Source organism: Hibiscus syriacus, unplaced genomic scaffold (assembly GCF_006381635.1).
Source record: "Hibiscus syriacus cultivar Baekdansim isolate YM2019G1 unplaced genomic scaffold, ASM638163v2 tig00018827_pilon, whole genome shotgun sequence".
NCBI lineage: Eukaryota > Viridiplantae > Streptophyta > Magnoliopsida > Malvales > Malvaceae > Hibiscus > Hibiscus syriacus.
Window position 1 is genome coordinate 596,875 of NW_024062448.1, and position 72,089 is coordinate 668,963.

General features: G+C 33.9%; 3 protein-coding genes and 2 pseudogenes across 4 annotated transcripts; 2 read left to right on the forward strand and 3 right to left on the reverse strand.

Moving 5' to 3' along the window:
* Positions 1-8,021: 8,021 nt before the first annotated feature.
* Positions 8,022-13,183, reverse strand: LOC120209382 (annotated as a pseudogene).
* A 1,001-nt stretch (positions 13,184-14,184) lies between these two features.
* On the reverse strand, positions 14,185-24,250 carry LOC120209381 (golgin candidate 2-like). 2 transcript variants are annotated; one of them, XM_039208411.1, is made up of 11 exons: positions 24,013-24,248; positions 23,685-23,840; positions 22,761-23,591; positions 20,136-20,246; positions 19,952-20,011; positions 19,130-19,187; positions 18,362-18,414; positions 18,119-18,211; positions 15,430-15,555; positions 14,722-14,769; positions 14,185-14,636 (listed from the first exon to the last, which is right to left on the reverse strand). In XM_039208411.1, the coding sequence occupies exons 1-11, from the start codon at positions 24,064-24,066 to the stop codon at positions 14,289-14,291; spliced, it is 1,938 nt and encodes a 645-aa protein (XP_039064342.1). In that variant the 5' UTR covers positions 24,067-24,248; the 3' UTR covers positions 14,185-14,288. The 2 variants fall into 2 exon arrangements, with proteins under 2 accessions (XP_039064342.1, XP_039064341.1); XM_039208410.1 differs by having other exon boundaries at positions 22,761-23,840; positions 24,013-24,250.
* Positions 24,251-37,070: 12,820 nt separating this feature from the next.
* LOC120209384 (dihydropyrimidine dehydrogenase (NADP(+)), chloroplastic-like) lies at positions 37,071-41,199 on the forward strand. Its single transcript, XM_039208412.1, has 7 exons — positions 37,071-37,407; positions 38,092-38,355; positions 38,439-38,609; positions 39,635-39,747; positions 39,836-40,022; positions 40,683-40,792; positions 40,877-41,199. Exons 1-7 carry the CDS (start codon positions 37,132-37,134, stop codon positions 41,031-41,033), a joined length of 1,278 nt encoding a protein of 425 aa, XP_039064343.1. The 5' UTR covers positions 37,071-37,131; the 3' UTR covers positions 41,034-41,199.
* Positions 41,200-46,872: 5,673 nt separating this feature from the next.
* Positions 46,873-48,093, forward strand: LOC120209370 (aspartic proteinase CDR1-like). Its single transcript, XM_039208403.1, has one exon. It carries the CDS (start codon positions 46,873-46,875, stop codon positions 48,091-48,093), a length of 1,221 nt encoding a protein of 406 aa, XP_039064334.1.
* A 434-nt stretch (positions 48,094-48,527) lies between these two features.
* Positions 48,528-51,112, reverse strand: LOC120209385 (annotated as a pseudogene).
* Between the last annotated feature and the right edge of the window lie 20,977 nt (positions 51,113-72,089).

The window sequence follows — 72,089 nt, forward strand, 5'->3', positions numbered from 1 at the left end:
CTTTTCTCATTTTACTACTCCTAAACATCCAAAATCTCACTAGAACACTTGAATCTCAAAATCATACCATATTTTCAAACAAGTATTAATCATTTATAATCTTTCTAACTCCTTAATTAGACCATTGACAAGTCAAATTTATCAATAGAAATCGAAAAACTAATCCATATCAACAATTCATTTAAAACCCCACTTTACAATTTCATTATTATTTCACCCCTCCCTTAGTTTTAATCAACAATAATCTTTCTTTAAGCTTATATAACCCCTAAATATTCAAAATCAAACCGATATTTGAAAAAACAAACAACTTGAAATCACTTACCTTTAAAATTGGAGCTCTCAGCCACGAGGAAAAAGATAACAAGGTTCTAGACTTTTCTTTTTCCTTTCTCCCTTTTCCACGTGTTTTATATCCTTTAAAAGGGAAGACAAAAATCTTTCTTATGAAAAGACCATAATGCCCTTCCAATAATCTAATTTTGATATCAAGTCCTAAACAAAATTCGATAATAAATCCTTGAACTTTTCGAGTTATTCCAATTAAACCGCAAAGTTTTGAATTCTTACAATTTGGTCAGTGACCCGATATTTGGGATGTTACACTTTAGACCAAGCATCCAAGCAAAGGTATGTTTGCAAAATGGACTACCTTGTAAAGTGAAGACTTTGATCTCTAATGAAACATTTTCTATGATATTCATCATTGGGATTAACACCATTTGCATTTGCATTCACATCCTTTCATATCAATGTTTTCATCTACTTGCACTTACATTTATTGAAGCATTATAACATTCATTCATTCAAAAAAACACCGAATATTAAGATGAAGTTTCTGATCGCAGTGATTCTAGCCCCTAATAATAGCAAGAATTCTCTGGACCCATACAATACAAGAAAGATGAGTAAGGAAACATATGACAAACTAGCTAAAGTTGAGAAAGAGTGAAAGGAACTGCAAGAAGAGGTGAGAGGTCGGTTGGTTAAAATTGAGGCTGATACTACTAGCTCTCAACTGGATTTGCTGAATAAAATGAAAAGATATTTAGGAAACATGTGAACGCTGGGAAGAGTATCATTGAAGACCTTACGCATCCCTTGAGCTCTACACATATTCATATGTCTGTCCCAGTGCATCAAGAATCTGGACCTCAAGCTTTCTCTGCTACTGAGAACGCTCCACAATATCAGGCTGAGACTTTTATTCGTATTAACTACCCTATTGCATCTGGAGTTAAATCCAATGATTTTTATGATAATAAAATCATGCATCCAAAGGAAATATATGAGAAGGAAAGAGCCAAGAATGAGCTCACCCAGAGATTAAAGAATTTGGAGGAGAAGATAAAACGACTAAATCATTTTATGGATTCGACGCCAAAGAGCTAATTTTGGTCCCTGACCTTGTCCTTTCACTGAAGCTCCAAGTTCATGAATTCGAGAAGTACGATGGGACCACTTTCCCTTCGTCCCACATTACCATGTTCTATAGGAGAATGGTTAGCCACTTGGAGAATGATAAGTTGTTGATCTACTATTTTCAAGGTAGTTTGATTGGACCCTCTTCTAAGTGGTATAAACAACTAAATCGTACTCAAATCCATTCTTGGAAAGATTTATCTAAGGCCTTTTTAGGTTAATACAAGCACATGACTGATATGGCACATGACTGAACAACTCTATAAAATATGGAGATTAAGTATAATGAGAGCTTTTGATAGTGCACACAACGACCGAGGGGCGTTACATCCCAAGTTCATCCTCCAGTGACTGAAAGGAAGTTTACCATTTTTTTCATCAATACCTTAAAGTCCCCATATATCGATCACATGATAGGAGCAACCACTAATAGTTTCTCAAACATCATCATGTGTTGATAAATGATCGAAATAACTATAAAAAATGGTAAAATAGGGGGAATTGGTAGTATTGATATCAAGACAAATGTTGAATTCAATATAGTGGGATCTTATTTAGCTAATCATGGGGCCAATTACCATAAGATTCGAGAAAAGACTCATATTGATCCAATTCTGACGACATATGAAGAATTGCTCCCAACACTGGTTGGGAAGAACCTGGTGACTCCAATATAATCTAATCCAAAGGAACCTTCATTTTCTAAAGGCTATGATGTTAACACAATATGTATGTTGAAAAAATTTTGATATTTCGATATAACAAATTAAGTTAAATGAATTTTAAGATTTTCCAAATGATTTTCTAAGTATATTCGATAGAATTATTCGAATATCAAAACATTACTCCAAATCTTTCAAAGATCATTTTTAATCCTTACTCAAAGTGTAAAATTAAGTTTTAAACTTAAAACAATTTCAAAATAATTTTACAAAGTATTTCGAACCATTTCAAAGCCAAAAATTCCAGATTGCTCAGAGGGAACCGATTCCCCCCTGAATGGTTTGGCTTCGAGAATTTCAGTATGCTCGGAGGGATTCGATTCCCCCCCAGGGGGTACCGATTCCCCCCTTGTCTAACGATCGAAATATTTGAATTTTACACTTAGGGAACCGATTCCCCATAGGGGGTACCGATTCCCCCCACGCTCCAAACTGTTTTATTAATTGTTTTCACACTAAAACGACTATATTATTTTCTCTAATCATCCCCAACGTTCAGAAGTGATTCAAGGTGTATTTAAGCAAGCTTAAAAGCCATTGATCAAAAACAAGAAACATCAAGCAATTAGAATCAAGAGAGAATCAAAGAGAAAGTATCAAACCTCAAGTTTGAGCATTTCAAGCCTATTTTTCATTCAATATTCATTTTGCTTTCAAGAACACTTATTGTGCTCAATTGTATTTATTCTTGAGTGTTCTTTCTTTGTTCTAGAATTGTGCAAACATATTTGCCTTGTGAGGTTTTTCTTGTAAGTTTGCAAATTTGTATTTCTCTTTGAGAAAAGAGTGTTCTCAAGAATTTGGGTATATTCTTGAGGGAGTTGTAAGGTTATCTCTTTGGCCTCAAAAGAAAGAACAAATTAGTGAATTTGTTGGAAAATCCTTAGTGTGGATAGCTAAGGTAGTGGACGTAGACTTTGGTTAATAAAGTCGAACCACTCTAAATCGCTGTGCAATTTCTTTCAATTTTCTGCAAAAGCTTCCACAAAATTTTTATTGCCAATTCACCCCCCTCTTGGCCGATTCAGTCAATCGATTAACTCAACAATGTAGCTACCACATAAGAAGCTCATGGCACACTAGTGAGAATTGTGGGGCATTGAAGTGTAAGGTTTAGAATTATTGGGCACACCTCATAAGGTTTCATTGTATTTAATGAGGCATTCTAATGCGAATAGAGGAGTCATTGCATCCACCATGAAGCTTTGTTGTACTTGCATGAAAAAACATTTCAACTTCTTTGAACATGTTTTTTTAAAGTTTGTGAGTCACTTGATGTTTGAACATATTAAATACAATAAAACCTTATGAGGTTATGAGCAATGAGTAAATTTCAATCCTGAAATTCTCCAGATATCAATAGAATTAAAAGTTATATAAATAGTCAAAGTTATAAATCTTTGACAAAGTGACTAGGCTGAACCTTTGTAAAACAAGGACCATTGATTCTACTCCAAAAGATACAACAAAACACCATTCTCGTAGGGATCAAGATAGCATTCTCTCACGAATAGGTAATCAAATGGCTTGGCATTCAAGTAAGTATAAGACTAGACAAGATGAGGCATCTCTTGTGTATGATATTGTGAAACTGATTGGATTTCACTTCTATTAAGGATGTTTAGTGATGATTATAATCTTCACATATGGAATAGTGGAGTAGATGAATTTAGTTTAGGTCAATTGCTTAGGGATTGAAATCCAAAGATGAAATTTTCTGATTATCAATGACACCCGGACTATAACAAGTTCTTCTCGATGAACTTAAGAAATTGAATCAATACACCCATAAAGTTAATGAAGTGTCTTCATAAGGTAAGTATAATAAAGCTGAGCTATTCCACTAAAGCAATTGGTTATAAAGACAACTCAAAAGCTCTGGCTTTATGAATAGATTACATTCAAACCATGACACTGATCAAATACTTGGCAATTCGGTGTTTGTTCCACTATGATCGTCAAGTCAAAGACTTTGTGGTTAGATGAATCCTTCAACAATGCCTAAATAAAGGCAAGTGAATTTAAAGTTGATAAATTTCAAGAAATAAAGGTAATAATGCACATTGTTTGAGTCAATAAGGAGTATCAGTGAAAATATACTAAGGGAGTTAAGAAACACTTGTTATAGTCAACTTTATACAAACACTCAATAATTTTATTTTTAGACTGATATTTCTGCACCACCTTTGCTGAAGGAGTCTAATAAAATCTTGAACAAATGGAAGATTTGAGAGAATTGAAATAGAAGTTTTATAAAAGGTTTAGCAATTAATTATGCTAGTTGTGTTACTTTGTCTGCATCCGAATAGAATGCCAAGCCGAGAAAGAGGGACACATCACAATGTCCACATGGACAGAGAAAACTTGTCGGCTAAAATCTTAGAAAAATAGAAAGTCGACCTGAAGCCAGCCAATCAATCCTGACACTTGTCAAAGGATTATAACTTCGAAAATTTAAAAAGCAGTTGATTCTTTTAATATTTAGTGAACTCATGTTTTGCTATTTGCTTCAATTGTAAGCCTAATAAGGTGCATTATTTTGTTTCTTCAATAAATTTTTCAAAGGAAGGAAAATATATTTCAAACAAGATAGCTTCCTTGGAATGGTATCGTAGAAACCTATCAAAGGTTCCTCAAACTTAGAAGCTTAGAACTATAAATGAGGGCAAAGAAATTGAATGTTCAAGGCCAATATTGTTGAGGAAATGAGGAAAAACTTGTCACAAGATGAAGACTCGACAAAGACAAAGATTCAACAAAAAGAATGAAGCAAAGATTCATATAATAATGGAGCTCACAAAACTAAAATGACATCATGCATGCATATTTAGGCATTTGAAAAAAACATGAGCATAAAAATTCATTTTTCATCAGTTTTGAATGTTTGACAAGAATTTTAAAGGACAACCAAGATTTCATTTCACAATGTTGTGAGAAAGAAGATAATTTCAGCAAAGATTCAATCCACCTTTTCACCATCGAAAGAAATGGATCTCAGGAATGAATTAAAGACCTTTGGGTACTTTAAATACATATCAATGATACATGATGATAGACCAACAATTTCCAATTTAAGAGTTCATAATTAGAAGAACTCATTCGATGAGGGAGAAGAAGTTCCTAATGAGAAGAACTTGTTCAACCTTGGTTCGTCCATCACAAAAAGAGGTGGATCAACATTTCCAATGAAAGGGTTCATAATGAGAAGAACTCGTTCAATGAGGCAGAAGAAGTTCATAAGAAGAAGAACTTGTTCACCTTGGCTTGTTCATCACATAAGGAGTTGGATCAGCATCACCACTTCGCTCGATTCCATCACATAAGGAGTTGTATCGGTGTCATCACCTTGGCTCGTCCATCATATAAGGAGTTGGATCGACATCACCATTTCGCTCGATTCCGTCACATAAGGAGTTGGATCAACATCATCTTGGTCGAGATAGTTTTCCTAGAAACTTAAACTTCAAAAATCATTTCAGTCAAGATTTTATCTCACTTTAGATTTTTCCCTAAAAATAACTTAGTCTCACTAGAGATTATTTTTCTCAAAACGAATTTTATTTTACTTAAGATGGTTTTTCTTAAAACACATTTCGTCTTCCATGAGACAATTTCCTTCGAAACATGAATATTAAGATTATTTCACTCAAAATAAATTTTTTATCTCACATGAGGTTGTTACTCTTGAAACATTTTTTCCCCATTCAAAATAGTTTTTAGCTTTTCCAGAAATCTCTTCCTTTGAAAATTGAATTCTATATCCCTTGAGATAAAAAGATCATTTTTAGTCTCACATGAGACCATTATTTCTAACAAAAAATAATAGAAATAAATATTTAGACGTGCTTATCAAGGTCATTGTGTCTTTTGCAGTTTCAAACCCGTCACAAAATGAGGTGGATCAACATTTCTAATGAGGAGTTCATAATGAAAAGAACTCGTCCTAAGTGAAAGAATAAATTCATAATGAGAAGAACTTGTTCAACTTGCTTGATTCCGTCACAGAAAGAGGTGGATCATCATTTCCAATGGAAGAGTTCAAAATGAGAATAACTTCTCCACTGAGGGAGAATAAGTTCTTAATGACAAGTGTTTTGGTTTAATCACTGTTTAGTCCTTCACAGTTCAACACCTACTTACAAAAACAATTACTTCTTTTAGGTTTTATCATGTGACGGTACCCTTATTTTAAGCTTGTTTTTACATTTCAATCACCATCTTTTATATATATATTTATTTCAAGTTTGATGCACCATTTTTTTCTTTATTTTATTTTGGGTAATGTATGTTCAACTTATTTACATTTATATTCGATTGTGCTATTCTGATTATTTGTTTATGTTCGATTCTGCAAACTATTTTTTATTTTAATGTTTATTTCATTCCTTTTTTAATTTTCTATTTTATTTACTAACCACTAACTTTATTTTATCACTTCTAACTAATATGTGATCTTGTGGTGACCTGATCCGGGATAAGACTCGGGATAAGACTCACATTATTATGATCCGGACCCTTTCAATATTATCTTAATTACTTACTTTTCCAACTTCTAACTAGGGGTGTTCAAACGGGTAATTCGATTAACCGACTGAACCGAATTATCCAAATTCTAATAATTAATTTTTTTCCTCCATTAACCGTTAACGAAACCAATTTTTTTCTAAAAAAAATTTAACCGAACCGAACTAAGTTCGGTTAACCAAATTAACCAAAATTTATAAATAATATATATTATATATTAAATATTGACTATTTTTTGGTTTATTCGTTAATTCGGTAAAAATCGAGTTCAAACACCTCTAAAGCTAAATAATATATATATATATATATATATATATATATATATAATATTAAATATTTAATAATTCTGGTTAATTAACCGATTTCAAACCTAATTAACTGAAATTGAAATTTTAAAAAAATAATTAACCGTTAACCTACGGAACCCAAAATTAACCAATCGAAATTTTGTCTCTGTCGGTTAATTCGATTTTAACCGAACAGTGAACACCCTTACTTCTAACTACTAACAACTAAATTTTAACTTCTTGTATTCGAATCATCATACGACCTCGCGATGAGCCGCCCCGGGTACAATCCGCGTTATTACGGTACAAGTTAAAATGCTAACACTACTAACCGTTAACTCTTAACTTTTATTTTATTTTTATTTATAACACTACTAACATCTTACTACTAACTTTTATTTTATTTTATTTTTTATTTTTTATGCCAATAACCACAACCTTTAATTTATTGCATTCGGACCATTGTACGACCTTGCGGTGACCCACCCCGGGGTACGACCTGCCTTATTACGGTCCAGGTTAAAAAAAATTAAAATTATTTTATTAACTTTATTTTCTTGTTATTTACATTCCAATATTTTAAATTTTAAGTTTATATTATTCTGTCATTTTCTTCAGTATTTATATTTCAATCCTTTTAAATTCCAACATTTACTTTTCTGTTTATTTCTAATTTGAGTTTTATATTCTGTTTTATTTTATTTTAACCCTTCATGTAATTTATGAGCATTATTTTATTTCTAGCACATGTAATTTACTTAATTTCATTGTGATCCTTGTCTATTCTAGATGTTTTACTTTGTTACATTGGATGTTTTACCTTGTTTAATTCATTTCGACTTTTATATATTTATATGTATATTTTGTTCTTTTAGAATTAATATCTCGTACTCGTATGAATTTTCAAGAATGCCTTTTGTAGAATGAGTGTGAAAAAGTGCAACTTGTTAGAACTGACACGATTCAATATGACATTCGATTGAAAAGCGAACTTGAAAATAATCAAGTATGCTTTGATAAAAAAATGAAATTGATCAATGTTCAATAAAATGACCACATTTTAAATTTTGACTCAAATCTACAAATCCCACCATTACGGCAACGTACAAGTGACAAGTATTAATTTTGGGCGTTGTGAGGTGTTAATCATTCCCCACGCGTAACCGACTCCCGAACTCTTAAAAATGAATTTCTGGTAACCGGAGTGGACAAAGGAAACGGAGGATAAACAACTTTTAAAGGCTACCAAGGAGGCAATCTGAGACATCAGTTTGCTTCGTTCAATTACCTGCATCTCGACTGTAGAACTGGTCGAGAGTTTTGATGGTATACGGGGGAGAAGTTCGTGAGGAAATATGAAAAGTAGCGTCCATGCCAAATCAAGTGACCGAAAGATATTGCGGGTGTCGTATGCTCCTTGGGTGATACCTGGTTAGACACATCTGCGTGATCCCTGCATGTCATCCCCTCACCAATGGCACTCTAGGAAAATATATATAACAAAAATGGTTACAATTCATAGTTACTGTCTGTATATTTTCATCTTGACAGATAAAAACTATCTTCCTGGAAAATCAAGAGCCTCAACTAATGGGTGCTATCCTTACCTTCATCAGACGGGACAGCGACCGAAGCACATTGATTGGTGGGTATATCTGTCAAATTCATAAAGGAGGAGAATTTATCAATTGAAACAAACCAACTAAACTGATGTTCGTACAAAGAAACCATATTCACCAAAATCCAATTTTGAAAACAGATCAATACTGTAGACCTTGAATCAACCAGTTAAACAAACAAGGTACATGCCATCAACGTCACACACCATGATGAGCCACATTCAACCCAAGTCACCTTGAGAAATTTACTTATGCAATGCAATAATGGAGAAGATAGTTCCCATACGAAACACCGTATTGAAAATGAAATTTACGCATAAATTGATGAGAATCATGGTGATAATTTGTGAACCTTAGTATCTCCCAGATACACAAGTTGATAGCTTGTACAGGCTACGTTAAACATTAACTGCCTATTATAAAGCTGCCTGTCAATGTATATTTGCCTTCCTGTGATATATCCAGTAAGATCAGGGGTGGGATGTGTAATATCAGCCAAAAATAAAAAATAAAGAGAATGAAGCTATGAATCATAATTATCATTAAAGAAAGTATTGCGGTGTAAAAAGTTGATATAGTTAAAAGATGCATTACCATCATTTGGCGTGGTAAGAATTGGAATCTGTTGATAGAACCCTTTCTCCCTTCAATTCGTCCAGCACGCTCATATATTGTGGCCAAATCGGTGTACATGTACCCAGGATATCCACGTCTTCCAGGTACTTCTTCTCGTGCGGCAGACACCTGCATTAGCAATAGTTTCTCTAACGCAAATGGCATAACACTATAAACAACATGGATTTAAGATGAATAAAGATTAAACTTCTAACATTCACATAAAAGCTTTCCATAGCTACATAGATTTCTGAAATGCATGAATTAAATGTCAAGAATGTAAGATCAATCCGGATCATTAGAAATAGTAAAACATAAAAAATCATACATGGTTCCATATAACTATGCTATGGCTAGTAGTCATAGACACCAGAGAGTTTGCACTAATGAGACATGGTTGTTTTCCGTTATCTCACGAGGAGAATCAGCATAAGAACTCATGTCTGTAAGTATCACAAGAACATGCTTCCCGCATTTATATGCCATGTATTCTGCAGTAGTGAGTGCAATTCGAGGAGTAAGAATACGCTCAATTGTGGGATCATTAGCCTGTAGAGAAGAAAGTAGAAGCTAATTTCCAGCTATAAATAATTTTTTAAAGTAGATCCAACCTCCCAACCAAACCACCGTTACCTTAAAAAATAAACAAATGAATAAAGCCTTTGTATCTCAAATTGAATTATACCAGGTTTAGGAAAAGAGTCACTCTCTCCATTGAGCCATTTTCCTCAAAGTCACGTTTGAAGAACTGTGCAGTCTCCATGTTTACCCCCATAGCTGCGAACACAACTGCAAAATTATCTTCTTCACCATCCTGAAATCAGTGAGTGAAACAATCAGAATATGGAAAGGTAAAATAGCCACATCAAAGACAAATATGCATCATGTTTTCAGTAGTGAGAAATATTAGTGGAAACTGATAACTAAAACAAATTACCAAATGTTTTTTTTTTCATGTATCTACAATTTTGAGTTCACTGCAATGGGACAAGCAACTGGGTAATGACATACAACAAAATTAAAATGCCAATTGAAAGAAACTTCATTAAAATTTCATAATTGATTTACACTTAGCACATTAACTCGTTCAAATCATCAAGGATGTCCAGGGACGGACGCAACCTGGATGTCACATTATTACCAGACAAGCAACATTGGTACATGAACTTTACCTCAAGAAGATCTCTTGCCTTCTCCAAACGTTTCACCAAACCAGCCTGACGACAAATCTGAGCAGCAATTTCATTGTGGGGAAGACCAGCAGATGAGAAGAGAGGGATTTTTACCCTCTAGCAATTGAATTCATGACATCAATTGTTGAAATCCCTGTCTGTATCATTTCTTCGGTATAGGTTCTCTCACTAGGATTAATAGAACTCCCTACAAAGTAAAAGAATAAAGGATAAGTAATGTAGCTAACAAACTACAGATGGCAGACAACTTATAGCGTTCAATTATCAGTCATTCCACAACACTGCCTACCAGAGATATCCAAATATGCCTCAGGCAAGATAGGTGGACCATTATCTATTGGCTAGCCAGAGCCATTGAAAATGTGCCCAAGCATATCCGAAGAGACAGGAGTTTTCAACACCTACAAAATAGAGTTAGGAGAAGAATTACAGGCAACTGAGTTCAAAACAGCAAAAAAATTCAGAGAGTTACACAGCATTATATCAAGTGCTTGTTTCCCTATGGGCGTAAGAACAAATACGCACACAAATGGTTGGTATAAGATGCCTATTTTTTTTATGCTTATCATGTCAAAAAAACCAATAAACATTAGAAGTAGTCTAAATTCTTGATTGTATAAACCAATAAATATTTTTATATAATTTTGAAATAATAAGATTATAAATTAAATATATTTTGAATTTTTTAAATTTTAATAATAGAGACAATTTATAATTTAAAAAGTACCAATTTTGGGCGTTGTAGGGGTGCTAATCCTTCCCTAAACGTAACCGACCACGAATCCCTTTTTATTATTAAAAAGAATGAATTTTTGGTTATAAACGCAGATCAATTTATTTATTTTTATTTGATGTTTTCTTAAAACTCTTTTAAAAAATAATTTTTAGGTATTCGACCTACCTGACCCAAAAGGCCGATGGCGACTCCCAAATCATTTATTCACATTATTTTCCCGCCGAGTATTTAAAATTCGTGCCCGGACGAAAACCGGTTACGACACAGGACTTTACATACTTCTCCTGTAAATTGCACAGTGGTATATTTGTTGTCAATTCCAGATGTTCCTTCAAAAACCTAGCCAATGTAACATATAAGAAGAGAATATGAAGAATAAATGCATTTGCTATAACCGAAATTGCAGCACCAGACAAGAGGGTCTCGTTCCTTTTTCCATGGTGTAAAAGTGCATATAACAGGAATTCATAGTTACAAAGGAAAGCTGGAAGATTTAAGACAGAAATTACCTGAACAACAGCCTTTTCTCCATCAACTTAAAGGACTTGACCACATCTGGTTATTCCATCCCCTAAATGAATATTAACAATTTCTTGAAATTTTGGTCCCTAGAAAAAGCATAAACCCTCAGATAATGAGTTGAAATAAAAACTAAACAAGCTTGAGAATGATACCACATAATTAGTGAGAAAAAGAAAACTTGCCTTCACTTTATCAAGGATTACTAAAGGCCCAGCAACTCCAGAAACTGTTCTATATTCTGCAATCAACTCAAGAAAGTAAATAATTATTCTTTTAACTTTACCAGTTTTTTCATGCAGCACTTCCTGCTTGTCACAATGCATGTGACAATTTAACCAGAATCTTATGGTCAATTCAGCCCCCAAGATTAGACAGAGTACTCAATTCATGTTAAAACACAATTACTTATGATGATCATGGAACTAGTTTAAATCAAGCAGTTTACCCATGCCAATCTCCAGTGTTTCCTCCTCCATGTTGTTAATGTTTTTTGCCTTACCCATTTTGTAGTTCTGTCAAGAAAGAAAGCCACAATGAGCTTGATCCTTGAAATAGTTAAATTGCGGAGATCTATTAGATTACTGATTTTGATACTTCTCCTTTTACTATTTATTTCAGTTTAACATGAAAGCAGACAGTTGACAGCAAAACTTGCAATTGATTAAAAATTATTAACTGCCCATATACAAAAGCATTTATAGTTTAAAGTTCTTTATAAAATATAAAGTAATGATCCCTTTTGTTCTCCAGAAAGAAACATTTTCATTTTGAAATGCTAAAAAATACAGGATTAGCATGAATGAAAACAACAGTAGAACATGGCCAGAATTCTCAACCTGAAAACTAAGTAGAAGTAGCAATCAAGCTTTACCTTACTAAACAAAATTAACAACCGTTCCCTATTTATGCAGAAGAAACGAATTCCATTCATTTCCAGATTCATCTCAATTTCATAGTTTGCTACACTTGAAATCTATTCAATAAAAATGGCTTCCTCTAATCTTTAGCTATTCCCTATACACTGTTAATCACCGATATGTACTAATCACGTCATTCTAAATTCACAAAAAAAAAAAAAACAATACCGTACAGACCATGAAACTTCAATTATCAGAAATGGCTCAAACATCATTAGAATTGAAAACTATAATTCTTTTTATATTTATTTCCCTAGTCCAAACAGAAACTAAGTCCCGAAAGTAACATCCCTTGCAAATAAGATTAAGGAAAACAAACCTTCTTGTATTAAAAAATGGATCAAAATTAAGAAATTAAACAGAAAAAAAAAATCAACAACGTGAGAAAGTGGATCAAATTAGAATGGAACTGATTTCGGTATGATTAGTTTTTAAACAAATTAAATTTTAGGAAATTGAAATGAATTGAATGAAAAATGAGATTTTTTTTTGTATAAAAAAGGAAAAATAAAAAGAAAGAGGAACTTACTTTCTTTTGTGCTATTCTGTTCTTTCTTGTGTTCTTCTACATGGTTTCAAATAACTGCCGAATAAAAATATCACGGTCGTGATGATGTCTAAAACCTCTAACGCAAAAAATAATGGTGTGAATCGCGATCACACGAATAGCAGTAGCGATCAATCGCGATAATAAAGGACCGTTATTCGCTATTATTTCGTTATTTTAATTTTTTTTTTATAAAAACATGTTTTCTATTAAAAAAATTATTTCATTAAAAAAAATATTCACGATCCGTAATAACTACAATAACATTTGTTATATCTACGACCATTGCGGCCGAAAATGTGACCTGAACGTTATTTAAAACCTTTCTCTTCTGAACTGTTTCACGGGAAGCATCTATGGAGCGAGACAGATGGGGAATAAACTAAAAGTCCAAAAAGAATTTCCCAACTGCAAATAATAATAAATATTTTTTGAAAATAAATAAAATAAATATGAAATAATAAATAGTATAATAATTATAAGGGTTAAATATCTCATCAGTCACTGAATGTTAGTAGTATGTAGTTTGTTCACTAACCTTTAAAATACTTCAATTTTTCCCTTTAAAATTCACGAAATTATACATAAAAAATGGGAACTTGCTCGGATACGAGGAGTTCAAGATGTTTGTTCGAAATCAGAATGGTGAGAAATATTCCTTTGACAAGATAAACAACATATCCCGAAACTAACATCATTGAAAGATCATAAAAAAAATTAAAACTTTAAGACGTCAAACTTTTAGATGAATTTTCCGTTGATTTTAAACGAATTTAAAAAAATCATAAAAAATGAGTGAAATAAGAACACATTATTATCAATCTTGTCTCGGATGACGATCAATGACATGGGACAATTAATCAACGGTAGTTATTAGACGAGTTAACAATTTCTTTTATATAAAAACAAAGAAGGAATCAATATGTTGTTAATGATTTAACGGTTTAATATATTGAAATTTAAATGATTTAAAGTTTGGTGATCAAATCGATTCTTGACTGATGGGAATAAAAATTCAATCCTTGAATGTATTTCAGACTTTGTGGATAGGTTAATTGATTGCCTTTGATGAACTGTAGATTTATGAAAGTCACCAGAAACTGCACAAATTAATATTTATTACACCCTACATATAATAAATCTCTCGATAGCTGATGAGGGTTAAGAACTACATCAATTGCGAATTACACACCAGTTTTGTTGATGTTTTCCAAGGACATAACAGCACCCGATCTTTTCTCGTCTGATGGTTGAGAATGTGACATTAGAATATATATGACCCATAAGTGAAGGCATATGAGGTATACCAGAGACCAAGCTTTTGCTGTTGCATTTCTTCTCAAGAATATTGCACCAGCCAAAAATATAGCATCCAACTGCTTGATCATTGATCCGAGTTGCCGTTTTCCGGAACGGATTTTGTCTTCGAGCAACTCTGAATCAGAAAGACCCCATACCCCTGATTCCAAATCACTTGATAAGGCATTACTCATATTCAAGGACTTGTTCTCTTCCAGCATCCTCAAAACTGTCTGAAGAAGTTCACAGATGCAAATTACGACGTCTGCTGATAAGTTCCAGAAACTTGTATTGCTCATCGATTCATAAATTAAGTACCTCGATTCTAAAAGACAATGTTGCTTTCTCTGATGTGAGTGTCTCAACCTTCAAAAACAAGAGTGGACAAATGAATCTAAAAGAAGTAATGGTCATTTGATCTGGTGAGGAGCACAACAAATGAACTCTTCAGTATCAATTTGTTTATTCATGTTAATCAATACATGCATGCATTTCAACAAATGATTCTAAAGAAGTAATGGTCATTTGATCTGGTGAGAAGCACAACAAATAAAGCAACTCTTCAGTATCAATTTGTTTATTCATGTTAAGAACTGAATTATTGCAGAGAGATGCTTGGGGTAAATTATTCCGCAGATTTTGGAAAATGACCAACTAATAATTGGAGCCAAACTTGATTGTTTCTCTTCTGATGTTTCTCTCATCGTCTTCTTAAAGCTGAAAACATTTTATGTACAATGAAATACGCACACACACATCACTTAAAAGGTTGCTAAGGTTCAACTATCCTTGCACTTTGAGCACTTAACGACTTATTAGACAATAAAAACATTGATGTTATATCAATTAACCAGAATCGTCCACATGACCAGCATTTGAAAGCTGAATATATATATATACTTAAAAGGTTGCTAAGGTTTACTCATCCTTTCACTTTGAGCAGCTAACGGCTTACTAGACAGGAGAAACATCAATGCTACCTTGATTAACCAGATAATCCACATGCACAAATTTTGAAAGACAGACCTGAGCTTGCTTCTGAATTAAATGATCAGTAAGCTGTCCAAGCCTTCTCTTTATCTCAACCTCTACTTCTGTTGGCTCCTCCACCTCTTTCCTTGTTGATTCAATGCTTGCTTCCAGTTGTCTTGCCTGTTTGTTACACGCAAATCAAATTAATATATAAAAAACCAAAAACTTTTCCGTACTGATAAACTAATAGCAAAGTTATGTTCTTCTCTTTAAAAAATTGTCTTTGTACTTTCTCAAATTTCTTAGAGAATCCTCCATGTTTCTAATTTTGTTGTAGCCAAATCAACACCTGAAGGACTATTTTTGTTTAATAGAGCCCTTATTCGAATGGAAGCCATTAAAAAGATGTATCAGCATCTATGAGACCATTTACTTGCCTTATCAGCATTTACGAAGGCAACATATGTGGCTAAATATGGGATCTAATAATACTGTCGCAGCATCTATATGCCATATGAGCTAGGGGCTACAAGCCAGTATAAATGCCAACTCAGCATAAATTCTCATATGCTGTCATGTAGATGCAGATGCCTGATCTAGCAAATGTAATGGCCGTGTAGATAGCCATGCTGCAAAAATAAAATACCACTTTATGCAAAACAGAATGTTGTGGCTAGATCCAGTGCAGAGGCTGAATTTAGGGCAATGGCACTTGGGATTTGTGAATTATTATGGCTAAAAATTATTTTGGAAGATCAAAAAATCAAGTGGGAAGGTCCAATGAAGCTGCATTGTGATAATAAGTCTGCTATCAATATTACACACAATCCAGTGCAACATGACCATACAAAGCATATTGAAGTTGACACATTTCATAAAAGAGAAACGTGACAGTGGCCTAACTGCACTCCTTATGTCTCCACTGATGGCCAACTGGCAGATGTACTTACCAAAGGATTGTCTGGGAAGTATTTTCAGAAGTTAGTAACAAGCTGAGAATGGATGATATCCACTTCCCAGCTTGAGGGGGAGTGTCAGATTCCAGTTTCCTAAATAAGGAAATCTGGTTGTATTAGCTAAGATTCTGTAAATATGTTAGTAATTGTAATTCCTAACTTTAAGCGATTACTTTAGGTCAAACATATTCCTAGAATCAGTCTCTTCCCTACTTTAAGAGTTTGCTAACTTAGGCTTACTATGTCTATATATCAAGTGTAAAATTCCTATTGTATAATTGATCGAATATGATCTGTTTTGACAGTACTCAACAACACGGAACTGTTAGGAAATCATGCATATGTCCCAACAAAAAAAAGGAATTTAATGTGTTTTGTAGCTAAACTGAATCAATCTTCAGAGTTCATTATCATAATTATATATCTCATGCTTATTATATGATATATACAAGCATAAAAACATACACACTTGGAATGCATTGAGACTCTTAATAATTTAGCCAATACATAAAAGGATTGTGTGAGTTTGGCTCCAAGAGTCAAGTGGCACCAAATTGAATTGTGAATTAAAAAACACAACAAATAATAATAAAAATATAATACACAAGATATATATATAGAGACACACATTTTCAAAGTTGATGTTTCCTCTACCTCTTGCATTTGCATTTTGACCCAATCTATGTTCTTTTTTCTTTCTTAAAGAAATTACTTTTATAACATAACCAACTAATAACAAGAAAAAAGTCGATATGAATATATATAAACTAAATAATACTCCACAATTCCCATACACCCCAAGTTCTAACAACTATTACCACTTCCTTTCTCCTACAGGTACAAAAAGAATATTCTCTGTCAAATTCTTGCTACATTCGTTCATGAATGCTGCTTAGTAAAATAACCAGCAAAAGTATGTTCCACATGTTTCTTCCTCATCAAGCTTCTTTTGATTACATCAACATCTATATTTTCCCCTTTAGTATTTACTTCAAATTTCAAAATCTTAAAGTGAAAAAGAGAGAAAGTTTAGAACCTTTTATAGTCTCTTAATACTTTTCCTCTCCATGAATACAACATTAGTTTTTAGCGTCTCTACAGGTCAATTACTTCTCTAACATCAATCCTTACTTTTGTCTTTGCATTCCCTTAACTTTTTCCTTCAGTTGTCCTATATATGACTCTATGTTTTACTGCTTTGAGTCTAATTTATACATCAACATCTAATATCATCTTATAGATTTTAAGAGTTGCTCGCGACAATGTTATCCAATGCTTAATTTTTCCCAAAAGATATCTTTTGCAGCCTCATCGTTGTTTTCCAATGAATTAATAATCATAGTATTAAAATAATATGAGGAACAATTGCATGTTTTGAGTTTTGGTTCACAGGTTCGGTGACATCAATGTAGTTACTAAAACTAGAATTAAAATCCATTATATGGGTCTAAAACTAGAATTAACATCTATATTTTCCAATGCTTGCTTTGTTGGTAATTTAATAAAATATCTTATGACGAAAGCAATTCAAAACTGGGCCTTAATCCTACTTAGAAACAGAAAGGACAAATATGATCTTATACCAATATGGTAGAATAATGTTTTATTAGATTTTTATATAATTTTAGTGATTGAATGGATACAAATACATGAATAAGAACTATTAAACTGACTGAACTGATCTTTATATCCACTTTACCCCTAGCCCATTCTAGCAGTTAACAATAGCTAAATGGTGAACTTGATTTAGAGAGGGCAAAATAAAGAGAATAAGAGAGAAAGCTGGCCTTGTCTTGCAGTCGTCCAATTTTATCAGTGACAACAGAGTACTCTGACTCGAGGATTTCACATCCAAATTCTATTCCCTTTGAAGCTGCTAACTACAACATATTAAAATGAAAAGTTAACGGAAAAGTTTATCCAGAGAACCCTTTGGCACAAAGTGTTTTAGCTGAAAATGCCAGATTATAGCAATCTCTCTAGTCTCTATTTTACAGATCCAACATTATATGAGGAACAACTTAACTCACTTGATTCAGATAAGTTCCACTCTGATGATTACTGGTTATCCTCCTCTTTAGTTCTACAAGGTGAAAAAGAAATATAAGTAACTTGTAAAGCATGATAGAAATAGGCTGTTAGTTCAGCACAGTATTAGTCAAGAAATTGCTTATGACATTCCCTATGCCAAAAAGCATAAGTCTCATGGCCCCTTAACTTTTTAGCCCAAACTATTTAGGTAGTTCCATCAAAACTTTTACTTTATTTTATTTTCTTTATTTCCAGAATATGCATGACTTGTTAATTGTAAACTAAAATTACTTAGGAAAAATCAAAATGATCATGTGGGAAAGAAATCGATTTCCAATCTACTATCAGTGAGAATGGAAAAACAGCTTTCTTGGGGACTCCCCCGTGATAAGCAAAAGAACACCCTCAAAAGTCACAAGTTTTAATTTAATGCTCTGCACTTTGACAATAAAGAACTCTTAAAAAATTTACACCAAAACATTAATTTAATTTTTTAATGTTGAACAACCAATTACCTTCAAGGAGTACCTCGTAAATGGGTCAATTCCCATCAACCATAAGAGGATAAGTAGCCAAAATCCTAACACAACTCTAGATGCGATAATAAAAAGTTATTCTTTTTCATTCCTTTTTCCTGTACATATTCATTTAATGCAAGTGGTTTTATATTTTTCTTCTTTTCCTCATTGTTGGGGTTGATGTTGGAAAAAAAAAGATGAGGTTCTTCTAAATACTTTAAAGAAACTTTGTATCAAAATAAAATATACCTTCATGAGCCACTTCTTCCAGCTCAATTTGTTGTCTGAGATCTGCTACCCGATTAATCTGGTAATGAGACCATATATAGATTATGCCAGGATTAGGCTATAAAAGCTTTCATTGTGGTGTTAGTTTCATTTTTTTTTGAAAAGTAAGAATTTTATTGATAGGAGAAGGGAAACACATTGTTAGGGCCTCATTAAAAAACCTCCCTAGGCCTAGATGGAGGAAAAAGAGTGCACTCAAAACAATGAACAGAAAACCGAGCCAACCTGGAGAGTTAAACAAAGATATCACACATGAACAGAATACAAAATCTAACAGCTAGCAGGGAAAATAAAATGCATTTCTAACACCTCCCTTATCACTTTCCATAAGACCACGATGTAGTTCCCATACCAGATTGCCCATACAACTGATTTAAGTAGTAACATAGCCACCCTAAGTGGAGGAAGACGAAAACCCACACGACCCAAGCCACTCAAACCTCAACCACAGCAGACGCTAAGTCACAAGCTAGCTTAGCTTGTTGATCCGCTGATGAATTACACTTTCTGGATTAACCACAGTATATATATATATATATATATATATATATATCAATTCCCAAAGTCGCTACTAAATTCATTCTTCTAGAAGTAAGCCAGATATACAAAGCAACAGTTCTGGTTTTGTTTATATCATGTTATCTTAACAAGCATGAATTAAAAAATTTAACAAATGGATAAAAGCCAGGGTTCAGAATCCAGACGCTAAGGACATATTGTACAGAAAAGAAGAAATTGTCTAGAAAGGGGATAAGTCCAACCAGACTATATTTAGAAGTTTACCTGCACTTCAAGTTTCTTCTGTGCAGTAGCAAGTGATCTTGCAAGATCAGCATTTTTGGTCTGCAATTACAAGTGAGTAGTGATATCAGAAACAAGAACATCCATCCAAATGCAATAGACAAACAAAAATATGGAGAAAACTAAGAAAATATGAAGTAAAAATCTAAAGCCATTGTAGCAGCACCTCTAGCTTAGCCAGTCGCTGGAGAGCTTCCATTCTAGTATTATTATGTTTCTGTTTTTCTAGCTCAACAGCATCCATCATTTCCATTGTAGTAGTCTGCAGTTCTGAAGCCTGATGGAAGAAGAAGATTACAAGCCGTTAATGCTAGTGTTGAATTCCAACCACAGGACAAAGGAGGGGAAAAGAAAGAAGCAGAGGTAGAAACATATTAGCTTTAGGTAGAAAAAACAAAAAATAGGGATGAAAATCACGTAAAAAGATGAAAGTAAAAAAAATATAGAGTCAATACTCAAATCTCAATATTCATAAACCAAAATATACTAGAAACAAAGTGACATGTACTTACTAGTTACCAGACTACTCTCCAAAACCACAACATAAATACCAAATAAAAAATACAATCATGATCCGACTCTCGAAACAAAGTGACATACACTTAGTAAAAATAATTATGAAGAAAAATTTGAAGATGATAAAATCCGTGGCAAATGCATGAATTTTTTCCACTTCAACTTAGTTGGCATTTTGAATATTTACAACTTGCAAGCATAAATTTATGCGAGGAAAACTAATGCATAAACCGAATTATGAAAGAAAAACACAAGGAAGACAATTTTTCACAAGGAAGACATAATTTTTTTGTAGTTCTGATAGAGCTGCTAACCTTAATGAAAGAAAGAGGAGAAGAAGAATGTACAAATGCCTATATTCCAGGCTTTCCCATTCTTGTTACATTGTAGGCAGGGTTTCAAATAGCGGTCGAATAGTGGTGTCGAGGTCGCGGCGGTGTCCGAAACCGCTATCGCGGAAAATAACGGTGTGAAGCGGGATCACACCAATAGCGGCAGATCGCGGCCGCAATTTAACGGATCGCGGCCAATCGTGGACCGCTATTCCGTTATTTTAATTTTTTTAAAAAAAGTTTTTTTATTAAAAAAATCAGCTCATTCGAAAAAAATTCACGATTGCGATATCCGCAACTGTGTTTTAAAAGGCGTGAGGCGCTCCAAGGCGATTAGCTACTCGAGAGCCTCAATTTTTTGAGGCGCTTTGAGGCGAGAGATTCACGTACGCGAGGCGCTTAATTTTACAAAACATTTGTAAATATTTTATAACCATACCTCAAACACAAAACAACTTAATAAGCAAAAATACCAAGTAGCATAGGTCATATTGTATCTCAAAAAGACAAATAAAAACATCATCAATAATCAAAATGCCTAAAACTCGTCTTCATCATCATCATCATCAACATCAATGAAGCGGATTATATATCTAAATTCTAAACAGATTACCTAACAATTAAACATATTATAGATAAACAATTAAACAGATTACCTTAACAAAATAACAAGCAGATCACCTTAACAATGAAGCGGATTATATATCTACAGCTATGATAACCGATAAAGAAAGCTTGTGTCTTCCAATATATAAACAATTAAACAAATTACATTGAAGATGAAGCAATTAAACAAATTACAGTGAAGTAAATTAACCATGTAGGAGTGGAGGGGAAAAGAAAAGCAGATTGTACATACACTACAGTGATACAAATTTTAAAATTAAGACTTACCTTAATGGAGAAAATCGAGAAAGGAGATAGGAGAAACTGAGAAAGGAGTCTGCTTTCAACTTCAACGTAGAACAATCGCTGAATTAAGCATGAATGGAGGAGGGAGAGAAAATTTTAGGAGGGAAAAGAAGCTCCAGGGTATGCATCGGAGAAACTAGAGAGCTTGGATCATGATTTATAGACATACAGTAATTAAAAAATTAGACGTTAGAAGGTCAAGAGACAGTTCAAAGTTCCAGGAAAATATTAATGTAAGTAATTGGAATTTAAAAGGTCTGACTGTTGGAAGAAAATCGAGCCCAGACTCAAAATTTAAAAATGGGTCATTGTACGTGAATCGCTAAAAGCATCGCCTCGTCGCCTCGTCGCCTCTCGCCGCCTCCGACGACTGAATCGCCGCCTCATGTACTCGCCGCCGCCTTGGTGGTCGGAGGCTTTTTTCTAAACGCCTCGCCTCGCCTAGCGCCTCAAAGCGCCTCAGGCGCGCTTTTTAAAACGCAGATCCGCAATGACCGTAATAGCATCCGTTATATCCGCAACCGTGATAAACACGACGCAACCGAAAACGTGATCGCGAACACTATTTAAAACCCTGATTGTAGGTTCAAATCTAAAAGACATACCACATAAAATTTTAGTGCCCTAATTTATGACCTGGTTCTATAAAGAAGAAAACAGGAGGGTTAAAGCGACTGGGGTGAGTAGCCTCTAACAGAAGTCAAACATTCTATTCTTAACAATATTCAGAATTTGTTTGGTGGCACCAGAAGCCTTGATTTTGTTTGTTTCCAATTGTATGCCACCACCTTCAATCCCAATCACCCAACTCCCCATTACAAAGCAAAGTGTAATGCATCATGTTCATCCTGTGAACAACAAATTTCTGGTTCTATTTAATTTTCAAATAATATAACCTTGACAGTTTTGGGAGAAAAACGAATCCCCATAGTCAGAACTCAGAACAAAGTACTTTTCTTACCAAACTCAACAAAGGAAGAAATAAAATGAACACATGCTTGTAATAATGGGAAAAAAACATGAAATATTACCTCTTGTGCTTGTTGTTTGGCTCGTTCTTCAAGAATTTTCTCTAAGCTCTGTTTCTCTCCTTCTAATTTGGCAACCATATTCTCTCGTTCTTTGATGACCTCCACAGCTTTTGCTGCTGCTCGTTCAGCCAAAATCCTCTCCCTCCTCTTCCTCCTTTCCTCCCTCTCACGTTCACTTTCAGAGTCAGATGTTGAAACTGAACCTGAATCCGAATCAGAGCTTGCATCACTTGTTGTCTGAGAGGCTCTTTTTACATCATCAAAGGCTGAATTGCTAGATGGGCCAATGGACTTGGAGTTTCCAGTTCTTACAGTGGTTCTAAACTGGTCATGAGCATCAACCTTTCCTATTTTCACATCATGTGCCCCATCACCTTCTCCCAATTCCAACATCTTTTGGGTCGAATGGATCTTGTTTCCAGAATGTGTAAATCCTTCCACATAGGACAGAAGGTCTTTAGAATCCAATTCCCAACCATTTTCTTCATCTGTGGCATCTTTCCCTTTCTCTGAATTATTACCATCATTTTGTTTATCCACGCTAGACAATTCTTCACCATCACTCGGCTTTTCACTCAACTTATTTCCCAAAACTACATCTGGTCTCTTTACAGACTTAATGCCATCAACATTACTTTTTTGCTTCCTCTTCTCTTCCAGGGGTGACAAATGAGACCCTAAATATCCTTTCATCCTGGCATCTTTCTTCAAGCCACGAATCCCAGATGCCCCATTAGTACTAGAACTCGTGCCCTGATTTGGTGTACTAAGAAGTTCAGTCCAATCACTATCTGTGAGCTTGGTACTAGGTTTTGACTTGCTTGAAACTTCTTTTTCCACATTTAAAATATTAACTGAAGCATTCCTCTTACTATTATTCTTATCAATATTACTACTAGGTGTAGTAGCAATGGGATCACTGACCAATTTGCCTTGATAATCATTATTTTCTTGTGGTTTATATTTTAACTGATCTTTTAAAGATACAACGCCACTGGGTTTCGCTGGAGTGGCCAATTGAACCTCATCGGACGACTGTTTCTCATTCTTCCCAAGCGACTCCGCCGCTTGCTGGTCGATCTGAACCGCCCATCACATAATGCGGTTACAAGTCACAACTTCTCTAAATCAAATTAATATTTTCTTTCCTCAAAACGAAAGTTCAAGAAAAAGAAATGGTATGAAACCAGATCCATAAAAAATCGACAGTTAAAACCGAAATTAAGAAAAGAAAGGAAGAAAAAGTACTTGCCTGTTGAAGGAGAGTTTCAGCGACTTTGAGCTTGGATGAAATCCAATTAGCCATTAAAACCTTGCTCCTCTTTCTTTAATTTCCCTTTTTCTTTTTCCAGATCTCTTTAGCTTAAGGCTCGGTTTTACTATTTTGGCCGAAAAGAATTCGGAACTGCGATGAAAGGGAACGACGACGAAAGTGAATTGGAGGGGCGCGGGTAACGTCGTTACGTAGGTTTCGGAGTTGGAACGATCAAAGGCTAATAAATGCCCCAATGGGGTGTCTGTCGGTTATGTGACTGTGACGGTGAAGGCCTGAGTTTATCGAAAAATTAATTAAACGTGAAAGGTATAGGCCAACGGCTGATCACACGTGCGCGACTGTGACTGACCACCGGCACCGGTATTTGGCAAAGGTAGTCGATAAGTCATCCCACGATCCAAAATCTCCTTACTTAGCTCGTTCCGGTAAGGGCCCGAGTTGGCCCGTTGATTTATTGTAAAAAAATTATTTTTAGAGTAAATTACGTGTTTAGTATTTAAATTATTATTTTTGAGTCGTTTTAGTATTTAAACTTTTATTTTTTTAAAATTATACTTAAAGTTTAGTTTTTGTTTCATATTAGATATTGCCGTTAAAAACTTTAGTTTTTGTTTATTTTAGTGCCTCATTCAAAGTTTAATATTAAGTTTTGAAAAAAAAGTTTAGGTACTAAATGGACCAAAACTATTAGTTTAGGTAGTAAACACGTTAAGTTTTTAACAGCATGATACTAAAATGAAATGAAAACTAAGGTATTGTTTTGAAAAAATTGAATGTTAGGTACTAAAACGAAACAAAATTGATAGTTTAAGTACTAAATACATAGTTTAGCCATTATATTATTAGTGGTCGATGATTTTTTAGGGATTTTCACTTTATATACTAAACTTTTAAAATTTGTATTACGATCATTAATTTTTTTAATTTGTATTTATTCACTCACTTACAAAAATAATATTTGTTATCCCATTAATAAAATGAACCTTCATGTTTCTCTTCAACCTTCCTCCACCGAACTTACCACCATTGTTCAAGCTCTCAAAAATTCAATTTGGCGTGATGCTATGTAATTTGAATACAATATTTTAAATAAAAATCATACCTGAAATCTTGTTCTTTCTCCCCTCTCAAAATCTCATTGGTTGTAAATAGATATTTCGAACCAAATATAACCCGAATGATATCATAGATCATCACAAAACTCATCTAGTAGTTAAAGAGTTTCATTAACGTCCCAGACTTGATTATACTAAAACATTTAGTCATGTAGTTGAACCTACCACTGTCCGATCTATTCTTTCACTTACCATAATCTTTGGGTGGTCTCTTCGTCAAATTGATATCAATAATCCTACAAGGTTCTCTCATGGAGGATGTCTTTATGATCCAACCTCTTGATTTTATTAATCTCAATTCACTTATGTCTGCAAACTCGTCAAGCTGTTTATGGTTTAAAACAAGCACCGAGAGCTTGGATAATGAACTAGAATCCTACCTTCTTACTCTTGTTTTTAAAAACTATATCTCTGACACGTCTTTATTCACTTTTCGTCACAATAACAATCTCATCTATCTTCTTGCGTACGTTGGTGATATTATCGTCACTAGCTCAAATTCCACTTTGTTAAATACATTCATTTCTCAACTATCCACTTGTTTTTCCCTTAATGATCTTGGTACCCTATCTTACTTTCTTGGAATTGAAATGTTACCTCATCGAAATGGAATTTTTCTTAGCCAACACAAATATATCCAAGATATTTTAACTCAGGCTCATATGTCTAATGGCAAACTTGTACCTACTCTTTGGTCACACATCTTCCTTTATCCACAAACAATAAAACCCCTTTAGACAACCCAACCGAGTATAGAGCACTTGTGACCTGCCTACAATACTTAACTTTAACAAGAATTGATATATCTCTTGTTGTGAACATCCTATCTCAATACATACAAAAACCTACTGAAGATCATTGGGAAGGTTTAAAATGGCTCTTACGTTATATTATTGGGACTACTATACCTCATTCTCCATTACTCGTTCACTACACTTCATGCATTCACTAATGTTGACTGGTGAAAAACGTCGTAATTGTAAAATTAATAAGTCTTTTTCTCAGATAAATAAGTTATAAATGCATGATAGAGAAGAAAGGGTCGATTTGTAGTGACTTAGAAATTTCCAATGTCGGTTTGAATTGATCTTGATCTAGGAAATTGTAATAAAAAAAATAAAAAAGGGGTTTAGCAAAATAAACTGAATAAATTGAATAAAGTGAAAATAATAAAAGAAAGAAAAGTAGATGATTGAAAATAATTATGATGAAAGATAGTCTTCACCTCAATTCGTCTCGAGCACTGAAAAAGATATTACTTCGGGATTTCTAACGGTTACAGTCTACAAGGCCCAACCCTTGTAACTTACTCTTCTATTCAGTGAACTAATTTCCCAAAGTCAATCCTTGTAATTTAGACATTGTTTGGATTAACAACGGTTATTGATGTTAATGTCAATGCAACCTTTAGTGTTGGAAAAGCATGTTCTTGGATTATGATGTCTCAATTAGAGTCGAACCCGATCTCAATTTCCCTTAACGGATTAAGTTGTTTCCTAACTATCAACTAATTGGAAAATTAGCTAAGCATGATGGAATCATACTTATCATGTAAAAGAAAGTAAAGAAAATAAAGAATATGAAGAAGAATATAATCTTTATAGAACGAAAAATCTCAAGGAAAATAAAAGCCAAAAGTTGTGCCTCTATCAAGCTTCACCTTAATGGGTATTTATAGCTTGAGATAACCTAAAGAAAATAGAATACCTAAAGGCAATAAAACACCTAAAAATAATCCTAAGAACATTCAAATACTTATATACTAATTAATAGCAATAAAGAATCCTAAATAATAGAGAGATAATTCCTAATTAAAATAATAATTCCCAAACATTTAAATTTAATTACAATTCTTAAATCTTAGAGAGTTTTCATTTGTCCGTTTGATAACTCCATAAAAAGGCTATATTTTGTGCTTTTGTACTTAAGTTATTTAGTGTCTAAAAGCCATTGTCATAGCATTTAGTAGCATTTAGTTGCATTTAGGTCATATTATTGCATGTGGTGAAAAAGTTTTGTTGTAGCAAATTTTATTGCTAAAACTGATGCTACTGAAGGGAAAAATCTTATGCTTGTGGTGTTGTACATGTGAAGAAAGCAAAGGAAAAGAAAATATTTTTGTGGCAATTTTGATAAGAAGATATGAAGGACAAGTAAGTTGATCGAGAGAAAAATATTGTTGTCTAAAACAACAAAAATATCAAGTTGTCAAGATGTCTAAGGCTCACATGATTGCATTGCAATGATGACATTTTGGGGACCACCTGTCACCCTACCTCATATTCATGTGAAGTGCATGAATCTTAGGGTACAAAGGGAATTTTTGGGCCTAAAACCCTAGAAAATTCCTTAGTATAAATACCTAAGGATACCCTATATTTTAGAGGACTTTTGGGCAGTGACTTAAGCAACGGAGGCGACAGCTCACAAACCTCTATTTTTTCTTCTTCTTTTCCTCATTTTTTGTGGTGTCCTCCACACCCGAGCTTCGAAGGGTAGCAACTAGGGCCTTGAGAAAGGCTATCTCGCTAAGAAGGTTGAAGGCGGTGGTTCTAAGAGTCACGACAACTACTCATTTGAGAGTTTTTCTTCTCATTGTGTTTTCATTTCTTTATTTTATATGGGTTTGTACTTAACATTGATGATGGATGAACTTATCCCTGCCATGGTCTAATTTATTTGGCATTGGGTTTGCTTTGAATTATTTTTATTTTGTGTTAATGAATGGTTAAAGTATTTTTATGTTTAAAAGTTGTTTTGCTCATTGTTTATATTTTAAATGCTTAGTCTTGTAAGAGCTTTTGAGAGATAGACAATTTTTTAAGTATAGATGTTTAATATCAAGAGAGTTAGGCTAGATCGATGTGAGCAATGGAGCTAAGCCAAGATGATGAGGTTCTGATCTGCCTTAAAGATAAGGAGAGGATTTTATCAACTAAAAGGGATAAGATGTATTTGATAGACTACTGTTGCAATTCAAGCAGAAAGGTATTGTCGTAACATTTGTTTTATCAGGTTCCTTACTAAAAATAGCCTAAGAACACTATCAGTAAATCTTATCGGGCAAAATACTCATATAATACTCAGACTATTCTAGACATAGAATAAATTTTCGTCATAGCAAACCTAGCCAATTACCCTTATAGAAGCTTGAATGTGTAAGGTTCTCAAGTCGTATTTCACTCTCTGAAGTTTAATTTTAATTCTTGCTACAACATTATTTTTCTATTACAGTTAGTTCAAAATTTTACTTAAACTTTCGTCATAACATTTTCTTCCTTACACTACTTGCACATACAATTTTTGACATAGCCAAACTTTATTCATTTGTTTATATTGTCGTATATATATATATATATATTTACTTAGTGACACCCTTTTGTTAAAACTTACTTTTAATTCCCTCTAATCCTTGTGGAGACGATACTCACTCACTACTATATTACTTGATCGACTGTGTATATTTGCACATATTTTACGTTCAATTTATAGCACTCACAACAAGTATCAAGCTTTTGGCGTCGTTGTCAGGGATTAGCAATTGGGGTTTTTAAAAGTTTTATTTTAGCATTTTTTTATTTTTAATCTTTTATATAGTTTTACTTATTATTTTCTTTTGTTTGTCTTTTCAGTTTTGCTAGAGCATGACCCAAAGAAGACCCAGAGGACAAATATTACCTATTGAACATGAGATCAAACAGTTTTTCAGAAAAATGAGACGTGCTCAATGTGCTCAAAGAAACATGTATGCACTACGAAACCAAAGAGGTGAACAAGTGGAGGATCCTGAAGATCCAAATGTTGCAACATATCCCAATAGAAGAAATGCATCACGCTCAAGTGCTGTTAGATACCACTTGGCTTCTATCTTGGATGATCTCAACCCTGGTATAGTGGCACCAGAGATTCAGGCAACCCACTTCAAACTCAAACTGGTGATGTTCAACATGTTGAACTTGATCGTGCAATTTGGTGGTGCGCCTTACGAAGATATAAGGCAACATATATGTTCTTTCTTGGAAGTTTGCGATTCCTTTAGACAATAAGGGGTTCATGAAGATATATTGAAGCTAAAGTTATTCCCTTATTCATTGTGTGACCGAGCAAGGGCTTGGCTAAGTCAAGTTCCATCCGGCTCGATGAAATCTTGATCTAACTTGTGTAAAAGCTTTTTGTTGCGGTATAATCCATCCAACATGAACACTCAATTCAGAAATGATATAGCATATTTTCTTCAAGCTGATGATGAATAAATGTGTGAGTGTCGAGACTACTATAAAGGATTATTGTGCAAGTGCACCAATCATAGATTCCACGATTGAACACAAGTTGTGATGTTTTACAATAGTGTTAATGCTCCCACTCGTATGATGTTAGATGCCTCAACAAATAGAACTTTGCTGGATAAGTCACCTGAAGAAGCCTTTGATATCCTCGACCAGATAGTGAACAATGACTACCAATTTCCATTTTTAAGGCTATGAACATGGCAGAAGGCTCAAGGGGCCTTTGAGTAAATGCTAAGGACTTTGTGTCAGCTTAATTGTTCTCCATCACTAATATGTTGAAAAATCTTCAGTGCCTTAGCGAAGTAAAGGAGGTAAAGGTGGCCAGTTCTGCATGCATTTTATGCCACGATAATAATCATGTTAGTGAATGCCTTGATAGCCAGGAATCTGCCAACTATATGGAGAATTTTAATATGAAGAAAAATAACCCCTACTTGAACATATATAACCCACATTGGTAACAACATACAAATTTCTCATGGGGAAATCGGGGGAATAAAAATGCAAGTAATTCCATATGACAACAGAACGTGACTGAACCTCTAGGTTTTCAACAAAATTTTCCATGGCAAAATGTTAATAAGAGTTTAACATATTCATCAAACACAAATTCTTTGGAAACTCCACTCCAAGATTTCATGGCAACCACAAAGGCTCTGTTGTAATATCATTCTAGAACTCTCAAGAACCAATGAGCCTTGTTGCTAAGTCATAGGTTATCTCTGAAAGTCTTGGAGAACCAAATGGGTCAGATTGTTTACATGCTCGTCTACAAGGTAGTCTACCCAGTGACACTAAAGTCACTAAACCATATGGTAAAGAGAAATGCACTCACGTTGAGGAGTGGAACTCAAATTAATCAAGACACTAAGTTTGGGGGAGGGAAAACAGATGATTCAACCCCTAATATCATGCAATATGATCCTGAAGTGTAAGATGTGAGACATTAGGAGAAAGATGGCCATGAAGGATGCACGATTGAAGTTGTAGATGGTGGAAAAATTAACGCTACAACAAAAGTTAGGCTCCCATCAACAATAGAGGAGATAAGACCCCTACCACCCTTCCCATAACAGTTAAAAAAACAAAACGAATACCTTTAATTCAAGAAGTTTGTTGGTGTCCTTGACAAACTATATATCAGTATCCCAATCTTGGAGGTCATTGATCAGATGCCTACGTATGTAAAATTCCTCAAGGATATCGTTACTAAGAAGAGGAAGGTCGAGAGGGTTGAAACAATTACTATAGAAAAAGAATGTTTTTCTATTCTGAGTAAGCTACCGCCAAAGCAAAAATATTTGAGCAGCTTTATCATCCTTTTTTTGGTGATAACTATGTGGGTAGAGCCTTGTGCGACCTTGGATCGAGTGTAAACTTAATGCCCAAGCCAGTTTTCCCGAAGCTTGGGATGGGAAATGCATGACCAACCATCATTATCCTTTAAATAGTCGATCGATCCCATGTTAAACCCAAAGGGAGAGTTGAGGATGTCGTGGTAAAAGTTGACAAGTTTGTGTTCCTAGATGATTTTCTCATCCTCGATTATGAGTGATGACAATGCACCCATTATTTTGGGGTGCCCATTTTTAACCACATGAAGAATTTTGATCAATTACAAAAAAGGTAAATTCACCATGAGGGGTGCCAATCATAGTATAAACATCAATGTGTTCAACACCCTTAAGTATATGAATGATTTCGATGAGTGTCAATGCATTATAGACATGGACTCAATAGTAGATGAGGAAGTTGTAAACTTTTGCTGTAGTAATTTTATGGACTATGTGTAGCTAAGTGATGATGATATTGAGGAGGTTAGGGAATTTTCACTAGAGATGCAACAATCTAACTTACTCATAGCTAGACCAGGTACGCTATTTGAACCTTAAAATTTTGATGAATTGATTCCTCCAAAACCTTCGCCACAACATGCACCTACCTTAAAGTTGAAACCTTTGCCATCACAACTTAAATATACTTACTTAGGTAGTAATGAAACATTTTCGATAATTATCTCTTCTACTTTTATGCATGACCAAGAGCGTAGTTTGGTAAATGTTTTGTCACAACATAAGAAAGATCTATGTTGGACTATGGTCGACCTGAAGGGTATAAGTCTGACGATATATGTGCACAAGATCCTACCAGATGAATGCCATACCAATTCTATCGAACCACAAAGATAACTAAACTTGTTTTGTCCAATTCTTTTGTGTTTTGGTTTTGAGATTTGTTGTTTGTTGTTGGGAGACGACACTACTCATACCCGATGAAGAGTTATGATCGTCTAAGGGTTGACACGGCTCCTACGTAATGAGGAGATATGGTCAGGGGATGACACTGCTCATACTTGATGAAGAGTTCTTGGCCATCTTTAGGAAGGGTAATAACATAACTCATACGTGATGAAGAGTTCTGGTTATCAAGGGTTGACACGGCTCCTACGTGATGAGGAGATCTGGTCAGGTGATGACATGACTCATATGTGATGAAGAGTTCTCGCCATCTAAGAATGATAACACGGTTCCTACGCGATGAGGACGGCTGGTTATCTAAGGGTGACACGGCTCCTACGTGATGAGGAGATCTGGTTACGTGATGAGACTGCTCATCTGTTCATGAGTCTTGGCCATCTAAGGGTGATAACACGGTTCCTACGTGATGAGGATGGTTGGTTATCTGGGTGACATGGCTCCTACATGATGAGGAGATATGGTAAGGTGATGACACTGCTCATTTGTTCATGAGTCTTTTCCATCTAAGGGTGATAACATGGTTCCTACATGATGAGGACAACTGGTTATCTGGGTTGACACAACTCTTACATAATGAGGAGATATGATCAAGTGATGACACTACTCATTTGTTCATGAGTCTTGGCCATCTAAAGGATTTTGGTTTCAAAAGAAACCGACTCAGAGATGATGCTTCAAAAGAAGTTGTCTCGAAAGAGATAAAATTTTGTTTCTAAAGAAACGAACTCGAAGATTTTTTTATGTCTCAAATGAGACAAAATTTATTTTGAAAGAAAATTGTCTCAAGCGAGAAAACATTTTGTTTCGAGAGAAACAACATTAAAGGATACTGATAGTTTGCTTGTTCCTGCTGGTGAAGGAAATGCCTTCAGAAGATTTGATAGTTCGCATCAGGATGTTGAATCCTCGGAGATGCCCCAATATTTGATGTTGAATCTCCAAAGATGCCTCAACATTTGAAGGGGAACCGATCCCCCCATGAGGGAACCGATTCCCCCTTTGAAGGGGAGCCGATTCCCCCCACAGGGGAATCGATACCCCCCTGGGGTTCTGTTAAAATCGGGCAAGAACACCCCAAAATCTATTCCACCGTTTCTCACCCTCAAACACTCAAATCTCCATTCTTGCCTCAAATCATTGATTTTAATCGGAAAACACTTCAAATGTCATCTCCTAAACTTGCAATCATCATTAAAATCGTGCAAACAACATCTAAATCCCCTCAACCTTCATCTTTCAAGGTAATTTTTTATAAACTCTCTATTTCATTAATTTTGAACATAGGATTAGTTTTAATTAGTTCTAGGTTGAAATAGTGATCGGGCATTGATTGTTTAGTGATTAGAAACTAGATGTTACAACTAATTTCATCAAAAACACAAAAATTTTCCAAAAATTTTAAATTTTCGAAATTAAAAAAAAAAAATTGTTGTTTTTCAAATCATTGTGTTTTGATTAAATTATGTTGTTGTTATGAAAACTATACATATATTGTTTCTCAAAACCATATTTTTCAAAAGTTTTTCAAAAACTTTGCCCATTAGGATTGATTTAGAGAACCTTGAAATATTGAGGACTCAATTGAGTTTTGGGATTAATTGAATTGCATACATTTGTTTTTAAAATTGCAGGTTATCCAATCTATTTCGATTTCCTTCACCATGTCTAATCCTAAACGTGCTAGGTCTTCATCTAGTCGTTCACACCGACAACCAAATCCACCTCCAAATCCTCCACCTATTCCAATTTCTAATCCTAATTTTATTGATCCTAATTTGACTATCCAAAATTCGTGTTTTAATCATCCTGGTCCTAGAAATCATCGTTTTTGGTATTATCAATATTTCGACTCTTACAAAATCCGGGAAGAACATATTCCTTCTCGTCAAGCTATGTTAGCTATCAATTTTAAATATCTTCCTCTTTTACAAGAGTGGAAATTTGATAAACTCTTTGACCTTGAACCCATCGTTTACCATCAACTTATTCGTATTTTCTATTCTAATGCCGTTTGTGTTAAAGACCAAACTGAAACCGAAACCATAGGAATTCGTTCCTACCTTCTAGGACAATTCTTATATATTGACTCGGCTTACATAGCCAATACATTCGGATTAGATAATGAAGGAATTTCAAATGAAAAACAGGTTTTAGGATCTCGTTATAAAAGAAGGGATAGTGCAAGTGTCCTAGACCTTCATGAACGTTTTCTTCATCTAATGATTTCTTGGTGGTTTCGACTATCTGGAGGTCATTATTCTACTCTTAGAGCCTTAGATCTTTGGTGGTTACATTGTTTCGAAAACAATATTAAAATCAACCTACCTCATATTATTTTTGCTGAAATTGTTGAAACCGTAAATCTTGTTCCTAATAAAAAAACTTTGTTCATCTCTTGTTTACGGTTGTATTTTGAGTAATCTGTTTTCCAAAGCTGGGCTTAGAGTCGGTCTAGATGCCGTTTTTCCTCTTAAGAAACAAATTAACCTTCTTTCCTTAACGAGAGCGGGGTGGATTAAGGATAAGGAAATCGGGGAATGGGTTCGATCTTCTGCAACTACTCCGGGAGCTAGTTCTTCACAAGCTCCACCCGAAGCTGACGAAGATCTCGAGCTTGAGCAATTAATTCGAGACATCGATGAAGCTGAAGATGAACCTAAGCAGCCCGAGGAGAAGCCCGAAGAGCAAGCACAACAATCGACTCAAATGCCTCCATATTTTTAATCTTTTATGGAAACATTTGATTACCGATATGCGACCATGGATTCGCGCTTTAATTCTATAGAGTCCCATTTATCCACAATGGGAGCTCAACAATTAGAAATTCTTCGGGAAATGCGTGCAAATAATGAAGCAACCAACGCACGTATTAATGACCTCACTAACGAAATGGCCGCTATGCGAGCTCGTTTTCCTCCTCCTGATCCGGATATGTGATTAAATGTTTTACTTTGTTTTCCAAACTTATTGTTTTAACATTTTGAATATTTTGGAATGTCTGAATTTATGGATGGTGTGAACTTATATGTTTGGTGTGATTTATTCATTATTGCATCATTTACATCATTATTAGCAATATGACCAATTTTACCATATCACATTGTTTATGAATATTGATTATGGAACTAATGGCTAACGGTTCTCTTGATTGTGATCTTAGCAGCTTATGCATACATATACTTAATCAATTGACTACATATTTTTCACGTTTATTTGAATCTTTTTGATTTAACAAAAAGGGGGAGAAGTGTGTTTTAAGTGTGTTTTTAAAATGATAAATGGGAGAAGTGTTAAAGTAAGGGGGAGTAATTTCAAAACTTGATTTCAAAATCTTAAAATTACTAAAATGTTTTGTTATATCAAAAAGGGGGAGATTGTTGAAAACATTTTGATATTTCGATATAACAAATTAAGTTAAATGAATTTTAAGATTTTCCAAAATGATTTTCTAAGTATATTCGATATAATTATTCGAATATCAAAACATTACTCAAAATATTTCAAAACTCATTTTTAATCCTTACTTAAGTGTAAAATTAAGTTTTAATCTTAAAACAATTTCAAAATAATCTTTCAAAGTATTTCGAACCATTTCAAAGCCAAAAATTACAGATTGCTCAGAGGGAACCGATTCCCCCCCAAGGGGGTACCGATTCCCCTCTGAATGGTTTGGCTCCGAGATTTCCAGAATGCTCGGAGGGAACCGATTCCCCCATAGGGGGTACCGATTCCCCCCTGTTCAACGGTCGAAATATTTGAATTTTACACTTAGGGAACCGATTCCCTATGAGGGGGAACCGATTCCCTCCACGCTCCAAACTGTTTTATTAATTGTTTTCACACTAAAACGGCTATATGATCTTCACTAATCATCCCCAACATTCAGAAGTGATTCAAGGTGTATTTAAACAAGTTCTGAAGCCCTTGATCAATAAGAAATCATAGAGAAACAAGAGAGAAAGCATCAAACATCAAGTTTGTGCAAATCAAGCCAATCTTCCTTTCAATATTCATTTTGCTTTCAAGAACATCATTTGTGCTCATTTGTAATTATCTTTGAGTGTTCTTTTCTTGTTCTAGAATTGTGCAAACATCTTACCTTGTGAGGTTTTCCTTGTAAGTTTGCAAATTTGTAATCTTCTCTTTGGGAAAAGAGTGTTCTCAAGAATTGGGGTATATTCTTGAGGGTGTTGTAAGGTTATCTCTTTGGCCTCAAAAGAAAGAACAAATTAGTGAATTTGTTGGAAAATCCTTAGTGTGGATAGCTAAGGTAGTGGACGTAGACTTTGATTGAGAAAGTCGAACCACTCTAAATCGCTGTGCAAATCTTTTCAATTTTCTGCAAAAGCTTCCACCGAATTTTTAATTGCCAATTCACCTCCCCTCTTGGCTAATTCCATCGATCGATTAACTCAACAGTATTTTTACAGGTTTTGAACCATCAAACATTTACAATCATGGTTTTGATGGCCATTTTTACAACTTCTATAATTATTCCAGTTGTGATGGCAGTGTATAAGCTAGCTAAACGAAAGGGGGAAAGAGAACATAAGTACAAAACAATTGAGAGAAAAGACACTAATTCTCAACTTCGGATATTGGCTTTCTTCCATAGTTTGAGAAACATTCCTACGATGCTTAATATTAGTAAGGTTTCACGTGGAATTGAGAAAAGGAAAGAGTTTACATGTATGCATTGCACCTAATGGAGCTCTCCTAAAGGTCATCCGCCATTCTTATGGTCCATAAGGCAAGAAAGAAGGGGTTGCCCTTTTAGAATAAAGGGATAACTCTGACGGTGATCAAATTATGGTTGCTTTCAAGAGTTTTCAACAACTGAGTTGAGTATCGGTGTTATGATTTTGTGGGTTATAATTTTGGGGTTTTTGATTTATGGAACTTATGATTTTAAATGGGGTTATAATTTTTAAATTTTTGGAGTTTAGGGTTTTCAGAATGAGAAAGAGGCAAAGGAGGAAAAGGATAAGAGAGTTGACGGGAGGTTAACTGTCACGTTAGTAGAAAAACTAACGGAAGTAGCGTCAGAGACATAAATGAAAACGAACTAAAAGTTCGATGATTGTATTACAAGTTTTAAAAGTTGAGTGACCAAAATACAAGTACTCTAAAAGTTTGGAGACTACTTTTATAGTTTACCCTAATATTAATGATTAAATAGCTTGTTAATGATATTGTTCTAATTAAATTATAAGCTCTTGAAGTGACCCGCTTGTAATAAAAGTAATGGTAATTGAGTTGTATAGGGTATTTAAATCCTTGACTATATATAATAATGGGGATGGATGATGATGGCCTATGCTATGGTAGTAAGCAATAAAAAAGTCAAAAAGTAGAGCCCAGACTCCCTAGAATATCCTCCTTGTCAGTTTCCGCATTACGTTTCAGATTCAATCTTCTTCCTTACACGCATCCATGGCTTCTCTCCAATTCACCAAGGTTGCCCACAGCAACCGCAATTCATTTGCCGACCTTGCTGTCACTCGCCGTGCTACTCCTCCGACGAGATCCACTCGAGTCGGGTTCAAGGTCTTGGCTTCGAAATCTGAAACCGAGCCGGATTTGAGTGTGTGCGTTAATGGATTCCAGATGCCCAATCCCTTTGTGATCGGGTCGGGTCCACCCGGAACTAACTACACGGTCATGAAGAGAGCCTTTGATGAAGGTTGGGGAGCTGTCATCGCCAAGACTGTAAGTTCCTTCCTTCCCTTCCCTCCTTTTCTTTGTGGCGGTTTTGGTTTGTTATTTTATATAAGTTGTTTTTTTAAGATCGTATTGACGCGTTGGAGAATTCGAACATCCATATTTTTCTTACAGTTTCTCAGCCAGCAATCACTCTTACTGAACGGTTTAATGGAGGAAGGGAAATCTAGTTGTTTTTGCAACTTTGAATTTCGAAAACGAAGTTGATGGAATCAAGAAAAAACCGAAAACATTTTCCGAAGTAGATACAATTGTACAAATTCGACGTAAAAATGGGATTAACTCTTTAGGGAGACATGTTAGAAAAGACAAAAGGGTATCTTGAAACGAATGCCGTATAAATCACAGTCTTGCATTTATACCAGAACTGTACCTATGTTAATTAAATAGATGTATTATGTATATCTTATGGATTTAGTTTTTGGTGATAAACCTTGGATCAGGGATTTAAATAATGGTCCGCATCGGAATAGCTGTTGTTGTATAGCCCTCGGACATGTTTGATCTGTTTGACTTTGGATGTTTGACCTTTATGTCTTTTTATTTCTTTGGATCTATTTCAATTCCAAGCTAATCTGAAATACTGTTTGAGATTTTTTTCTTTTAAATCCAAGTGATCTTGGCCTACGCAATACTAAGCGTTGAATATTTGACTCCAAATTGTTCTACCAGGTGTCATTAGATGCTGCCAAGGTTATCAATGTAACTCCAAGGTATGCCCGGCTACGAGCAGGAGCGAGTGGCTCGGCCAAAGGACAAATAATTGGGTGGGAGAACATTGAACTCATCAGTGACCGCCCTCTTGAAACTATGCTGAAAGAATTTAAGCAACTGAAAGAAGAGTATCCAGATCGGATTCTCATTGCCTCTATTATGGAGGAATATAACAAAGCTGGCTGGGAAGAACTTATTGATCGAGTAGAGCAAACTGGGATTGTAAGCTATATTCTTCACTAAAACACTATTTTTATATCTCTCACGCTTCAAAGATTTATGTCATTAATTAATATTGTTTCTAGGACGCCATTGAAGTTAATTTCTCATGCCCTCATGGTATGCCTGAGCGGAAAATGGGTATGGCTATGGGACAAGATTGTGCACTGTTGGAGGAAGTTTGTGGATGGATAAATGCAAAAGCGACTGTTCCTGTGTGGGCAAAGATGACTCCTAACATCACTGACATCACAGTGGTATGCTTACTTTATTTTTTAATTATTTTACTGCTTATGTGGAACTTGCTTTCAATCCTGATGTTTAATAGTATGACAAGAAGACAAAAGAATGTGAGACACATGTTTACATTTTAATAAAATAATGTGAGATGGTTATTTGGAAAGCTATATTTAAACTTGATGGCACATTTCATAAGAATTCCCATTATTGGAAGCATTAATGTGTAAGACTTTCAATTTTCTACCATGTATGAAACTGTTCTGCTTTTGGCTCCCAGGGATAAAAATGTCTATGTCTCAAAACTCATGACCTTGGGGTATTTTGGTTAGTTGAGGCACCATTAAGCACCATATTTATCAACAGAGTAGTTTCTGAAAAATCACTATAATTTTTCTCATCTATAAGCAGAGGAAAAGAAAATATAAGCTGTAATTCGATCTGTAAGGAGAGTATTCATTTAGGACTGAAAACTTGCAGTCTGTTTCTTCCATATTGCTTCTTGGCTAAATTATAGTTGAATATAAATGGAAGTGGATATCATTGTTGTTTCAACATATTGGAAATATTGAGAAACAATAACACAAAAAATAACAGATTGGGAAACTTATTTTTTGTTGTTTTTAATAAATTTTCATGATCACCAAGGGAGACAAACTAGTAAATGGAATTTTACTCCTACCAGGAAAAAGGAGGTTTTCGTGCTACTTTCTTGAATGGGGCTAGATTTATTTGTCTCTCTTGTGGTTGGAAATTAGATCAATCAAACTGCTCATCTATGTTCATCACTTATCGATACATTCATGGTTTTCTTGAAAAGGCCACCTATCAGTAACTCAGTCTCAAAAGTTTATTGTTCTGTTTGATTGTTTAGGCCAACTGTTACCATTGACAATGGGTTGAAGCACTATTGTTTAGACTTCCCATTAGAATGAATGCAATGCATATTATCACTTTTTCCTTCTTTGTAAATTCCTTTTTTTATTGGTGATAATATTGATTTATTATTGATAATTAATATTATCCTCATATTGTATGTTTTTAGCCAGCAAGGGTGGCTTTAAGTACTGGTTGTGAGGGGATAGCTGCTATAAATACCATCCAGAGTGTGATGGGAATCAGCCTTGATACTTTACGCCCAGAGCCATGTGTTGAGGGGTTTGTATTCTCAAATATAAGATTCTTTTGTTTCGACTGTCTCAGAATTTATCCCTGAAGATTTTATGCTCTTAACTTCTGCTTACAGCTACTCAACTCCTGGGGGTTATTCTTGCAAAGCAGTCCATCCTATTGCTCTTGCTAAAGTGATGAGCATTGCACAAATGATGAAGTCGGAGTTTAATAAGAAGGATTACTCACTTTCTGGCATTGGGGGTGTCGAGACCGGGGGTGATGCTGCTGAATTTGTTCTTCTTGGTGCAAATACTGTCCAGGTAATAATTCTTAAAATCTGATTTGATATCTATGGTTCTCAGACTCTTCATTTTTCATGAAGTACCCACGGTTGACACTCATGTCCAACATTTGGATATGGACATATGACTTCCAAGGATCCTCCAAATGTATGGAAAAACTTGGAAAAATCTATCCATACCGGTGCATGATGCACAACTTTGTCCAACACTTGAACCCGAGTCCGAGTAACCCAGTCTGCTATAATCTCACCATTATCTCTTTATGCCTGCGAAAAAAATTGTTACCTTTAGATGATGTCTTAGCATGTCAATCTTGTGTGGAATGCATATTAACATACTGTTTTATTTGTGAAGTGTAACATAGTATCATTTTTCTGGATAATAATTAGCTGAAAAATTGTTGAGGACACAAGTTCGGTGCAATGCTATGTAGTGGCATTACCAATACTCTTGAAATCTCTATATATTTGTATGTGCCTTTCACCTGGAATTCTGAAGTAATATCTTGACAGTTCTATGATACAAATTAACATGATTTTCAGAGAGCAGAACTTATTCGGTTGTCTGCAGTCTTCGAACTCGTATTTGTTTTGTTTCATTATTTCATGAATGAACGAAGTCCGTAATCAATTTCTGTATGTGTTTTAAGCTTTGCATAATCATTGCCTATACTCGTAGGTATGTACCGGTGTTATGATGCATGGGTATGGTCTTGTGAAGAAACTCTGTGCAGAGCTCAAGGATTTCATGAAGAAGCACAACTTCAAAACAATAGAAGATTTCAGAGGGTGCGTGCTTGATTTCCCACAATGCCAATTGCACATAATTTACAAACATTTGGTTGAATAATGCATCTTTCTTTGTTTTCTCAGGGCCTCCCTTCCATATTTCACCACACATACAGAACTCGTCCGTCGACAAAAAGAAGCTATCCGGCAAAGGAAAGCTGTTAAAAAAGGCTTAGATTCGGATAAGGACTGGACTGGAGATGGGTTCGTGAAGGAGACAGAGAGCATGATTTCGAACTAGTTGCACTGCAAAATGAAGCTTCTTTCTTTCTCTCTTTGTATTGAAGGATTAGAAATAATGGGGTTTTAGTTATGTTTTGGTGCATATTGGAAAGGGATGGTTGAAAGTGCTGATGTTAGGACTCTCGGAGAGAGAAATTGTTAATAAAGCAAGTGCATATGTTTCATATAGCATGTTCGACTAATTTGACAAGGAAAATTCTAGAAAGAATGTCATTTGGTATTGTAAAATTCATAAATGGTCATTAAGTTATTTTCAAATGATTGTTTTAAAACACTATTTTTAATTTTTTTGAAGTTTAGGCATTAAACATTATATTTTTCATGTGATTATCTATCACTATGTGTTATATTAAATTAATAGAAAATATATCATTTGATCCTTCGTTTGTATCTAAAATTTTGATTTACTAATAATTTTAATTAAAACCATTTATATTAGGTTTGTTGAATTGGAAAAAGTAGTTATGGATAACTTAAATATTTAATTTCTAGTTTCATAATGAGTTTCTCATATAAATCTTCATACATTATTAAAAGTTATTGATTATTTTTATTTAAGTTTAGACGTATTTTTCATATTAATGTGATAATATCATTTTCTATATGTATTATTTTTATATTGTGTTTAAATTTCTTAAATAAAAATTAAATGCTTGAATCACATCTCTTAATAAAAAAAATACTTCACTGTTTGATAATAAAATATTTTAGATATAAAAATTATAAAATTTTATAAATACATCTACAATTAAATAAAAGTAAAAGGATATCATTGGTCTCTGTATTTTTGGGGGAAGTCAATGTGGTACTTGTATTATTTTTTTCTCAATGTGACCTTCCAACTTATAAAATAAATCCAATATGACCCTTTGATAAATATTTTTTCGTCGTTGACCGTTATGGTGCTGATGTGACAATATGCTGACATGGTAGTCCAGAGTGATAAATTAACATGACGAATGACATGATAGATTGACTAAATTGATAATTCAAACATCGCAAATGGACTACCATGTTAGTACCATGAATTTCCACATCAACACCGTGTACTAGTATAGCAATACAATAAAGGTCAACGATGAAAAATGTTGTCAAAAGAACGCATTAAATTTATTTTTTAAGTTGAAATATCACTCTAAAAGAAAAATAATATGAATGTTACATAGACTTTTTTTTTTTTTCTTCTCAAAAGTGCTTTTGCTTTAAATAAATAATTCCTACATCAAAATTCCAAAACCATGTTGATATATAGAGAGAGAGAATACAAAGATTTACGAAGAGAGGCATGAGTAAGAAAATATGGTGAAAAGAGGGGATTGAACTATGACCATTCAGTGTTGGAATACGCATATGATTATAAGAGATCTAGAGACCAACATAGATGGGTGCTCTCCTTAACCCCCTGAGGAGATGGAAAAAGGTGGTATCTAGCAGCAGGTCTCACCTCAGGCTGTCCAGTCGGCCAATCCATGATTTCATCTGCTTCTGATTCCAGTTTTATTCTCCTCACTTGGCCCCATCTCCTCCTTTCCTTTTATTTCACCTTTACCCATCTTTGCCAACACAAATTTGGACTCTTCGAATCTCAATCCAATTGCTAAACGTATAGACGTGTCTTTGGCACGCGGTTTAAGAAAAGTGTGTGGTCTGTGGACCAACCCACCTAACCGTTTTTATAATTGTTCCAATTTTAAACGTTTTGGTTTAAGTTTTATAAACGTGTTTATTACCATTGTTAATAAAGCCAAATGTGTTACCATGGTTATACATGATTTATCCCTATCGGTTCAAGTTTCAATCGATGGTAGATAAACTCTTGATCGATAACAAAGTGTTTAGTCTTCATGAGAAGGTAGAATAAAGGAGAATATGGATGAATTGATTTCACTTAGGTCATATCTCGTCTCTCGAATTTGTTCGAATGGTTTTATAATGATTCTTAATTGTTTGTCAAATGTAGAGTCATGATAGCTATCCATAGGTTAACATATTAAATAGATGCAGTCAGATGACAATAGGTTTGACTATATTAGATTACATGAACCTATCCTAAGTCATATAAATTAGTTATGGTTTCACATGATTCTGTCAAAGGTCATATCAATTAGTTATGACTTCACATTAGGTCTACCAAAGGTCATAGCAATTAGTTATGACAGTTTCATGTAAGATGTTTACATATTTGAGATTATTCTCCTGAAAGTGTTATTTTCATGTCTTTCATAGTTTCATTGGAGTTGGATAAAATAATCTCTAATCTTACCTCTTAGTATCTATTTATAGAGATAGATACTTGATTATAAAAGAAACATATAAAGTATACATATACTTAAAGTAGGTTTTTTACATTAAAAAAAAGTAAAATTTCTACTTTTAATCAAACTAGAATTTTTACTTCGAGATAAGGGAGACGAGAGCGAGAGTAGTTGTGTTTCAATTCGCATTTAATTCTCATGAATCTTGGAGCGAAACTTCGAGTGGATTAAGAGTTTTTCTAATGGAGATTTGTAATTCAACTCTTGTGATTCTGCTAAGGAAATCTTAAAAAGATTTTAAAGGGTTTTAGAAGTATTATGTATTGGATAGTCATGTTAATTCATTTTGTCGACCTACGAATAATAATCACGACCATAAATTTAACACACAATAGGATAAATATATAATAAACCCCTGACACTGATATCTCTCTTGGATCCTCTCTCTACTCCTCTCTGTAATATTATTTATCATTTTCACTTTCCTTAAAAATAACCGATTGTTATTCTTTACTTAAACCAAAATGAGTCAACTATGTACGAACACTGTAACCTACATAGAACCATATTTCTAGAAGCTCTTCAAGAAACCCTCCAACAAACCATACAATAATTGCATTAACATCTTTTCTAAGAGATAAATTAATTAGATATTACTCCTACTTGATATCCATAAAATAAGTGTTGCTTCCACAGTCTTTGGCAGACATACCCATCAATCCCGAAACTTCGGGATGAATAAATTTGTCAATTCCATGGATCAACAAAGCGTTCTGGTTTCCCTGCTTTCAGAATTGATGCCTGCATTTCTTATGTTATAAATTTTAAAATAATTTGATTAGAAATGTTTTCTTTTTTGTTTAGCGAGACAAGACACTAGATCTCTTAAGTAAATCAACAGCTCGAGTGAGACAAGACACTAGATCTCTTAAGCAAATCAACAACTCGAATTTAGTGCTTGTGAATGGAGCAAGCCGAATTAGAAGGACAGTCCTCACCTCTACAATATCCGATCTAATTAGATACTTATAATTATAAAAAAGAAATGATTTTTTAATCGAATGTAAAATTTAGTTGTATCATCTAATTATTTATTTAGCGACCCTACTTTTATGAATGCAGCCGTATTTACTACGTATAATGTAATAATTTAAGAAAAACTAAAAAATGAATAAGAAAAATGAGTGATGTTTATTTTTAGTTAACAAGAAGCAGGCACCCGAACTATGACCGCAACTGATTATGTATAAAAGGTTCATACGATTGGAATTTATTAATTTCTTAATCTCATTAATTATCAGAGAAAATATTAAAAATATATATTATGTAACAATTAATTCTAACTAAAATTTAATATATTATGAAAAAGTTTATACAGAAATAATAATATAATCGAACAAGTACATTTGGTTGGTTGGTTGATTAAATTATTCATTTTTATTCTCTCGCATTTCTTTAAAACATAAGTTTTACTTCTATTAAGAATACTCTTATCCTTTTCACAGATTCTCTCGTTCCCTTCATCTCTGAATATGATTAAAATTAGATTTAAAATAACATAATCAATAAGTTATTGTGATAGTAGAGTTCAAACCTAAAATCCATCACTTGCTTCAATAATAATAATAATAATAATAATAATAATAATAATAATAATAATAATAATAATAATAATAATAATAATAATAATAATAATAATAATAATAGTAGTAGTAGTAGTAGTTCGACATTTATACATTTTTATTACACTGTTTGTTTATTAGAGTTTTTGACTCTAAATCACAGTTTTAAGATAAAGTTGGGTGTTCTTGCAAATGTAATGTCGTGATTATATAATAGATATTACGAAATTATTTAACTAGATAATTGTATTATACATCTTCAAAGTAAATGGCTTGTTAAATTTTTTAATATTTTAATTTTATTTTAAACTATAATTATCATTTTAAATTAATTTTTAAATTTTCTTATATTCCAATTTCATCCATAAGCTATGATTTTCATTTTTAAATTGGTTCTAAACTTTTTGAACATTCTAAACTATGCGCATATACTAATCACATTTCTTGTTAATAAAATCGTCACACCAAGTTGTATCATTAAATGTTTGAAAAAAAAAATAGGTTAACTATAATTACACATTTCTATGAATTTGGGGATGAATTTGGAATATTCAAAAGTTTGGGGATTATTTTAGAAAGATATTCATAACTTAGAGATGAAATTAGAATGTTCAAAAGTTCATGAACTAATTTAAAATAAGGAAACTAAAATATTTAAAAGTTTAAAATCAATTTAAAATTAGAGTTATAATTTGAAAACATATGATGAAATTAACTCTTACTTAACGTAAAATAGTTTTCATAAACATCATTTGTTTCTTTAAAATTACAATATTTATAAGATATTATATTTATACATTTTTATAATTATATTTTTATAATTATATTTAATGTATAACATACAAATAGTCTAAAAATATTAGAGTGTTTATTAATGTTTAACATTATTTTTTATTTTTACAAGTTCAAACCATTTCAATGAAGATCCATATTTCGAATAATTTAATAGTATGTTATGTCGCAATATATGACCTGGAGACATCATGTAAGAATTTCAAACCGTAAAAGTCGTTATACGACTTACTTATCTTGTTGCAACAATACTAAAATTTTATAATCTGAATAATCATTGATTATAAGGTAATATATGTCTAAAAATTACTTAATCAATTGATAACACACATTTTGCGAATAAAACTATTTGAACCTTGAACTTTTAGAGTAATGATGACAATTTAATTTAAAACTGACAGATTCATACTTGAGACAATTTGATAGGGTTAGACTTTTAAAAAACATATTCGAGTTCGGGTCGGATAGGTCAGATTATATGAAGGAGTGAGGTCGGGTTGAGTTTGGATGGAGGGTGAAAAACTCTGACCCGACCCGAGCCAACCCACCGTAATAGTGTAATTTCCTCAAATAAATTTATGGATAATTGTTATAGTACCTCTTATTTTAATTAAGTCCTTGTTTTATATCAGGTTGGGTCGGGTTATACTCTAAAAATTCGGGTCCTATCCGTATTGGGTGGAAGATATATATTTTTCTGGTGGAATCGGATGAAAGGTATATACTTTGAGATCGGGTCAGATTGACTAAAAATTCAGCCAACCCGACTTGTTGTCATTCCTACTCTAGACGACTAATACCATTAGTTGGGTTGTAGAATTTAATAGTCTGAAATATTTTTTATAATATAATCGTTAAATTAATTTAATGGCATACTCTTAATTGTAATAACTAGTGTAAGTTAATTGTAAAAAAATAAAGTAAAAGTATCACACATATAACATGATAGAAAAAGAGAAGATACGGTTTGCTACTCGAATAAAAAACTCCTTAATTTAAACAAAAAGAATTCCCCAACTAAATAACAAATCCAATACAAGTGACCTAAACCTCGTGCGTGATTTTATTTTTATCTACATTTTATCTTTCTTCTCAGTTGTTTAGTTTTTTGTTTGTAATGAGGCACCATGGATTGCTTATTTTTGTCACTCTCGTTTTGTGAATCCTAATGGTTAAAGCAAGGACGCCATCTGGCTTCAGTGTTGATCTTATTCATCGTGATTCCCCACTTTCTCCTTGTTACAATGCATCTCTCACCTCCTCAGAGATGCTAAGAAAAAAGGCCATTCGTTCAAGGGATCGAATCAAACACTTACAACCTGTGGTTGATCAAAAGGTCATCCAATCTGTGGTGGTTCCAGTTGAAGGGGGCGGGGAATACATGATGAAACTATCTTTTGGAACCCCACCTGTTGAGTACTTGGTGCTGGTAGACACCGGAAGTGACCTTTCATGGATACAGTGTGTTCCATGTACCAAATGTTATTCTCAAAACTCTTCTCTTTTTGACCCCAAAGCATCTTCCACTTACAAAGCCTTTTCATGTGATTCACAGGCTTGTCAAATTTGGACCCAAAAACTGTGCTCAAAAACTAATGATTGTCAATATCATGTTATCTATGGAGAGATGTCGAGCACCACAGGAATCCTGAGCTCTGATACTTTGAGCTTTGGTTCCACAAATGGTCAAAAAGTCACATTTTCTACGTGTATATTTGGTTGTGGACATGATAATCAAATGACACTTGGAATTGCTGGACTCGTTGGCCTTGGAGGGGGGGATTTTTCTTTAGTTTCTCAAATTCAAACTCAGATTGATCACAGATTCTCCTATTGTTTTGTTCCACCATCGGCGAAATCCAGTGGTAAACTGTTGTTCGGACAGGAATCGATAATGTCTCGCCCCGGAGTTGTTACGACTCCACTTGTGTCCAAACCCCCTCAAACGTACTACTACCTTACACTCGAAGGTGTTACCATCGGAGACAAGACCGTCCGGTCATCTTTAGGACAAGGGAATGTCCTAACTGATTCCGGAACAACATTGACGTACCTAGAACAAGATTTGTATAATGGCTTGGAGGCAATGGTGAAAGATGGCATTGGAGAAGAGCCAGTGCAACATCATTCAGGCATGTCTGGTTTGTGTTTTAAGACCGGCGATAACATCAATGTTCCGGAAATGGTGTTTCATTTCACTGGTGCTGACCTTCGATTGAAATCTGTCAACACGTTTGAGGATGATGGGAACTTGGCTTGTATGCTGATTTTTCCGACATTTGAGAATCTTTCTGTCTTTGGAAACCATGCACAGATAAATTTCCAGGTGGAGTATGATCTTTTAAAGAGGACCGTCTCTTTTGCACCAACAGATTGTGCCCAACAATAAATTTGTAGCTTTATTTTATATACACGAATAAAGTCAACTAGTAATATGAAAGCTACTTCAAGTAATGACGGTGTTATGGTTATATATTATTGAAATGAATGATTTTTTATTTTTAAGATTTTCTTACTTTTAAAATAATAAAATGAGTTTTGAATGCCTTAAAGATTAACAAATAAAAAGCCAGACAGAGAAAGAAAGGGAAAAGCATTCCAACAATGTGACATTCTCGCTCTCTACGGGTACCCATCATTCACACCAACTGCAGTTTAAAGACCATTTTACATGCTTCCTCGTCACCTAAACAACAACGCAATCAGTTCTAGTTCTACCAAAGCGATATGAGACGAACTCGACCAATGGAAAACATCATTCGAACATAGGGTGTTCCGGTTGGTGTACTTATTTACAGACAGACACAACTGGCAAATATTGTATTCACATCCCTACTCTTAACAGTTCGGTCCCAAAAGCGCGAGAAGAAAAGTCCTGTAGCGGCCTGATGTTTCCTCGTTCAACGTCGTTTTGTATTTCCTCAGGTACTCGGCTTTTATATACTGCATATCGATCTCGGTTCTTGTCACGATTATCCTAATAAGTGTAGTGTCATCCGTTCCTAGACCCTTCATTGCCTTACGCAGTACCTACATGGTTTCACAAAGGCATAAGATTTGCAAACATGTAATTTTGGCAAATGCAGCGTGGGAAACAAAATCTATATCTACCTTAGCAAAGTACTTTGCAGGATTATCTGAGCATCTTAAAATTGTCAAGAGACCATCCTCGAACTTCCCAGATGTTTCACGCTTTACTGCCTGGAAAATTTCAATTTTGTTAATCATCGCAACAAGAAGTAAAATAAAAGTGAGGATAAGACAAAGAAAAACAAACCTTTTTCAAGGAGCTTCCGTACATGTCACGATAAGAAGCGCTGCTAGCTGCTAGCTGTGCCCTACTTCTTTCGCTAAATATGCGGATAAAAGTTTTCTCATCAGTTCCCCATCTCCTCTCCTGCTTTATAGAGGTCCTTCGCATCCTTCAAAGCCATCTCTCTATCGACTTCAAAGCCTTCATATCGGAGGGTGCTTACATATGCGAGCAAGAGCTGCACAAAGTATTTTGAATCACAACATCAGTGGCTTTAACTTTTCTGCCTAAGAGTAAGAGTTGGTGGAAGGGATAAAAGTGCTTTTAGTTTCCCAAATAGAGGAAAAGATGGCCAGCCTGTGACGTGCTTACAATCTGACTTTTGTAAACCATCCACAATGATAGGGTCACTCTTAATCAAGACGAAGGGTTATTTGAGGATATTTAAGCAAATGTCCTCACTCTTTATGACAACATATGCCGGTGAGTGAGTTTCACTCTCGAGTGTTAACATACTAAAGAAGTTAACAAGAACTAAATATTTCCCCACTTTGTATGGTCAACTACATCAATCATATTCACCATTATGCCTCTTCCAGCCATAAAAGTGAGGTCCATTCTGATAGTTTCCATCCATATTGTTTATGTCTAGCTCTCCCCATTAAGAGTTATCATGTTGTAGCCATATATGACATAAAGGGATGGTATTGACCAACGATAAAAAAACGAGACTAAAAACCTGGTATTTTAGAAACTTTTAGACCCTCTCCATGAAAAACAGTACCAAAGTATTAAAAGAACAAATGCTTGTTGAAAAAGAGAATGAAAACGTGTTCTGCTAATCAAGTGTATTAAAAAGTTGGCTTCTATACTTTAAGATTACCAAAAATAAGGCACCTAGGACGGTGTAAAATTGCCATCCAGAAAATGTACCTTTTTATGATCACAGGAGGTATATCTTTCGATATCTTGCTCAAGAAAAACCCCAAACTTCGACTGGTAAATTTGTTTAATCATTTGAATCTGGGATGGGGTGCGTGAACATATAACTTCCGTTGCAGCATCGAGATTTGTTACATCTGGTTAAAGTGCCTGCCTTATGACTATCGCATCACGTCCTGCCGGATCATGCATCCACAGCAAGACAGCCGTCTGAAAAATTAAATACAAGTACCAAGGTGAAAATCTGCACATTCACATACACCGTGCACAAATACATCGATACACACATACCATTTTTTCCTAACAATTCATATAGGCAATACACACAAATATCAGTACCTCTAGTTTTCCATGAAGCTCCGAAACCAGTCGTTTGAGAAGGTCTTCAGAGTACATTGTTCGATACTCGTGTTGAATCAACGAACGCTGGGTCGCATCTCGATGGGAAAGAATATTGATCACTGCTGCAGTATCACATCCCAGCCCTAGAAGGAAAAGTAAAACAGGAAAAAAAGTTTATAAACTAAAATATCAAAAGAAAATTATTAAATAATTAAAAATTGAATGAAAAATTTAAAAGGAAACATAAAAATTACTTTCAAATTTACAAAGAAATTCTTATGTTCATGATTCTAGAAAATAGCGGACCGCAATAGCGCCGGCTATATAACTATATAGTGGTAGAGGTGTCGTCTTATTGCAGGACCTTAATACCCGCAATCACCGCAATAACAAATCGCGACTACAATTTGAATCCTAATTTATATGCTAATCAAACAATTTATACTAAATTTGAAATCTAAATTTCCAAGCAATTTAGCTAACGCGTCCTAAACACCATTTCTCCACAAATTCCAAAGGTGGTTCATAAAATATTCGAATTGCTAGACAAAATTGCACTTTTGATAAACAAAGCTTGAATTCCATTTGAATTGATTTCAAGAGCAACAATTAGCAATCAAACGAGAACTCCATAAGGCTTAATCATGACAACGTTTTATTCCAAAAGGCAAAATGTACAAAAAAAGCGAGAGAAAACCCAGCAAGAAAAGACAGGTTACCCTTAAAAGCACGGTAAAGCTGAATTGCATCGTCTCTAGGGGAGGTAGGAACCGGCGGTAGGGTTAAAGTCGACATTTGCTTTGCTCGTCGATGAAACTCAAAAACCAACAGAGTTAAATGTTTCAATTTTTTTTTTGGAGGAGGTGTGTGTGTGGTTTGAATTTAAAAGTTGAATCTCCCAATTGCTCTGTTGAGATTTGTACGCCACGATACGCCGACACGCCTTGCGCCACGACTTATCTATCCATTTTCTTTTCTTTCTTTCGATTAATCTCCATTTTTCTCTTACACCTGTTATTTTACATCATCAAGTTACGTATGTTTATTTATTGTCTCCTTTACATCTCTGTTTTAATATTTTTTTTAATTATACTTAATTTAGTTTTTATTTATTTTAATATCTTATTTAAATTTTAACGTTAATTTTTTTTAAAAAAAAAAATTAGTTACTAAAATGGATCAATACTGATAGTTTAGATATTAAACTCGTTAAGTTTTTAACATCGAGGTACTAAAATAAAACAAAAACTAAATATTAGATATAATTTTAATTTTTTTTTTAAAATTTAGATATTAAACAAACAAAAAAAGATAGTTTAGGTATTAAATACTTAATTTACAATTATATTTATTGAGGTATATATGTTTCAAATAGAGATCGCATAATGAGTTTTGACCTATTTATATTTAGGATAAATTAAGCGTTTTTTATCTTAACCATCAATTTTGTTATTTTAATGCTTAAATTTTTATTTTTTTTAAATCATACTTAACATGTAGTTTTTATTTTAATTTAGTGTCATACCGTTAAAAACTTAATGAACATACTAACGTGACATAGTTTCAGTGGACGTTGGACCAATCTGAACGGTTCATCATAAGAGAATGATAAGTTGACCAACATAATCCAGTTTCAGGCTCATCGGACAGTAGACCATGAAGATCAGAGGAAACAGAGGCCAAAATCGTTTTCAATGGGTCGAAAGATGCGTGTTGAAAATTTTGGACTTTATCGACAACAGATGCGACAGTCGATGACTATAGACTTGCTCCTCCAGAAGTTGAAGCTTTCGTTTGGTTAATGCTTGTGTAAACAATGAAACATTTGTTCTTCTCTTGTATTGTTCGGTGGAACTTGAAAACTTGTTGAGAATTATGTAACTTATGTTTTTTCATATTATTATTATGAATTGTAATTTTCTTATTTATTTGTATTTTCGCAATGTTATTTATGAATGTTTTATTTATGCTTTTTATCTTGATATTTATTAGAAATGTATATGTTTTATTTTATATTTGCAAAATCAATATTATAATAGTTAATTATTATGAATAAAGTAGAGTTGATGGTAATTTAGAGATAGTGTTGAAGATGAATTATTGTTTCATCTTTAGAGTAGAGATAGAGATGTTGTAGAGTAGATATGAGGGCTGGAGATTTCCTTAGAGGAAACTAGCAAAAGACAAACAATATGATTAGGTGCTAATTATTAACTTAGACTAAACTTCAATTATAAAACCTAAAAGTAAAATATATTAGAAGCTTAATTTAAAATTGACTGTATGAGCTTATACTTTTTTTCGTTTAGATGTCTGAGTTATTTTTTGATTAATTTAAATATGTAACGCTATAATGTTATCATTTTAAGTATCCTGATCATAACAACTGTTAAAAAGTCTTATTTAATGACGCATTTTAATAATTTTAAAGATTTCATTAAAAAATCTTTAAAATGAATTATTACATTTAACAAATATATTTTTTTTCTAAAAACATTCTCCCCAACCCTCATCCCCTCGCTTCCTCACTCTCTCCCTCAATTGCAGGTGAACTGATGCATCCACCAATTACAGGTTTAATTGCAGAATCAATTTTCTTTTATTTTTCGAGGAATCGTCGTTAATATATATTAAAAGGAGTTTAGGAGATTGAATAGGGATTTAAAGGTAACGGCCAGAGGATGATCGATAATGGAGTCCGACGATAATGTTCCGCTATCGAAAAAGATGACGGTAACGGGAGCGACGGACGATGAACTTAATAACATGGATTTGGATTTATTTTGTAGTTTTTGCGAAATTAGAATTTTTTATAGATATAATTATATTTAAGTTTTTTTAAAAGATAAAATTTTAAAATTATATGAGTAAGACACATGTCATTTAACTAATTTTTTAATAACCGTTAGGGTGTAGGCATTTAAAATATATCTTTTTGTAACGTTAAGCACCTAAATAACAAATAGTATAATTTGAATATTTATTCTTATATTAAACTTATATTAAAAATATAATTTTTTGAGTTGTCTCAATAATAAAGAGAGTATTATATTCTTATAAGATCCAAGTGTTAACAAATATATTTGTAGCATGTATATATTATTAATAGATCAAAAAATTTCTCAAACAAATATCATATTATATTACTCTATTTAAAAAAAATCCTAAACATTAAGTTTAATAGATGGGTTGAATTTTTCAAATAATGTGTTGGGAAAAAAATATTTCATCAGGTAATGGTAGTGAGAGATTATTTCGTCGAATATGGTGAATGCTACAGTGTACATGGGAGACGCATTGTACTCCCCGTGACCTAGCTAGAACCACCAAGTTTGCACCATGCTCCATGCGTTTCCCCCACCAAGGTCGCATGATATTTGTTGAAAATATTTTGATGTTTCAATATAATAAATTAAGTTAAATGAATTTTAAGATTTTACAAAAGATTTTATAAGCATATTCGATATAATTATTCGAATATCAAAATATTACTCCAAGTCTTTCAAAGTCTATTTTAATCCTTACTAAAGTGTAAAATTGTGTTTTATACTTAAACTATTTTTGAAACAATTTTCACAAAGTATTTCGAACCAAAATAAGCCAAAAATTACAGATTGCCCAGAGGGAACCGATTCCCCCTAAGGAGGGAACCGATTCCCCCTGAATGGTTTTGGCTCCGAGAAATAACAGATTATTCGGAGGGAACTGATTCCCCCCAAGGGCGTACCGATTCCCCCACAAGGGGGTACCGATTCCTCCCTGTATAACGGTCGAAATATTTGAATTTTACACTGTAGGAACCGATTTCCTATGAGGAGGTACCGATTTCCCCCATGCTCCAAGCTGATTTATTAAGTGTTTTCACACACTAACGGCTCCATTAACTCCACTAATGATCCCCAACGTTCAGAAACATTTGAAGGAGTATTTAAACAAGCTTAGAAGCCATTGATCAACAACAAGAAACAACAAGAAACAAGAATCAAGAGAGAATCAAAGAGAAAACATCAAACCTCAAGTTTGAGCATTTTTCAAGCCTATTTCATTCAATATTCATTTTTGCTTTCAAGAACACTTATTGTGCTCAATTGTATTATTCTTGAGTGTTATTTCTTTGTTCTAGAATTGTGCAAACATCTTGTCTTGTGAGGATTTTCTTGTAAGTTTGCAAAATTTGTATTGTTCTCTTTGGGAGAGAGTGTTTTCAAGAATTTGGGGTAAAATTCTTGAGGGATTTGTAAGGTTACTCTTTGTCCTCAAAAGAAAGACAAATTAGTGAATTTGTGGAAAATCCTTAGTGTGGATAGCTAAAGTAGTGGACGTAGACTTTGGTTGAGAAAGTCGAACCACTCTAAATCGCTATGCAAATTGTTTTTTATTTTTTTGCAAAAGCTTCCACCAAAATTTTTATTGCCAATTCACCCCCTCTTGGCATATTCCATCGATCGATTAACTCAACAATCGGTATTAGAGACTCACTCATTTGAAGGTTTAATTGCCTCTTGAGTCGATTCGAGAAGAGTTACATCGATATTCAAGTCATCAATGACCGACACTTCAAACTTCGACTTCGTTCTCGATTCAATGCCCGTCAACAAGCCTCCTTTCTTCAATGGAGCTAACTATGTTTATTGGAAGAATAGAATGATGTACTTCATTCAAACAAGTAACATGGGAGCATGGAATGTTATAGAAGATGGATACATCAAACCCTCCACTCACCTGAGATTGTGGAGTGAAGGAGAGACAAGAATGTTCCAGCTCAACTCCAAAGCTATTCACATTATCTTTTGTGCTCTTAGACCGGATGAATACGGGAGAGTTTCATCTTGTACAACCGCCAATGAGATATGGAACAAACTACAAGTCACTCATGAAGGCACAAACGAGGTAAAAGAATCTAAAATTAGTCTTCTAACTCATAGCTATGAAAATTTCAGAATGAAACCGGATGAAGATGTCAAAGCTATGACGAATAGATTCTCCACGATTGTCAATAGTCTCAAATCATATGGAGAAATTATTCCAAATGACAAGCTTGTAAGGAAGTTAGTTTACTCTCTTCCAAAAGCTTGGCAATCAAAGAAGACAACGATCATCGAGGCTAAGAACTTAAAATCCTTGACCCTCGATGAACTTATTTACTCTCTCCTAACGTATGAAATGATGCTTAAAGAAGAGGAAGACATTGAGAAAAGAGACGAGCCAAAAAAGGAGCCGGAGAAGAAGAAGAACGTGGGAGTTGCTCTCAAATCAATAAAAGATGAGAGTGATTCGGATAAAGATGATGATGACGAGGAGATGACATTGTTTGCCAAACAGTTCAGAAAAATGATGAGGCCAAACCGAGGAAGAAAATTCAAACGAAATGAAGGCTTCAAGAATGAACCAAAAGAGAAGAACCTGGACATTTGCTATGAATGCAAAAAAACCGGGGCATTTCAAATATGATTTCCCACAATTGAAGAGAAAGGGTCAATCAAAGAATAAGTACAAGGCTCACATGGCTACATGGAGCAATGAAGAAGGTTCCGATGAAGAGGAACAAGAAGTAGCAAACTTGTGCTTGATGGCATTCGAGGAAGATTCTAAGGTAACCTCTAACTCATTTGATTCAGATGAATTATCTTATGATGAGTTATTAGAGGATTATAATGGGTTGGCTTTGGATTATGAGAAATTGTTTTTAAGATATAAAAATGATATTTCGAAATTGAAAAATGAAAATAATCTCATACCCAAGACCAACAATGATCTTGAAAGTAAAATAAAAAATTTGTAAATCAAACTAGAAGAGTTTGAAAAGAAAATTTCTGATTTGCAAAATTTACTTTCAAAGGTCAATGATGATCATCAAAAGAAAATTGATGATCTTAAAGCTTCTTTTGATAAAGTTGGAACAAAACGTTTTGAAAATGGAGAAAATTCGAAATCCAACTTTATTAGAAAAAGTTTTAAAAACTACAATCATAGAGGTCCCCAAAGAACCTCTAATGGAAAAATCGTTAGAAGTATATGGGTTCCTAAAGAACTCATTACTACTAAAGATAATAATATCCTACACAAATGGATACCTAAGGGGACTAGGATTTTGGAAACTAATGAATATGTACCCAAAAGAATTTGGGTACCAAAAATAAAAAATTAATCTATGTTTGTAGGAAAATGAGCATTGCTACAAGGCAAGAGAAACAAATTCAAATTCATGGTACCTTGATAGTGGATGCTCAAGACACATGACTGGAGACAAAAGTCGGTTCATAAAGCTTAACGCCAAAAATAAAGGAGAAGTGACTTTTGGTGATAATTCAAAAGGTCACATTGAAGGTATAGGTACAATAGGTAATACCTCTTCTATACAAATTAAAAATGTTTTTTATGTGAATGGATTAAAGCATAATCTTTTGAGTATTAGTCAATTATGTGATAAGGGATTCAATGTCATGTTTGAAACTAATGGTTGTAAAGTCATTGACATTGCATCTAATCGGATTATGCTTGTTGGTCATAGAATAAGAAACATATACACGGTGCATTTAGACTCTATAGATATAACTAATTTATGCCTAATTGCTAAGGATGAACATGATAGTTGGTTATGGCATAGGAGACTAGGACATGCTAGTATGAGTGTTTTGCAACAATTGATTCAAGGAGATTTAGTTCAAGGGTTGCCTAAGCTTAAATTTGATAATGACAAAATTTGTGATGCTTGTGCTAAAGGAAAACAAAAGCGAGTTTCTTTTAAATCCATTAATGACGTATCAATTAGTAGAGTATTACAATTGATCTATATAGATCTTTTTGGGCCAACTAGGACTACTAACTTGGGTGGAAAACAATATGCATTTGTATTGGTAGATGACTATTCTATATATACTTGGGTTCTATTCTTAAGTACTAAAGATGAAGCATTAAAAAAATTCATCATGTTTTCAAAAGTAATTCAAAATGAAAAAGGTTACTCTATAACTAGTGTTAGGAGTGATCATGGAACTGAATTTTAAAATCTTGGATTTACTGAATTTTGTAATTCTAATGGTATTAGCCATAATTTTTCAGCACCTAGAACCCCTCAACAAAATGGAGTTGTTGAGAGGAAAAATAGAACTTTATAAGAAATGGCTAGAACCATGCTTTGTGAAAACAATTTGCCAAAATATTTTTGGGCGAAAACCACAAATACCGCTTGTTATATTATTAATTGAGTAATGATTAGGCCTATTTTGAAGAAAACTCCATATGAACTTTTTAAAATTAAAAAGCCTAACATTAGCTATTTTCATGCTTTTGGATGTAAATGTTTTGTTTTAAACAACGGTAAAGACAATCTTGGTAAATTTGATGCTAAAAGCGATGAAGGAATTTTTCTGGGTTATTCCTTACATTCTAAAGCTTATTGAGTATTTAATAAAAGAATTTTAGTTGTAAAAGAGTCTATAAATGTTATTTTCGATGATAATCTCCTTCCAATGAAGGATTCTTGTGTTGATGATGAAGTAGGTATTATTCAAGCAAATGACGTTAGAAATGACATTGTAGAATCATCATCAAATGAAGAAACAAAAGATGAGGAAATTCATGATCCCCTCAAGAATCCAACCATTGAATAAAGGGAAGTATCTTACCCGAGAGAGTACAACTATGTCAAGGATGGTGAGATTATAGGTGATCTATTAAAAGGGGTAATAACTCGATCTTCTCGTAGAAATATTTGTAATTATGTTGCATTTATTTCATGCATAGAGCCTAAGAATATTAAAGAAATATTAAATGATAAACATTGGATTATGGCTATGCAAGAAGAGTTAAATCAATTTGAGAGAAGTAAAGTATGGACATTAGTTGAAAGGCCTAGTAATAAGTCTATTGTAGGTACTAGATGGGTATTTAGGAATAAGGTTAATGACAGTGGTAATATAGTGAGAAACAAGGCTAGACTTGTTGCTCAAGGCTATACTCAAGAAGAGGGCAGAGACTATGATGAAACATACGCTCCCATAGCTATGATGGAAACAATTAGAATGTTATTAGCATTTGCATGTTTTCATGAATTTAAATTATATCAAATGGATATTAAAAGTTCATTTTTAAATGGTTTTAAAAAAGAAGAAGTGTATGTCGAACAACCTCCTAGTTTTGAAGATTCAAAATTTCCAAATCATGTTATTAAATTGACAAAAGCGCTTTATGGTTTAAAAAAGCTCCTAGAGCTTGGTATGCAAAATTGTCAAATTTTTTAATTGAAAAAGGTTTTTCAAAAGGGAAGGTTGCCACTACATTGTTTTTAAAGTATAAAGGTAAAAATTTATTAGTAGTTCAAATTTATGTTGATGATATAATATTTGGTTCTACTAATGATGTTCTTTGCCAAGAATTTTCTAAGCTAATGCAAAGTGAATTCGAGATGAGCATGATGTGGGAGCTCTCATTTTTCTTGGGACTCAAATCAAGCAAAGAAAAGATGGCATCTTCATCAATCAAGCTAAGTACGTCAAGGATATGCTCAAGAAGTTTAGACTGGAAAATGAGAAACCTCATGACACTCCAATGAGCTCATCAACAAAGCTTGACAAAGATAAATGAGGTAAATGTGTGGATGTTAAATTATATAGGTCAATGATTGGCTCTTTGTTTTATCTAACCGCAAGTAGACCGAACATTATGTTTAGTGTTTGCTTATTTGCTAGATTTCAATCTTGCCCTAAGGAATCAAATTTACTAGTTGTCAAGAGAATCTTTAGATATCTTAAGGACACTCCTAGTTTAGGACTTTGGTATCCTAAAGGCTCTAGCTTTAGCTTGCATGCCTTCTCTGATGTGGATTATGTAGGATGCAAATTAGATAGGAAAAGCACCTCCGGTACTTGCCAATTCCTTGGAAATATGCCGATTTCTTGGTTTTCAAAGAAACAAAATTGTGTTGCATTAGCTACCACTGAAGCGGAATACATTTCAGCCGGTAGTTGTCGTGCAAAAGTTTTATGGATGAAACAACAACTTTTTGATTATGGAATTGAAGTAGGTACCATTCCTATCAAGTGTGACAATAATAGTGCTATTTGTCTCACTAAAAATCCCATCCAACATTCTAGAACTAAGTATATTGAAATTAGACATCACTTCATTAGAGACCATGTCGTTAAGGAATATGTAGTTCTAGAATTTGTTGATACTTTGTACCAATTAGCGGATATCTTTACAAAAACTTTAGACAAAGAAATATTTTGGACACTTATGAGGGAATTAGGTTTAACTGACTTATCTTCACTTAGTGTTTAAATTAATTTTAGCACTTTTTAAATGAAAAATGTTTATAATAATAATAATTTTTGATTGCATTCTTGGCTATTAGTTAGGGGGAGTTTATGATTCTTAGTGAAAATTAATTTTATGTTCAAATGAAGTTTAAGGATAAAATTGATTGATTGAACATGATTAATTTTCAATATATGAGTTGCCAATACCACTAGATAAGATTAATTTAGCATTTTAAGTGTTTAAAATACAATTTTTTGAGTTTTAGTGCAGGAGGAATCGATACCCCCTTGAAGGGGAACCGATTCCCCCTTTGAATGGGAACTGATTCCCCCTAAAGGGAATCGATACCCCCCACGGGGTATGTTAATATACGCCAAAATAAACCCTTTTTGCCTCAAACTCTTTCTTCTCTCTTTGCCGCCGTTCACTCTCTCCATCTCCCTAAATCTTTACATTGCTTCAAAACATCGATTTCTAGTCGGAATCACTTCATATTTCATCTCCTAAACCTGTTAGAATCATTAAAATCGTGCAAACTTCATTCAATCTCACTCAAATCCAAAAATATTCAAGGAATTTTTCTAAAACTTATATTTTTATCAATTTTTGATTTTAGGACTAGTTTTAATTAGTTTTAGGTTGAACATTATATCGGACATTGATTGTTTAGTGTTTAGAAACTAGATTTTGCAATAAATTTCATCAAAAACGAACAATTTTTCAAAATTTTCTGAGAATTTCGAAATAAAAAAAATATTTTTGAAAATGAATTTTTTTTAATTCAATTATGTTGTCATTCATGAAAACTATACGTATTAAGACTTTTAAACTTTATTTTTCAATAGTTTTCAAAACTTTGCCCATTAGGATTATTTTAGAGAACCTTGAAATATTGAGGACTCATTTGAGTTTTGGGATTGATATTTGTTGCATACATGTGTTTTAAAATTGCAGGTTACTCTTTCCATTCTGATTATCTTACGTCATGTCTCACAAACGTTCTAGGTTATCCTCTTGTCGATCAAACCAACTTCAAAATCCTCCTCCTATCCAACAAATTCCTAATCCCAATCCCGATGATCCTAATATGACCATTTGTAATTCATGCTTCAATGAACCCGGTCGTAGACAAAATCTTTTCTTTAGGTATTCTCAATACTTTGAGTCTTACAAAATCCACGAAGAACGAATCCCATCTCTTCAAGCCATGTTAGACATCAATTTTCGTCATCTTCCTACCCTGCGAGAGTGGAAATTTGATAAACTATTTGAACTTGAACCAATAGTTTATCATCAACTCGTTCGTATCTTCTACTCTAATGACGTTTGTGTCCAAACCCAAGCTAAAACCGCAACCATAGGAATTCGATCCTATCTTCTAGGACGATTCTTTTATATTGACCCGAAATACATAGCCAACGCATTAGGCTTAGATAATGCATGCTTAGACAATGAAAAACAAATGGTAGGTTCTCAGTATAAACGAAGGGATAGTGCAAGTGTTTTAGATCTCCATGATCGTTTCCTTCATCTAATGATCTCTTGGTGGTTTCGACCATCCGGAGGTTGATACTCCACTCTTCGAGCCTTGGATCTTTGGTTGCTCCATTGTATCCAAAATAATCTTAAGATAAACCTACCTCAGATTATCTTTGCCGAAATTGTGGAAACTGTAAACCTAGTTCCTAACAAGAAACTCTGTTCATCTCTAGTTTACGGTTGTATTCTGAGTAATCTATTTTCTAAAGCTGAGCTTAGGGTTGGCCTTGATGCAAATTTTTCACTCAAAAATCAAATCAATCTCTTTTCATTAACAAAATCGGGATGGAAGATAAGTGAAGAAACTGGTCAATGGATTCGTACCATTGAGCAAGCTCCAGAAGCCAACGATGAGTCGGAGCAGCACGAGGAACAAGCACAACAAGAAGATCAAATGCCTCTATATTTTCAATCTTTTATGGAGACATTCGATTTTCTATATGCATCCATAGATTCACGACTTACTTCTATAGAATCCAATTTATCCACTATGGGAGCTCAATAGTTGGAAATTCTCTGGGAGATGCGCGCGAAGAACGCAACAATGAATGATCATATTAATTCGCTCGCACATGAGATGGCTGCAATGCGAGCTCATTTTCTTCCTCCCGATCCTCCTACGGATTCTTGACTCTTTCCGTGCTTTAATTCACTTAGATGAGACTTAGAACTTATTGTTTTAACATTTTGAATGTTTGAATGTTTGGATTTATTATTAATGTTGGATTTTTATGTTTTGGTTGTTTTTAAATGGTTTGAACTTATTATATATTTGGTCTTATTGAATTTTATTTTAATGTTTATTATTTTTTGCATCATTTACATCATGTTTGGTATATGACCAATTTTGCCATGTCACGTTGATTATGAATATTGATTATGAAACTAATGGCTAATATTTCTCTTGATTGTGATTTTAGCAGCTTAAAGCTTTAAATTTCTAAATCAATTGGCTAATGTTTTTTAAAACCTTGTTTAAAAACATTTTAGAGTCTTTTTGATTTAACAAAAAGGGGGAGAAGTGTTAAAGTAAGGGGGAGTAATTTTTCAAACTTGATTTCAAAATTTACTTTCAATTAGAAAATCTTAAAATTACTAAAATGTTTTGTTATATCAAAAAGGGGGAGATTATTGAAAACATTTTGATGTTTTGATATAACAAATTAACTTAAATGAATTTTAAGATTTTACAAAAGATTTTCTAAGTATATTCGATATAATTATTCGAATATCAAAATATTACTCCAAGTCTTTCAAAGACAATTTTAATCCTTACTAAAGTGTAAAATTGTGTTTTATACTTAAACTATTTTTGAAACAATTTTCACAAAGTATTTCAAACCAAAATAAGCCAAAAATTACAGATTGCCCAGAGGGAACCGATTCTCCCTAAGGAGGGAACCGATTCCCCCTGAATGGTTTTGGCTCCGATAAATAATAGATTACTCAGAGGGAACTGATTTCCCCCCAAGGGGGTACCGATTCCCCCACGCTCCAAGCTGATTTATTAAGTGTTTTCACACACTAACAGCTCCATTAACTCCACTAATGATCCCCAACGTTCAGAATCATTTGAAGGAGTATTTAAACAAGCTTAGAAGCTATTGATCAACAATAAAAAACAACAAGAAACAACAATCAACAAGAATCAAGAGAGAATCAAAGAGAAAGCATCAAACCTCAAGTTTGAGCATTTTTCAATCCTATTTCATTCAATATTCATTTTTTCTTTCAAGAACACTTATTGTGCTCAATTTTATTATTCTTGAGTGTTCTATAATTGTGTAAACATCTTGCCTTGTGAGGATTTTCTTGTAAGTTTGTAGAATTTGTATTATTCTCTTTGGGAAAGAGTGTTCTCAAGAATTTGGGGTATAATTCTTGAGGGATTTGTAAGGTTACTCTTTGTCCTCAAAAGAAAGACAAATTAGTGAATTTGTGGAAAATCCTTAGTGTGGATAGCTAAGGTAGTGGACGTAGGCATTGGTTGAGAAAGTCGAACCACTTTAAATCGCTGTGAAAATATTTTCTATTTTCTGCAAAAGCTTCCACTGAAATATTTATTTCCAATTCACCCTCTCTTGGCCTATTCCATCGAATAATTAACTCAACAATATTCCATGTGTTTTAGCCAGAGACCCCACATCCCCACTGTATGGTTGCATGCATGGCACCATAAACCCCTCGAAGACGCATGGGAAACCATACATATCTCACCCAAGGAACCCCTCGAAGACACTCATGGCCAACCCCGAACTCCCTGGAACACGCATGGGTGTCCATGCGTTTTTTGTTCCCCTCAAGGTCGCATAGTGGTCGGTTTCCATGCATGGAAGTCGCATGGTCTTCCATGCATCTCTCTTATGGCCACCCCACATCAAAAGACGTATTAGGAGCCATGTGTCTCCCTCTGAAGACATTCCATGCGAAGCCGTCCTCTCGCGTGACCATAAAATTTGCATGGCTTGTCATACATGTCCCTCTCTATATGCCTACGTAGGTGTAGGCTGGTAGGTAGCTGGCATTCAAATGATAAAACTTAACCTATACCCCTATCCTATCCCATACTCCTATCCTAACCCATACCTTGTAATAACAAGTTGAACATAAAAAAATTCTCTCAACTATATAAGAATGAAATCGGGACAATTGCAATTCAAAAAATTGATAGAGGGGGCATAAGTAATTGCAAAAAAGATTAACAAAGGTAGCATTTTAGAAAATTTGGTGTGTTTTTTTCCTTTCGTTATTCTAATTTGAGTATCTATTATATAGTAGCTTGGTTTAAATTTATGTTATTTTTTCTGAAATTAGACTAATAGTTTGTTATTTTTTTCCAGAAAGAAAGTTAATTGAGTTTGAAGAAATTTTATTTAAGGTATTTTACTATTGATTATTATGTTAATTTTATTTTTAATAATATTTGTTAATTTTACTATTGTTGTTATGTTAATATTAATTTATATTGTATAATATCATTTTTACGATTTATGATCATAGTGTACCATAATTTTTTATTCTCAATACAAAATTTTAATATGTAGAGAAAATGAGCAACAACTTTTTCACGATTGTCCATTATAATGAACATATTATGGAAAATGAGGTCGGAGTTATTTTTCAGTCTGAAAGACCTACAAGTATGATGTTAAAAAGGGATATCACATTTGTAGAAATGAAGCAAAGGATAGAAATGAAAATTCGAGCTACAATTGATGGTTTGAAGTATATTTTTATGGTTTGTCCCAATCCAGTTAGATATGTTGCAGTACCAGTTGAAGATGATGATGATATTGGAACCATGATTGGATTACATGAGTCAACAAATATTTCAGTTACTGAGTTATTTATTGATGTGCGTAAAATATCTGATGTTCTTGGGTCATCAAGAAATGTGGCTGGAAATTCATCTCAAATGGCTTTCGGAAGTGAGTTTGAGGATCCGACATACAGATCGATAAACAATTTTATGGCATTAATGGAAAGTGGAAATGAAGTCAGTGGAACATCCGCAGCAACAAAGTACGAGGAGAGAAACATATATCATTCAAAATTGATTGTTGATACTGAATATCGATGGGGAGAAATCCATGATGATTCCAGCGAAGATGAAGAAACTAAGGAACCCGTTTTGGCCATTGATGATAATTTTTGATGTGGTGGTGCTCCTAACCTGGCCACTAATGAATTTTTGACGCCTTATCAACCTACCCCTCACATGTACTAGATAGATTATGATACGATGAGGGCACCAAAATTCCAGACATGCCACATATACCTCCATACTACATGGCTGAATCATTCAAAAATTTTGGTGAGTATTCGGTTGAGATACATTTAAAAGGAAAAAATGAAATTACGTTTGCGATTAAAGAGTATTGCTTCCATGTTGCAGAGTTCAACCAAAAAACCATATATGCGAAGTGTGTTAAATATGACCCAAAGTGCATGTGAAAGATCAGAGAGTCCAAAATTCAGAGGCACAATGTTTGTGTCATTACAAGGTACAATGGTCCTCACACATGTTTGCGAAACTTAATCGAACAAGACCAACTATTGGATTTCGATGTATTATGTGAATATGTGAAGGCGTTGGTTGAGAATAATCCAAGGATACATTGTTCAGTGTTATCTGTATTTATTCGAAGCCAATTTGGTACCAAGTAAAATACGACAAGGTTTGGAATGCGAAAATGAAGACAATGAATCTGACATATGGAGATTGGGATACATCATACAATGAGCTACTACATTTGTTACAAGCAATGGAACAATTTATCCTAGGAACAATAGTAAAGTCTCAAACCATGCCTATATATGACGAAAAAGGTCAACTTGTTACAGGGAATAAAATATTTCATAGACTATTTTGGGCATTCAAGTCATGCATAGAAGGATTTTCATTTTGCAAATGTATGGTCCAAGTAAATGGTATGTGGTTGAATATTGAATGTTGAATATAAACATGTATTGTTGATGACAGTTGCACAACATAGTGAACAAAATATATTCCCAATTGTATTTGTCATTGTTAAAAGAGAGACAACAGAGGCTTAGGATTTCTTTTTGACCAATCTACGCCAACATGTCATTTGAAAAGATGGAATTTTCTTGATATCCGATCAAGGAACATGCATTTTGACGACAATTAAACTACCAGAAAGTCGTTGGATACCTCCGCATGCATATCCCACATTTTGTATCTGCAATATTGGTAATAATAGTATCGATCAGTTTCATAATGCCCGCATTCGTAGCAAGATAGTAAGCATTGGTAAGTTTTATTTTCAACATGTGTGTATTGATTTATGTTGTTTTTTAATTGAGGTTTAACACAATATATATATTATGAAACAAGATACTAACTACGCCAACCAAATTTTGATAAGAGGTTGGAGAATTTAAAGGCATTTTATGATGATAAGCATATTTGGAAATGGGCTTCGAAAATACCGTAAGAAAAAAAGTTGCAAGCATACGACGAGGGTCTGCAATACGAACACATGCCTATAAATCTTACTGAGGCCATTAATTCAGTACTAAAAGGTACACATCATCTCCCAATAGCGAGTGTGGTGAAAGAGACATACTTTAGGTTGGCTAAGGTTTGGTTCGATAAAGGCAAAGAGATTGAGTGTCTTATAAATAGAGGTCAAACTTGGGTTCCTACATTGGTGGAAACAATGGAAGCAAATGAATGATTGATAACCTCAATGCTTGTTCATACTTTCACCTGAGTTTGTCATACTTTTTTTATGTCATGCATACGCTACAACGAAGAAGGAGAAATCCAAACATTTAGAGTTGATTTATGACACAAATGGTGTGATTGTGGTCACTTTTCGACAAGAGGAAATTAAATCGCTATTCGACTAATCGGTGTTAAAAATGGAAGTCTGTGTCAAACCCAAGATTGTAGCAACATCAATCATCCATCGATTTTTGTTATATTAATATTCTTGATGATTACTGATGCCTTGCACATCTGATGGTAAAAGAATGCCAATATCGCAGATCCCCAACTGTACTGGCGCATAGTCTCAAAATTTCTCGAAAACTGGAGATACTACATGTAAACCATATTACCGGATTTATCTGGAATCAAAACTCCCCCAATAAATTGCAAGATATATGCTCAAGTTGCATATACAATTTCTTCTTAGGTTCTATTTTCTTGGACTTTAAATTGATTCTCCAACTACGACAGCCTGAAATGCCACCCTTTTAAATCTGGGCTTATTGTCGTCTGCCCAAGAAACTCATTGCAAAGTGTTTCCATGTTATTGTAATCATTTCTCATCACCACCGGCATCTTATTTATTGGAACCCTGAGTTAGAAGGCCACATCTTCTAGGGTTATCATGCATTCTCCGCACGAAAAATTAAATGTATGTGTTTCTGGCCTCCAACATTCAATCAATGCACTTATCAAACCCAGGACCAACTAATACTCTCGAACAAATTTAACATAATAAAATCCAACCCCTTCCAAGTGATCTTCAATCAAAGGGTGTGGCTTAGCGGGAATATTGATCCGACGACGGATGACTCGTTGTTCATATTCCAATAATTATAATAGTCATGAAATTAATCATAAAATAAAGTTATAACATTTAATAATAATAATAATTTATTCTCAAATAATAATATTTTTATTAAATAATAATAACATCATCTCTCCCAAATATGTGAATACGTGAAGGTGATGGTTGAGAAGAATCAAAGGATCCCTTGTTCAGTGTTAGCTACCTCTATTCGAAGCCAATTTGAATACCAAGTAAAATACGACAAGGTTATGAATGAGAAAATAAAGGTGTCGCGACCATCTTTCAGGCGGGCCCAGAATTGGGCTTCGACTTAGGAAAATGGATTACGAGTCACCACGGATCACTTTAAACGTTTAGGTGGATGAAAAACCATCTTACCTGATCTATGTTTTTACCAGAAACGTGTCAGGTTCGGGAGTCGGTTATAGTCAAGGAATGATTAGCACCCTTGAACCGCCCTTTCGGTACCAATTAATTTGTCGGTTGTCTTTAATTGCAAAAATTAAAATTAAAATCAAAATTTAAAAATTCGATTCGAATTACTTACCTTTGATCTATTGGAATTACTACAGAAAAATAAAATAAAAATAAATATAGAAAAAAAGAAGAAAGGAAAAACATCAATATAATAATAATAATAATAATAATAAATAGATAAATAAAAATAAATAAATTTAGTAAAAAGAAAAATAATAAAAACAAAGAAAGAGAAATAAAATAAAAAAATAAAAAAATAATAAATAATAAAAAGAAAAAAGACGTTAAAAGATGAAAGAAGAAAATGAAATAAAAAAGTGAGGGAAAAATAATAAATAAATAAATAAATAAATGAAATAATAAAAAACATAGAGGACTAAATGATAATTAGCCCCCTAGCTAAAAAAGCCCATATTCCATGATACTTTGAAGGCTCCACGTGCATAATCCATTAAAAAAAGCAAAGTTTTAAGGGTTAGTTTAGTATTAAAGAAATATGAAAAATAAAAGGTATGGACCGATTCCCATTAAAATGAAACTGTTACCCTTCTTTTCTTTGCGCCATTCTTTGCATCTCAACTCCCTCTCTGTTTTCTTTTTCTTAGAACGAAACCCTCAAAGAAGCAAGCTACCATGGCCACCACTTCTTAGTGGCTCCGATGAGGAGCCAAATAAGCACTAGATTCTCTCTTATAATCAAAACCCCTTCAATTTTTCAAAGGAAACTCCAAACTCTAATGAAAAATAGAGACTCTTCTTCAACAAGGTAATGTTTTTCGAATGGGTTTTCTACTTTTTACTCGTTTTCTTTTTTGGGTATTTTGCTCTCAATATTTCGTGTAAATTGTGTCCCTACTTGTGTATTCCCCCTAACAGTAGTGATAACTACATCATTTTATAGCCTAGCAAAAAGGCTATTTTTAGTTAAAAATTGGAGTCCTAATGAAACACAAATGCTATCCTTGATGCATGTTTGTTGGTGAGGTCGAAAATCCCGGTGCATGGGTTGTTGGACGCCTGAGGAAGATGCGGCGCAGAGGAGTCTTTGAACAGGGGAAATGGCACTGATGGAGAAAGAGGCTAGGGTTCTGGAAACCCTAGCTTATTGATGCGGGTCGGGCACAAGCGGACCGAGTCTCGAGTTGCTCTGGTTCAGGCCCACTGTTGGGTGCTCCAAAACGGGTCGCGGGTTTTTTGATTTAGAGCTACTTGTGTCTGGGCGTGTTTTTATTTGTATTTGGGCCTGGGGCTTGATCATGTAAATAAATACGAAAAAATAAGTTAATATGTGTATATAATATAGTTAAAGTATATAACATAATATGTATATATAATATAATACATTTATGCTATAAACCCTAAACCATAAATTAACATATTAATAGAAATCGGACAAAAATGTGTGTCGACAATTGCCCATCTTTGTCATTTTTCGTGTAACGAAAAATAGGACAAAGACAAAAGAACACAAATTTTCGTTCGGTGAAGTTAAAAATTGACTCTGATATTTCAATTATGAATAACTCCCTGTCGATTTGGATGGCTCATTCGTTGTGAAGTCGAGTCCGTCTTGAAATGATATGGAATTAAAGCCGCAGTTCGGAATTTAAATCAGAATGTGGCTTCTCATCGTCAAATTGTGGTCAACTTCGGTTTGATTCTTGGTTTAAAGACCTTGGTTAAAAATTCGACTGGAGATTAGTTCCTTGACTCCATCATGCGGTTGATAGGCCCTCGAGCTGAATGAAATCGAACTCAAAAGGTCTTCGTTGACAGATAGCTTTTCTCGACATAAGCTATGCTTGCGGAAAACGATTTCTTGTCACTAAGGCAAGGCTAACCCAGGTCTTCTTCTCGACTTGAAAACCTCGACTGCAACTGGATAACAGTGTGATTGATATGTCATCGAGCTGAATGGAATCGAACTCGATGGTTTTTTATTGAAAAATAACCCTTCTAGCCTTGAGCTATGCTGTAAAATTTGATATGTCTTTGAGCTGAATTTAATCGAACTTGAAGGTCTTTTGTTGGAAGATAACCCTTCTCGTCTTGAGTTATAATGCAAATGATGTGCCTTTGAGTTGAATGTAATCGAACTCGAAGGTCTTCGTTGACAGATAACCCTTCTAGCCTTGAGTTATACTGCAAATGATGTGTCTTGGAGCTGAGCGTAGTTGAACTCTAAGGTCTTTAATAGATAACCCTTCCAGCCTTGAGTTATGCTGCAAATGATGTGCCCTCGAAGCTGAGTGTAGTCGAACGCAAAGGTTTTTGTGTTTCAAGAGAAACATTTTTCAAAGGTTTTTTTTGTTTCAAGAGAAAAGATTTAATGGTTTTTTGTGTTTCAAAAGAAACGATTTCAAAGGTTTTTTTTTGTTTCAAGAGAAACTGTCTCCAAGGAGGCAAAATTTTGTTTCAAGAGAAACATATTCAAAGGTTGGTGTTTCAAGAGAAACTGTCTCAAGAGAGACAAAACTTTGTTTCAAGGGAAACTGTCTCAAGAGAGACAAAATTTGTTTCAAGAGAAACTGTCTCAAGAGATACAAAACTTAGTTCTAAAAGAAACTGTCCCAAGAGAGACAAAACTTAGTTCCAAAAGAAACTGTCTCAAGGGAGATGAAATTTGTTTCAAGAAAAAACATATTCAAAGATTTTGTTTCAAGGAAAACTGTCTCAAGAGAGACAAAATTTGTTTCAAGGGAAACTGTCTCAAGAGAGACAATATTTGTTTCAAGGGAAACTGTCTCAAGAGAGATAAAATTTGTTTCAAGAGAAATTGTCTCAAGAGAGACACAACTTTGTTTTGAGTAAATTAGTCTCAAGCAAGACGACCCCTTGTTTCGAGAGAAACAATCTCAAAGGCGATCGATAACCTGCTTGTTCCTGCATGTTAAAGAAATACTTTCAGAAGCTCTAATCGTTGACTTAAGGAAGTCAAATCTGTGGATGGCATGTTTTCTGTAACGCTAAATCACTTCATCGGGCACGATATCCTTCTTCGTGAAGTTGAAACTTGACTCAAAAAGCTACAAAAATTATGTATGCTAAAATTGATAAATGTGATGCTCTTAAGTATGTCTAAGATGCATGCAACATGAACTAATTCTATTTTATTTCTTGGATGGAGCCTCATTTTTATCTGTTGGTATTGTCCATGGAATAGAGCATGCCTCATTTTCTTCTTAGGTTGATGTCACAAATTCTATTTGGTCTATCGAACTGGTTGTTTTCAAGAATGTGAAATGCTCGAAATTTGGCATTGTTCGTTCTTTCTTCAATAGAGGCAAAATGAGCCTTAGCACCTTCCAGGTCCTTTCACATTTTAGACTGTCCTGATTGAAAATGTTTTTTCCTTTCTCTTATTCAGGAGGGAAAAAAGATGTGAAAATAGAGGAATTCTGTAAAACATTGCCCCTTAATTCGGGCTCATAATCGAATCAAATTATAAACACGAGTTCAAAGAATATCAAAGGAATCAATAGCTCTTTTAATGCTTTCAGAGTTATAGCTCTTTGAAAAATATTCAATTGGATTAGTTGCCTTTAGGTTGACCTAAGGTTTCAGCCATAAAAAATGTCATTTTTTCCATTGCAACATGCTTTTTCTTTGGCTTGGCATTTTAATTGGATGCGGACAAAATGACACAACTAGCATTATCAATTACTAGACCTTATATTTTGGTTCTCTGAAATCTTCCATTTGTTTAAGCTTTGTAAGATTCTCTAACAAAGGTAGTGAAGAAATATCGGTCTAAAAATGAAATTCATGAGTGCTCGTGTGAAATTGACTATAACAGGTGTTCCTTAACTCCCTTAGTCCATCTTTTACCGAAACTCTTTATTTAAATAAATTTAATTCGCCATTGTCTGGCTAGATGAATCCATAAAGCCGGCTCTAGAGGGAAAACTCAATATGTAAATACCTTTATCAGGTTAGCTGAATCTTATCCATAAAGCTGAGGCGTTTAACCAATTACCTTAGAGGGACAACTCAAGCTTTATTGTATAGTATAATCACCTTTATCAGGCTACCTGAATATTATCCATAAAGTCGGGGCGTTTAACCAATTGCTCTAGAGGGACAAATCAAGCTTTATTGTATATATATTATAATCTGGGTATACGGGTCCAATTTCTTAAGTTTGTCAAGAAGAACCTGTTATAGTCTAGGTGTTTTTGAAAGTCAAGGAATCTCATCTTTAGAGTTCAATTTCCAAACAACTGACCTAAATTAGATTTGCTTACTTGACTATTCCATCTGTGAAGATCATTATTACCGTTGAACGTCTTAAACAAAAAGTATAGTAATGTCTTATAAAAAAGATGCCCCATCTTGTCCGCACCTATGCATATCTAAATACCAAGCCTTATGAAGGGAGAAGGCTATGTAACTCTGAATCATTTACAGAGTTTTTTAATTCAGCTGATATTCAAAGAATTTCAAGTTGTAAAATTGATTCATGCTCAACGTAAATTCATTGAAATATCCTCGTAAAAAGAAAAATGTAAAAGTTCAAAAGCATGT

Coding starts and splice junctions, on each gene's coding strand:
- LOC120209381 (XM_039208410.1), bottom strand. CDS start 24,066: ATGGCTAATTGGATTTCATCCAAGCTCAAAGTCGCTGAAACTCTCCTT. Junction 20,012..20,135: donor AGCGACTGGCTAAGCTAGAG/GTGCTGCTACAA, acceptor TTGTAATTGCAG/ACCAAAAATGCTGATCTTGC. Junction 14,637..14,721: donor CATTGTCTTTTAGAATCGAG/GTACTTAATTTA, acceptor GAACTTCTTCAG/ACAGTTTTGAGGATGCTGGA.
- LOC120209384 (XM_039208412.1), top strand. CDS start 37,132: ATGGCTTCTCTCCAATTCACCAAGGTTGCCCACAGCAACCGCAATTCA. Junction 38,610..39,634: donor ACATCACTGACATCACAGTG/GTATGCTTACTT, acceptor GTATGTTTTTAG/CCAGCAAGGGTGGCTTTAAG. Junction 40,793..40,876: donor ACAATAGAAGATTTCAGAGG/GTGCGTGCTTGA, acceptor TTGTTTTCTCAG/GGCCTCCCTTCCATATTTCA.
- LOC120209370 (XM_039208403.1), top strand. CDS start 46,873: ATGGTTAAAGCAAGGACGCCATCTGGCTTCAGTGTTGATCTTATTCAT.